This window comes from Thalassophryne amazonica, chromosome 3 (assembly GCF_902500255.1).
Source record: "Thalassophryne amazonica chromosome 3, fThaAma1.1, whole genome shotgun sequence".
NCBI classification, from domain to species: Eukaryota; Metazoa; Chordata; class Actinopteri; order Batrachoidiformes; family Batrachoididae; genus Thalassophryne; species Thalassophryne amazonica.
This window is the reverse complement of record NC_047105.1, coordinates 4,743,199-4,805,819: the sequence shown is the minus strand read 5'-3', so window position 1 is coordinate 4,805,819 and position 62,621 is coordinate 4,743,199. Positions and strand designations below refer to the sequence as shown.

At 43.9% G+C, this 62,621-nt stretch overlaps 1 protein-coding gene across 6 annotated transcripts; it reads right to left on the bottom strand.

Moving 5' to 3' along the window:
* Nucleotides 1-17,258: 17,258 nt before the first annotated feature.
* nisch (nischarin) lies at nucleotides 17,259-57,663 on the bottom strand. 6 transcript variants are annotated; one of them, XM_034164898.1, is made up of 28 exons: nucleotides 57,463-57,663; nucleotides 55,897-55,980; nucleotides 54,135-54,317; nucleotides 53,982-54,030; nucleotides 53,235-53,398; nucleotides 52,992-53,087; nucleotides 51,871-51,966; nucleotides 50,423-50,575; nucleotides 50,037-50,105; nucleotides 45,837-46,022; nucleotides 44,585-44,713; nucleotides 40,532-40,645; nucleotides 39,831-39,969; nucleotides 36,400-36,515; nucleotides 35,470-35,516; nucleotides 29,815-30,063; nucleotides 29,392-29,672; nucleotides 29,003-29,214; nucleotides 28,457-28,887; nucleotides 26,793-26,977; nucleotides 26,604-26,667; nucleotides 26,340-26,478; nucleotides 25,779-25,929; nucleotides 23,391-23,510; nucleotides 22,636-22,797; nucleotides 19,944-20,140; nucleotides 19,199-19,377; nucleotides 17,259-17,770 (listed from the first exon to the last, which is right to left on the bottom strand). In XM_034164898.1, the coding sequence occupies exons 1-28, from the start codon at nucleotides 57,541-57,543 to the stop codon at nucleotides 17,458-17,460; spliced, it is 4,389 nt and encodes a 1,462-aa protein (XP_034020789.1). In that variant the 5' UTR covers nucleotides 57,544-57,663; the 3' UTR covers nucleotides 17,259-17,457. The 6 variants fall into 6 exon arrangements, 5 of the variants coding, with proteins under 5 accessions (XP_034020789.1, XP_034020794.1, XP_034020804.1 ...); XM_034164903.1 differs by having other exon boundaries at nucleotides 29,815-30,015; XM_034164913.1 differs by lacking the exon at nucleotides 17,259-17,770 and adding an exon at nucleotides 19,454-19,498 and having other exon boundaries at nucleotides 19,257-19,377.
* Between the last annotated feature and the right edge of the window lie 4,958 nt (nucleotides 57,664-62,621).

Sequence of the window (62,621 nt, the reverse complement as noted above, 5' to 3'; positions counted from 1 at the left end):
AACAACCAATCAGTGTCTGCAGGAGACGACGAGGGCCAGGCTTCAACAAACCAAACAGGCAAACCAAACAAATCAGTTGTCTGTCAGGGAAGGACAGAGGGCCCAGGCTTCACAACAAACCAAACAGGCAAACAAACCAACATTCAGTGTCTGCCAGGAAGACGAGGGCCAGGCTTCACCACACAACAACAAATCATTTGTCTGCAGGAAGACGAGGGCCAGGCTTTCAACAAACAAACCAGCAAACAAAATCAGTGTCTTGCAGGAAGACGAGGCCAGGCTTCACAAACAAACAAGCAAACAAAATCAGTGTCTGTAGGAAGACGAGGGCCAGGCTTCAACAAACAAACAAACAAAATCAGTGTCTGCAGGAAGACGAGGGCCAGGCTTCAACAAACGAACAAGCAAACAAACTAAATCAGTGTCTGGAGGAAGACAAGGGCCAGGCTTCAACAAACAAACAAAATCAGTGTCTGCAGGAAGACGAGGGCCAGGCATCAACAAACAAACAAGCAAACAAACTAAATCAGTGTCTGGAGGAAGACAAGGGCCAGGCTTCAACAAACAAACAAAAATCAGTGTCTGCAGGAAGACGAGGGCCAGGATTCAACAAACAAACAAGCAAACAAACTAAATCAGTGTCTGTAGGAAGACGAGGGCCAGGCATCAACAAACAAACAAACAAAAATCAGTGTCTGCAGGAAGACGAGGGCCAGGATTCAACAAACAAACAAGCAAACAAATGAAATCAGTGTCTGTAGGAAGACGAGGGCCAGGCTTCAACAAACAAACAAAATCAGTGTTTGCAGGAAGACGAGGGCCAGGCTTCAACAAACAAACAGGCAAACAAACAAAATTAGTGTCTGCAGGAAGACGAGGGCCAGGCTTCAACAAACAAACAAACAAAATCAGTGTCTGCAGGAAGACGAGGGCCAGGCTTCAACAAACAAACAAGCAAACAAACGAAATCAGTGTCTGTAGGAAGACGAGGGCTAGGCTTCAACAAACAAACAAGCAAACAAACAAAATCAGTGTCTGTAGGAAGACAAGGGCCAGGCTTCAATAAACAAAGAAACAAAATCAGTGTCTGTAGGAAGACGAGGGCCAGGCTTCAATAAACAAACAAACAAACAAAATCAGTGTTTGGAGGAAGACAAGGGCCAGGCTTCAACAAACAAACAAGCAAACAAACGAAATCAGTGTCTGTAGGAAGACGAGGACCAGGCTTCAACAAACAAACAAAATCAGTGTTTGCAGGAAGACGAGGGCCAGGCTTCAACAAACAAACAAACAAACAAAATCAGTGTCTGCAGGAAGACGAGGGCCAGGCTTCAACAAACAAACAAGCAAACAAAATCAGTGTCTGCAGGAAGACGAGGGCCAGGCTTGAACAAACAAACAAGCAAACAAACTAAACCAATGTCTGCAGGAAGACGAGGGCCAGGCTTCAACAAACAAACAAACAAAATCAGTGTCTGCAGGAAAACAAAGGCCAGGCTTCAACAAACAAACAAACAAAATCAGCGTCTGCAAGAAGACAAGGGCCAGGCTTCAACAAACAAACTAACACACAAACAAAATCAGTGTCTGTAGGAAGACAAGGACCAGGCTTCAATAAACAAAGAAACAAAATCAGTGTCTGCAGGAAGACGAGGGCCAGGCTTCAACAAACAATCAAACAAACAAAATCAGTGTTTGGAGGAAGACAAGGGCCAGGCTTCAACAAACAAACAAGCAAACAAACGAAATCAGTGTCTGTAGGAAGACGAGGACCAGGCTTCAACAAACAAACAAAATCAGTGTTTGCAGGAAGACAAGGGCCAGGCTTCAACAAACAAACAGGCAAACAAACAAAATCAGTGTCTGCAGGAAGACGAGGGCCAGGCTTCAACAAACAAACAGGCAAACAAACAAAATCAGTGTCTGCAGGAAGACGAGGGCCAGGCTTCAACAAACAAACAGGCAAACAAACAAAATCAGTGTCTGCAGGAAGACGAGGGCCAGGCTTCAACAAACAAACAAACAAAATCAGTGTCTGCAGGAAGACGAGGGCCAGGCTTCAACAAACAAACAAGCAAACAAAATCAGTGTCTGCAGGAAGACGAGGGCCAGGCTTCAACAAACAAACAAGCAAACAAACTAAACCAATGTCTGCAGGAAGACGAGGGCCAGGCTTCAACAAACAAACAAACAAAATCAGTGTCTGCAGGAAAACAAAGGCCAGGCTTCAACAAACAAACAAACAAAATCAGCGTCTGCAAGAAGACAAGGGCCAGGCTTCAACAAACAAACTAACACACAAACTAGCAAACAAACAAAATTAGCGTCTGCAAGAATATGAGAGACAGGCATCGACAAACAAACAAACAAACAAACTAGCAAACAATTAAAATCAGCATCTGCAGGAAGACGAGGGCCAGGCTTCAACAAACAGGCAAACAAACTAGCAAACAAACAAAATCAGTGTCTGCAGGAAGACGAGGGCCAGGCTTCAACAAACAAACAAGCAAGCAAACAAACTCAGTGTCTGGAGGAAGACGAGGGCCAGGCTTCAACAAACACACAAGCAAACAAACGAAATCAGCGTCTGCAGGAAGACGAGGGCCAGGCTTCAACAAACAAACAAAATCAGCGTCTGCAGGAAAACAAAGGCCAGGCTTCAACAAACAAACAAATAAAATCAGCGTCTGCAGGAAAACAAAGGCCAGGCTTCAACAAACAAACAAAATCAGTGTCTCTAGGAAGACGAGAGCCAGGCTTCAACAAAAACAAGCAAACAAACGAAATCAGCGTCTGCAGGAAGATGAGGGCCAGGCTTCAACAAATAAACAAAATCAGCGTCTGCAGGAAAACAAAGGCCAGGCTTCAACAAACAAACAAACAAAATCAGAGTCTGCAGGAAGACGAGGGCCAGGCTTCAACAAACATACAAGTAAACAAACGAAATTAGTGTCTGTAGGAAGACGAGGGCCAGGCATCAACAAACAAACAAACAAAATCAGTGTCTGCAGGAAGACGAGGGCCAGGCTTCAACAAACAAACAAGCAAACAAACGAAATCAGTGTCTGTAGGAAGACGGGGGCTAGGCTTCAACAAACAAACAAGCAAACAAACAAAATCAGTGTCTGTAGGAAGACAAGGGCCAGGCTTCAATAAACAAAGAAACAAAATCAGTGTCTGTAGGAAGACGAGGGCCAGGCTTCAACAAACAAACAAACAAACAAACAAAATCAGTGTTTGGAGGAAGACAAGGGCCAGGCTTCAACAAACAAACAAGCAAACAAACGAAATCAGTGTCTGTAGGAAGACGAGGACCAGGCTTCAACAAACAAACAAAATCAGTGTTTGCAGGAAGACGAGGGCCAGGCTTCAACAAACAAACAAACAAAATCAGTGTCTGCAGGAAGACGAGGGCCAGGCTTCAACAAACAAACAAGCAAACAAAATCAGTGTCTGCAGGAAGATGAGGGCCAGGCTTCAACAAACAAACAAGCAAACAAACTAAACCAATGTCTGCAGGAAGACGAGGGCCAGGCTTCAACAAACAAACAAACAAAATCAGTGTCTGCAGGAAAACAAAGGCCAGGCTTCAACAAACAAACAAACAAAATCAGCGTCTGCAAGAAGACAAGGGCCAGGCTTCAACAAACAAACTAACACACAAACAAAATCAGTGTCTGTAGGAAGACAAGGGCCAGGCTTCAATAAACAAAGAAACAAAATCAGTGTCTGCAGGAAGACGAGGGCCAGGCTTCAACAAACAATCAAACAAACAAAATCAGTGTTTGGAGGAAGACAAGGGCCAGGCTTCAACAAACAAACAAGCAAACAAACGAAATCAGTGTCTGTAGGAAGACGAGGGCCAGGCTTCAACAAACAAACAAAATCAGTGTTTGCAGGAAGACGAGGGCCAGGCTTCAACAAACAAACAGGCAAACAAACAAAATCAGTGTCTGCAGGAAGACGAGGGCCAGGCTTCAACAAACAAACAGGCAAACAAACAAAATCAGTGTCTGCAGGAAGACGAGGGCCAGGCTTCAACAAACAAACAGGCAAACAAACAAAATCAGTGTCTGCAGGAAGACGAGGGCCAGGCTTCAACAAACAAACAAACAAAATCAGTGTCTGCAGGAAGACGAGGGCCAGGCTTCAACAAACAAACAAGCAAACAAAATCAGTGTCTGCAGGAAGACGAGGGCCAGGCTTCAACAAACAAACAAGCAAACAAACTAAACCAATGTCTGCAGGAAGACGAGGGCCAGGCTTCAACAAACAAACAAACAAAATCAGTGTCTGCAGGAAAACAAAGGCCAGGCTTCAACAAACAAACAAACAAAATCAGCGTCTGCAAGAAGACAAGGGCCAGGCTTCAACAAACAAACTAACACACAAACTAGCAAACAAACAAAATTAGCGTCTGCAAGAATATGAGAGACAGGCATCGACAAACAAACAAACAAACAAACTAGCAAACAATTAAAATCAGCATCTGCAGGAAGACGAGGGCCAGGCTTCAACAAACAGGCAAACAAACAAGCAAACAAACAAAATCAGTGTCTGCAGGAAGACGAGGGCCAGGCTTCAACAAACAAACAAGCAAGCAAACAAACTCAGTGTCTGGAGGAAGACGAGGGCCAGGCTTCAACAAACAAACAAGCAAACAAACGAAATCAGCGTCTGCAGGAAGATGAGGGCCAGGCTTCAACAAACAAACAAAATCAGCGTCTGCAGGAAAACAAAGGCCAGGCTTCAACAAACAAACAAATAAAATCAGCGTCTGCAGGAAAACAAAGGCCAGGCTTCAACAAACAAACAAAATCAGTGTCTCTAGGAAGACGAGAGCCAGGCTTCAACAAAAACAAGCAAACAAACGAAATCAGCGTCTGCAGGAAGATGAGGGCCAGGCTTCAACAAACAAACAAAATCAGCGTCTGCAGGAAAACAAAGGCCAGGCTTCAACAAACAAACAAGTAAACAAACGAAATTAGTGTCTGTAGGAAGACGAGGGCCAGGCATCAACAAACAAACTAACACACAAACTAGCAAACAAACAAAATTAGCGTCTGCAAGAATACGAGGGCCAGGCATCTACAAACAAACAAACAAACAAACTAGCAAATAAATAAAATCAGCATCTGCAGGAAGACGAGGGCCAGGCTTCAACAAAAAAACAAACAAACAAACAAAATCAGCGTCTGCAGGAAGACGAGGGCCAGGCTTCAACAAACAGACAAACAAACTAGCAAACAAACAAAATCAGCGTCTGCAGGAAGACAAGGGCCAGGCTTCAACAACAAAACAAACAAACAAACAAAATCAGCGTCTGCAGGAAGACGAGGGCCAGGCATCAACAAACAAACAAACAAAATCAGTGTCTGCAGGAAGACGAGGGCCAGGCTTCAAGAAACAAACAAGGAAACAAACGAAATCAGTGTCTGCAGGAAGACGAGGGCCAGGCTTCAACAAACAAACAAACAAAATCAGTGTCTGCAGGAAGACGAGGGCCAGGCTTCAACAAACAAATAAAATCAGCGTCTGCAGGAAGATGAGGGCCAGGCTTCAACAAACAAAACAAAAAATCCCTGAATCATCATGTCTCGATCCACCACACCACAAAACCACCTTGGACCCTGGACGACAACCACCCAGGCAGACATCAGTGTGTTGTATAAAGGTGAAATGTGGCATGCCGTTGACCTTCTCCGGTCTCTGTCATCCTGAATACTGATCATCTGTGTTGTCGATCATGTCCAGAGAAATTCAGCACTTGGACTAAATCTGGTAGCTGATGTTCCGTCACAGGGTCAGTGATCCTCCTCCTCCGAGTCTGGATCCAAGACAATCAGAAACCCACAGACTGATTCTTCACTCCATTGAGTCTACAGAGATCACAGCATCATCTGTAAAGTTACAGTCGGTCAACCTTTCCTAACCAACAAGACACACCAATGCCACTGGGTTCCACAGCCTGACCCAGTATCTCTGCAGAGCACCTGGTTCCGTTAAGATGTTTCTAGACATCATCGTCTTCCTGTCCACAGGTACTGAGAGCACCGTGTGGAGAGGAGGTGGAGACTCAAGTTTTTCCCCAGTTTATTCTGGAGTTCCTCTGGGATAAGTTCTGGCTTCTGCAGGGTTTACAGTTGAATAAATAATAATAATAATAATAATAAGCATGTTTTTGATTTTTATATGTTTATTTATTCTATTTTTCTATGTTCCATAAATGTTTGCAGATGTTTACGAAGTCGGCTCGTGATCTTTTCCCGTCTCATCTGATGCTCACCATCTGTAAAGACGGATCCTGTTTGGATCTCAACGTGTCGACCTTCCTAACACAAGAACATGTTTGTTTTGATTTAAACATACAGTAACAACTGGATGTGAAGTTCTTTCCCATTGGTCAGTTGACCTCCTGGAACCCACAGAGGGCCAATCAGTGGTCAGGCAGCCATTTTTGCTGAGGTAGCCCAATGTGGACCAGTATCTCAGCGAGCAGTTCGCCAAAGTGTCAGGAAATGAGTCAGTCAGCTCTAACGGTCAGGAAACACAGGAAGCTGAGCCATGAGAAAGACGCTGAGCCGCTTCTGTCTGCTGAAATGCCGACGCATGAAAACCCGTCGACTCAGCAAGTGAACAAAATCTTTCTATTTCCACTGTGGACCGCAGCTCAGACCATCAGCCACACACAGGGAAGCCCAACATCACTGCAAAGAGCAACCGACAAAGCAACAGCGCCCCCTGTCTGGTGACACGCAACATACCTCACGTCGCTTCTGATTGGACATTGAACGCAACATCAGTCCCAGACACAAATAATGTTCACTCACACTGCAGACGAAACAAACAAAATAAATAAATAAATCCAGGCTTAAATTGACAAATAGTAATAAACATTAAATTTTCCTCAAAATAAGAACAGGATGACGTAACGGGTGAAACGCTGGAATATCGCTGGACATCAGTTAATATAAGAAGGAAATCTGTTTCTCCAATCAAAGACACCCAGAACTCCTCCAGAAGGGGTGGCTTAACTCATATGCCTTTCTTCTGTGGTCCCTGTTTCTGAGAAAAGTCTCCTCGTGTTCATCCTGATTTGAAAATTGAATCCTCACAACATCCAATCACTCACAGAATGACAGCATAGCATTATCACAGATATTAAAAAAAAATTATACTAGTAGACAGAGACTATTTACATCCTGAAGGCGAAGATAAAAAAGCCAGATTTACAAAGTAAAATATTAATTTTTTTCTAAGCAAACCAGATCAAGCCCTGGCGCAACTTCAACTTTGTCAGTTATTCATGAACATTGCTCTCAAGAATCTGCTGGTATTGACTGGAATCCATGTGACCCTCAACTTTAACAAGATTCCCAGTACCTGCACTGGCCACACAGCCTCACAGCATGATGAACCACCTCCAAATCTTACTGCAGGTAGCAAGTGTTTTTCTTGAAATGCTGTGTTCTTTTTCAGTCATGCATACTGCCCTTTGTTATGTCCAAATAACTTAATTTTAGTTTCATCAGTCCACAGCACCTTTTTCCAAAATGAAGCTGGCTTGTCCAAATGTGTTCTTTGTGCAAAGTGTGCTGTAGAGTTGAACGATGCACAGAGACACTATCTGCAACAAGATCATGTTGTAGGTCTTTGGAGCAGGTCTGTAGGTTGACTATAACTGTTCTCATCATCCTTCTCTTCAGCTTATCTGAGATTTTTCTTGGCCTGCCACTTTGGGCCTTAACTAGTACTGTGCATGTGGTCTTCCATTTCTTCACTATGTTCCTCACAGTGGAAACTGACAGCTGAAATCTCTGAGATATCTTTTTGTGTCCTTCCCCTAAACCATGATGTTGAACAATCTTTGTTTTCAGGTCATTTGACAGTTATTTAGAGGCTCCCATGTTGCCACTCATTAGAAGAGATGCAAAGAGGGGAAACATTTGCAAATGGCCACCTTAAATACCCCTTCTCATGACTGGATTCATCTGTGTAAGGAGGTCAAGGGTCAATGACCTTACCAAACCAATTTTTTGTTCCAATAATTTGTGCTAAATGTATTCAAATCAATGTCAAGGGTGCTCAAATTTATGCACCTGCCCAATTTTGTTTAATTATTACACACTTTCTGTCAATACTAGAAACTTAATTTCACTTCTCAAATATCACTGTTTGTCTGCTATATGAAATATTTAACTGAAGTTTCAGATCCAGACAACCAATGATTTGTAAAAGAAAATCTTGAAAATTATCAGAGGTGCCCAAACCTTAGCATACCACTGTATATAATACTGCCCAGCGGATCATAGATCTATGGACAGATTATACAAAACGATGTCATAGTAGAGAAGCTTGAATCTTCGACTGGACTGGGTTGCTTGACGCGAGGACGTTTCGCTTCAAATCGCAGAAGCTTCCTCAGCTAAAATTCTTGCTCTGGTGGTTTGACTTCTGTCTTTAATCAATCAATCAATCAATTTTATTTATATAGCGCCAAATCACAACAAACAGTTGCCCCAAGGCGCTTTATATTGTAAGGCAAGGCCATACAATAATTACGTAAAAACCCCAATGGTCAAAACGACCCCCTGTGAGCAAGCACTTGGCGACAGTGGGAAGGAAAAACTCCCTTTTAACAGGAAGAAACCTCCAGCAGAACCAGGCTCAGGGAGGGGCAGTCTTCTGCTGGGACTGGTTGGGGCTGAGGGAGAGAACCAGGAAAAAGACATGCTGTGGAGGGGAGCAGAGATCAATCACTAATGATTAAATGCAGAGTGGTGCATACAGAGCAAAAAGAGAAAGAAACACTCAGTGCATCATGGGAACCCCCCAGCAGTCTAAGTCTATAGCAGCATAACTAAGGGATGGTTCAGGGTCACCCGATCCAGCCCTAACTATAAGCTTTAGCAAAAAGAAAAGTTTTAAGCCTAATCTTAAAAGTAGAGAGGGTGTCTGTCTCCCTGATCCGAATTGGGAGCTGGTTCCACAGGAGAGGAGCCTGAAAGCTGAAGGCTCTGCCTCCCATTCTACTCTTACAAACCCTAGGAACTACAAGTAAGCCTGCAGTCTGAGAGCGAAGCACTCTATTGGGGTGATATGGTACTATGAGGTCCCTAAGATAAGATGGGACCTGATTATTCAAAACCTTATAAGTAAGAAGAAGAATTTTAAATTCTATTCTAGAATTAACAGGAAGCCAATGAAGAGAGGCCAATTTAGAGAAGAATAATCAAGAAGTCACAAAAGCTGGAGTTTTAAACCTAACCAGACCCCTCCTACCGAGAGGCAGACTGCTATAGGCTTGTGACTAAACAATAGCTCTAATTAGCACCTATTGTGCTCTAGTTAGCACCCTCCTAAAGACAGGGCAGCTAGCTGTCACTCTCCTGATGGCTCCCTTGACGACTCTGCTGATGACGTGAATCACTCATTACCATGAACAAAAGACTGAAACTGCTTTAATCTGAGTACCCCATTGTAAACAGGGGATAAAGTGTGTCTCAGACCCCCTCCCCGGTTAAGGCTGGGTTTCAAACGTTTCACAAAGAATGCCTCCTTGACCCCTCTCTCAAAACAATTTCTTCTCTCTGGCTAATATTTTAACTTCCTTGTCCTCAAACGTGTGGTTAGTGTCTTTAAGGTGGAGATGAACTGCAGACTGAGGTCCACTGGCGCCCTCTCTGTGGTGCAGGTATAGGCTTTTGTGTAAAGGTTGCTTAGTCTCACCTATGTAGTGTTCGTTACACTTTTCCTGACATCTGATAGAATACACTACATTGTTCTGTTTGTAACTAGGGATCCTGTCCTTAGGGTGAACTAATTTCTGTCTCAAGGTGTTAACCGGTTTAAAGTAAACTGGGATTTTGTGCTGTCTGAAGATCCTCTGTAGTTTTTCCCCTACTCCTGCTAAATAAGGGAGAGACACTCTTCTTCTTGTCTCCGTCTCCTGTCTATCTGGTCTCTTTGTTCTCTGGGACTTCTGCACTTTGTTCTGAGACCATCGTGGGTACCCACATACTGTGAGGGCTTTCCGGACAAGTTGTTGTTCTTTAGACCTTCCCTCTGCAGTTGTGGGCACCTGTAGGGCTCTGTGTTGTAGCGTCCTAATCACCCCGAGCTTGTGTTCAAGGGGGTGGTTTGAGCCAAAGAGCAGATATTGGTCAGTGTGAGTTGGTTTTCTGTAAACCCCTGTCTGGAGCTGCCTGTTCTCTCCAATCGTAACATCACAGTCCAGGAAGGCTAAATGGTTGTTTCTGGCATCCTCACGTGTGAACTTGATATTGGAGTCCACCGAGTTGATGTGTTCTGTAAAGTCCTCACCTTCCTGTTGCTTGATTTTAACCCATGTGTCATCAACATATCTGAACCAGTGACTGGGAGAGATGCCCGTGAAAGGTTGTCTTCTCCACTCGCTCCATGTAGATTGGCCACAATGGGGGATACTGGAGAACCCATCGCACAGCCATGAATCTGCCTGTAGTAATTCCCCCTAAACAGGAAATACGTGGTGTTAAGACAGATCTCCAAGAGCTGGCAGATGTGGTCTGGTGTGAGTTTGGTCCTTTCAAGTAGATACACATCCTCCAGCAGTCTCTGCCTCACAGCTGAGACGGCCTCAGCGGTGGGGATGCAGGTGAACAACGAAGTCACATCAAAAGACACAATTGTTTCATCTCCCTCCAGCTGCAGGTCCTTGATCTTGTTCACAACATCTTGTGTGTTCTTCACATGGTGGTCTGAGTTACCCACTAGAGGAGCCAAAATCCACTTGAGGTACTTGGCCACATTGTACGTGATGGAATCTGTGCTACATACAATAGGCCTGAGTGGCACGTCCTGTTTGTGGATTTTGGGCAGTCCATAGATGTACGGAGTGGCGTCCCCAGGGTACAGTCTGTAGTATGTCTGCCTGTCGATGAGTCCTTCTTTCTCCAGGTTTTGGAGATAGCTAATGATTTTCTTCTTATAGCTACTCGTGGGGTCTCTCTTCAGACGATCGTATGTATTGGAGTCACTGAGCAAGCTGTTGATCTTGGCCTCGTAGTCAGATGTGTTCAGGACCACAGTGCATCTGACTTTATCCGCTGGCAGGATAAGGATGCTTTGGTCCTTTTGCAGTGCTGACAAAGCTTTCTATTCTTCTCCTGTGATGTTGGACGGAGGAGGCTTAGCACTGTTCAGCACTGCTGTGACTCTTAGTCGGAGGTCCCCAGCTTCTGACTCTGACAAACTGTTATGTTTAATGCCTGACTCTACTGCAGTGATGTAATCTGCTGTCGGTATATGTTTAGGGGTCACTGAGAAATTTAGTCCTTTAGCGAGCACATCCTTTTCTGTCTGTGTAAGAACCCTGTTGGAGAGATTCTTTACCCAATTTTCCCTGTTGTCACTAATTTATCTGGGTGTATCTTTAAAAATACTCCCACTGAAAGTACGCCTTTTCTGCACTAAAAGGCTGTGAAACTTCCTGATTTGCTGCTCCTTACTTTTTAAATGCTCAGCCATTTGAATTTTAACTATGAACTTTGTGATCTTATTATGGGCCTCTTCCTCCACTAAAGTTTCTAACATTTTGTGCAGACTAACAAGATTATTTTGGAGGTCTAATATTTTAAAATGAAGCCTTCTAATTCTAAGACCCAAAATCCTCCTAAGGTAACTGTGCTGGATCTTTTCTGCTGTGTGACCTGCTTCTAATGCCTTTTGATTCATGCATTTGGGAATAACATTGTTTTGTTTGCATCTCAGGTTAAATCTTAAGTGGTTTCTAAAGTTAGCTATCTTTTTAGCAGTCTTTTCCAGCTTACGTACCAGTGCCAGGGCCTCATGCCCACAGTTGGTCGCAATGTTTCTGTGCCAGCTCTCAGTTGTCCAGGTGGTTTCCATAGTAGAGAAGCTTGAATCTTCGACTGGACTGGGTTGCTTGACGCGAGGACGTTTCGCTTCAAATCGCAGAAGCTTCCTCAGCTAAAATTCTTGCTCTGGTGGTCTGACTTCTGTCTTGACTCTTGTAGAGAAGAATAATCAAGAAGTCACAAAAGCTGGAGTTTTAAACCTAACCAGACCCCTCTTACCGAGAGGAAGACTGCTATAGGCTGGTGACTAAACAATAGCTCTAATTAGCACCTACTGTGCTCTAGTTAGCACCCTCCTAATGACAGGGCAACTGTCCCTCTCTTGATGGCTCCCTTGACGACTCTGCTGATGTGAATCACTCATTACCATGAACAAAAGACTGAAACTGCTTTGATCTGAGTACCCCATTATAAACAGGGGATAAAGTGTGTCTCAGACCCCCTCCCTGGTTAAGGCTGGGTTTCAAACGTTTCACAAAGAATGCCTCCTTGAATGCCTCACTGGTTCAGATATGTTGATGACACATGGGTTAAAATCAAGCAACAGGAAGTTGAGGACTTTACAGAACACATCAACTTGGTGGACGCCAATATCAAGTTCACACGTGAGGATGCCAGAAACAACCATTTAGCCTTCTTGGACTGTGATGTTACGACTGGAGAGAACAGGCAGCTCCAGACAGAGGTTTACAGAAAACCAACTCACACTGACCAATATCTGCTCTTTGGCTCAAACCACCCCCTTGAACACAAGCTCGGGGTGATCAGGACGCTTCAACACAGAGCCCTACAGGTGCCCACAACTGCAGAGGGAAGGGCTAAAGAACAACAACTTGTCCAGAAAGCCCTCACAGTATGTGGGTACCCACGATGGTCTCTGGACAAAGTGCAGAAGTCCCAGAAAACAAAGAGACCAGATAGACAGGAGACGGAGACAAGAAGAAGAGGAGTGTCTCTCCCTTATTTAGCAGGAGTAGGGGAAAAACTACAGAGGATCTTCAGACAGCACAAAATCCCAGTTTACTTTAAACCAGTTAACACCTTGAGACAGAAATTAGTTCACCCTAAGGACAGGATCCCTAGTTACAAACAGAGCAATGTAGTGTATTCTATCAGATGTCAGGAAAAGTGTAACGAACACTACATAGGTGAGACTAAGCAACCTTTACACAAAAGCCTATACCTGCACCACAGAGAGGGCGCCAGTGGACCTCAGTCTGCAGTTCATCTCCACCTTAAAGACACTAACCACACGTTTGAGGACAAGGAAGTTAAAATATTAGCCAGAGAGAAAAAATTGTTTTGAGAGAGGGGTCAAGGAGGCATTCTGTGTGAAACGTTTGAAACCCAGCCTTAACCGGGGAGGGGGTCTGAGACACACTTTATCCCGTTTACAATGGGGTACTCAGATTAAAGCAGTTTCAGTCTTTTGTTCATGGTAATGAGTGATTCACGTCATCAGCAGAGTCGTCAAGGGAGCCATCAGGAGAGTGACAGCTAGCTGCCCTGTCATTAGGAGGGTGCTAACTAGAGCACAATAGGTGCTAATTGGAGCTATTGTTTAGTCACAAGCCTATAGCAGTCGGCCTCTCGGTAGGAGGAGTCTGGTTAGGTTTAAAACTCCAGCTTTTGTGACTTCTTGATTATTCTTCTCTACAAGAGTCAAGACAGAAGTCAGACCACTAGAGCAAGAATTTTAGCTGAGGAAGCTTCTGCGATTTGAAGTGAAACGTCCTCGCGTCAAGCAACACAGTCCAGTCAAAGATTCAAGCTTCTCTACTATGGAAACCACCTGGACAACTGAGAGCCTACACAGAAAACAATGTCATATTGTTGAACACAGTGAAATACGTGTATATTCAGATTTTTTTCAATGGAAGATAATGACTGTTATCAAACTTTAAAACTGTCATATTTTTTCCTTTTCTTCCCCGACCCATCCCTGGTCTGACACCATGCAGAAAACCGTCATGTGGAATATTGTGTGGAATTCTTTCAGAAAAACTCATCGCTTTAATCGTCAAAAACATCTAAACCTCTGCAGTTAGCCAATCAATATCTTCAATAACAAATAATCCAGATGTTATTTTAATGCTCAGTAAAACATCTAAACCTCTGCAGTTTGCCGATCAATATCTTCAATAAGAAATAATCCAGATGTTATTTTAATGCTCAGTAAAACATCTAAACCTCTGCAGTTTGCCGATCAATATCTTCAATAACAAATAATCCAGATGTTATTTTAATGCTCAGTAAAACATCTAAACCTCTGCAGTTTGCCGATCAATATCTTCAATAACAAATAATCCAGATGTTATTTTAATGCTCAGTAAAACATCTAAACCTCTGCAGTTTGCCGATCAATATCTTCAATAACAGATAATCCCGACGTTATTTTAATAGTGTATAAAACATCTGAGCAAAAAAAAAAAACAACAAAAAATAAAATAATCTAAAAGATCAGCTGGTTATTATTCATTAAAATTCAATACTGAAAAAGTTTGATCCAGCCGATCTTTGAAACCGGTTCATGTTGAAACAGTTTATTAAAAATTCTGATGCTTGACTCAATGTTTTTTCCACAATAAATAATCAATAATCAGTCTGATTGTTTCAATAGTTTGTGTTTAATTAAAATCAAAACCAAACTGTCACATGGCAGTGAAACATGTCCCCACACCAACCACAAGGGGCAGTGATGAGCCGCAGTCCTGTGTCCTGTGGACCAACGCTGCCTTGCTCAGCAGCAGTCAAATGTTATGACAGCGAGAAGAACCCACACAAACAAAATTAGGTGGTGCTTATCAAAGTACAACTTAGTCAAGACCAACAATGTCCCGTCTCAAACGCTCCAAGCATCCTGACTCCTCCCCCTTCATCCACACCCAGAATAAAATGTTAAGGCCCGGTCACACGGTGATTGCTGAACGAAGGAAAAAAGTCCAAAAGTCACAAATCATCGAGAAAAAGTGGACAAATGAGCCGGCACTTCTCCCATCACCGAAACGCCTGAGAGTGCAGAGCGCGTAAAAGGCCGAAACAAAACTGAAACTAACAAAAGAAAAACAAAGTAAACGGCGAGCTTGATGCTTTAAACAAAATCAAAACAAAACATTCATGATGATGTGACAGCGGGTATCGGACCGAGCGCCAGCCTGTGCTCTCCACAGCACCTGCAGGTGTGAGAGCTGGCTGTCTTGACAACAGGTGTGTCTTCACAAAAACGTGCGCACGCACATGTTGCAGCCGTTCCAGCCACAGACGGCATGTGAATGTGCGTAAATAGTTAGTTGATCAAACATTCTTGCCACCGTTGTTTCTGTTTGAAAACGTTGCTTTCACGTTCAGCTCGTCGGATCTTTAGTTATTGATCCGTTCAGATATAGTCAATGTTCGTGCAAGACGTCGGACTTGGGAGGTTGGATGAAGTTGGATGACAATCAAACAGAACACTGACGGTACGGGAACTATGCACACGATGAGGAACCATCAATACAGAAAACAAAAGGGAATACGGATGAATTGAGGCTGTCGCCAGGATTCATTTGCATTTTTTAAGTTTGAAAATTCTGACAAAGCACCAGCTACAGGAACGAGCTGGATGACGGTTAAACGATGTCTCCAAAAGTCGTCAGCCCAGATTTGTTGTTTTGTTTTGGCTTCGGTGTCATTCATCAGCGCCGTGTGACCAGGGCTTTACGTTTTTCCAGGATTAAACAGTCTTGTTCAGTAATAAAGTACAAATACTGTGTTCCACACTGCTCAGCTCCGCCCTTCTTTTGCAGACACGCCCCAGAATGAGAGAGTTTCTATCAAAGGTCACACGGATCATTTCCACATCAGAGTTTTAATCTGATTTGGACCAAACTTGGTGGAACGACTGAAGATCAGCCAAAGACAAAGTGCTTTGACTAAGACAAAACCCAGTTAAAGGTCAAGCTCACAGGTCAAGGTTAAAACCTGGGCCCAGTACTTACACAGAGGAGACAGACTGGTTAAGGATAAACCGATGGTTACTATAAACTACTAATACTCAAATTGAAGGTCATAATTGTTCAGCTTCAACAGTATTGGGTCAATATAAATTAGAGATGGCAGAAAGGTTTTTATTCTTCAAAGATACAGAACTGTTGAAATCTTAAAGCCACACAAACAAATATCCCATTAAAACAAGGAACAAAATTTGTGGGAGTGGCTAATATTTAAATTAACCTCCCGAGAAACACCTCCTCAGTCCAGATGATGTCCACCTGTTCGTCTCTTACACTTCATCATGATGGGAAGGGGTGGAGTCTGTGAGGGTAACGCCAATCACTGGACAGTGGGCCTGGCTAACCCCGCCACTATCATCGCCTGGTACAGACTGTTTTCATTTTCACTTGAATTCAGTGATGTTCCCTTTAACGACAAAAACACAGGACACGACAACAACAGCGACAATGTCAAATCCAACAAAAGAAACATTTTTAAAAATACTGTGAAAAGTAACTGGTACAAAATGTGCTTCAAAATGCAAAAGATCACAAACCTACAAAAATATTGAACACCTTCAATACACAAAACAGCACTGTAACATCCCGTGGTGTCACCCCAGTGACAACAAGCCCCCAGTGTCGTCCTCCGGTAATACTGCGACTCCCTTCAGGGTGCGGAGAATAAAATGTGGAGATTTAGCTCAAAGGTCCCATCAATGAATCCAGATCAGATCTAAAGGTCTGGAATGAACCCGTAAAAACTTAAATATGTCAATGACAAGAAGGTTTCAAAGTTCATTTCAATAAACAAAGTACAACATATACCAGAGAGTACAAGGACACCTTTAAAAATACTAGATGGTAAAAGTTTAATATGTGGAGGGTAAAGTCCCAAGAATAAAGCAGAATATTTCTGTGATTTCAGGAAAAGTCATTTTTAAGACTTTATTCTAGAAATAAACACCTTCTGGGACTTTTCCCCTAAAACACTAAAGGTATTTTGGGGATATTAGGGAAGAGCCAGTCTTGGAAATTCATGTCAGACATATTTATGGCTTCAGCCCATTAAAACCACACACAGCCAGATGGGGTGCGGTTCAAAACCCAACACCAGTATGAACCATACTGCAACAGACCCCCCCCCCCCCCCCCCCCCCCACTGCTGCTGGTCCAGATGAGAACATTTATGAAGCTGCCATAAAGTGGCTGTCTGCTAAGCTAGGGTAGCAGTTTCCACCTGCTGTCTGAGTTATGCTAAATTAAGCTAAGCGTGTCCTGCGCGGGAGCTAAATCTCATGTCCAACTTATTGTTAGACTTTGGGGAAGATGAACCAATCAAACGTCAGAATGTCCCTTTAAAGCCATGAACGATCTATAAAAAGCCAAAAAGGAAAGTCCAGGAGAAGCCCTGTGGACTGCCTGCAGCGCCCCCTGCTGAACAATTTCAGTCTGTCAAATCACTGTGTCTGACTCTGGCCCCGCCTACTGTGGTGTCCTTTGGTTGTTACTGCAGTGGGCGGAGCCTGTCCTATGTAATGGAGCCAATAGAGCTCCCGGGGTGTAAAATGTCCCCAGTGAACCCTCCAATCAGCATTCAGTCCTCATCTGTCCGTCATCTTGGCCAATCAGCCAGTGAGCTCCACAGGAAGCTCCCGGCTGCAGAGCACCTCCCACTGGCGAGCGAGGAGGGAGATCAGCCTCTCCCTGCTGACGGCCCCGGGGACAAAGACACACCACTGGACCTCGCCCTCCGTGCCCCCGCTGAGAGGGGCCTCCTCCCCCCCGGAGGAGAAGTGGTCCATGGTGAGGCGGCAGAGCAGATCCGGTCCCGGGAGGTCATCGAAGACCAGGGTCAGCGCCTGCGGGTACGTCTGGTATCCCATCAGCACACGGTCCAGATCGCGGATCCGCCGAGCCTCTCGCAGCCGATAGCGCTCCCTGGGGAGGGACAAAAAGACCATGACTGTGCACATCCTGGTCAGGTCGTTCTGAGGCACCGCGTGAGGTCTCAGGATCCAGAACACCACCAGCAAACAAACAGGCTCACGAGAGGATGCGAGCAGGCAGAAAATAGAGCTGGTTAAGCACAAAAATATCAAAGACAAGATCACATCCTGCCGACATCATCAAACAGTGACCCAAACCAAAGCACAGCTGTCATAAGAGGAGGCAGAGCCTGCACTTCCTTTTCAAGCCACAAGACATTTTGTCTCTACCCTGCTCCAACAGTTCTCCATTTACACCTCCTGATGTTTTCCTTTGATGCCTTCTCCAAAACTATTTGATCCTGATGGCTAAACTCTGATCCTGATTGCTCAACTGTGAACTTATTTCTCTCCTTTGATCCTGACTGGTGACCCTTAGAGCCTGACCAGCGACTCTTACCAGTGACCTTCAATTATAATCAGTGACCTTAATTTGTGGCATTTGATCATGACCTTCAATGCTAATTGTCAGCATTCAACCCTGATCTTTGATCCTAATAGTCGGCATTTGACCCAACCGGTGACCTTCTGTGATTATAATCATTTTTTTTTAATTGCTGACCTTTGAACCTTGCTAAGGCAGTTGTATTTTTGTCAGCATTTGTTTGTGCCGTCTTGAGGAATCAGGATTAAGGGGTGACTCATGCCTTTGATCTTTTAACCTCATTCCTTTGACTGTGCTGGCCTTTGATACAGTTTCTGCATCAAATAAATAAGGATCAAAGTTCTGCTGAGGTCTCACTGACTCACCTCCTTGGATGTTCGTGTGCTTTTAATAAGTCTATGACATCAAAGTTTATTATTTCTTTGATGTCAAAGTGAACGGAGACAACGACTGAACAACAGCACTCAGTTCTGGACAAAACCATTGATATTTTTGAGTGATGTCATAAATTTGGCTTTAGAATCGTGTTTGTCCTCTTGCAGGACTTTGGTGTATTTTGGTGGATCCAGGTCCGTCTGCGTTCCAGAACACATCCTGGGTCTGCAGCACAGAAGCTTCCCGACAGGACGACGCTGGTCCCCATCCGTGTGGTGCGTCTGAATTTTCTGGTCAGGTGCTGATGTGTGAAAAACACTTCTGGAAGCCCGAGTTAAGTCATCATTTTGTGGAATGTGCACAAGCGTGTCCACGTGTTGGGACATGGACCACATGTTACTCCCCCACGTGGTTTTCAGCTGATGAACAAACAGCACTCAGAGATCACGAGATGATTTCTACAAATTGACCTGGATCCAGACAGACTCTGAGGGTCCTGCAGGAGGATCCAGATAGGACCCCGGGTTTGACCCCTGACCCTGAAGGTAATTCTGCTCTTGGCTGACTTTGCGACCTAAAGGCTCTGACGGCGGCGGCCTGAGGGACGTCCTGCTGGCTCACCTGGAGGGAGGCTCTTTGGCAAAGTCGGGCAGCGGATAACTGATGTAGTCTTCTTCCAGTAAGAAGACGTGGGTGCTGGTCAGGATCAGAGTCCTGGGTTCCAGGACCGGGGAGGGGCCGAGGACAGACAGAGAGTGGGCGTGGCCTGAGAGACTTGAACCTTGGACGGGAATCTGAACCTGAAGGAATGAATGAAATGAATAATTCAGACATTAATTATGATGAGCATGAATATTATTTAAATGTCAAGTCTACCTGAAGCGTGAGATTTACTTATTTAATCGATTTAACAAGGTGTCACTGAAAAAGAAAAAGATTATTAATCAAACTGAATTAACTGAAGGACTCAACAGTGAAGAGCGTCAATAAAAGAAAAAAAATCTTTACTATCATGAAGATTCTGAACATTCTAATATTTGTGAATGATGCTGAATGTGCTGCTTGTTTTCTTGATCTGTTAACTTTTAAAAGGCTCTGAGATCATTAATCAGTATTATTAAGTGGCATCATTCCTGCTGTTTTGCATTAAATCCTTAAAAAAAAAAAAAAAAAAAAAAAAAAAAATTAAATTCAGCCTCTCTGGCTGATGACAGAAAATCCAAAATTAGTTATGCTGCTCGTGCTGCCAACTCAACTCATAATGATGAATTCAAATTAAATACTTTGTGTGGATCGTTTCCACTCCACAGCAGCCCGCAGCGACTTCAGGGCACAAACCAGTAATTTGGGATAACAAACTGATCACCTCCACACGGAATGAAGTCTGGACCTGGAAAACCAGCAGGTAGAGCAGGACGCTGGAGGAGCGTGTGGACATGGAGGCTGCGCCCGGCGCGGTTTGCCTCTCTGCCACGATGAAGGTCAGGTCTCCCATCTCCTCCTCACTGGGGTAAATAAACTTCACTCTGCTGCTGTGGACCAGCTCGTAGTTGTGCATTTTACCTGCAGGAGACACACGGAAGAGACTCTGTTCACATCTGTAGAAGGTACAAGCAGGTGACTCCAGGGCTGAATCCTGCAGGAGGGGCTCATGTAAGCAAGGTCACGGACTCATCGCGTCTTCTGGATGACCCTGGACCGCCCCGGCTTTGAGGATGTCCAGGTTTTCCTCTGTTTTTCGCAGAGCTGTTTTCCACTGTGGGACCTGGCAGGCTGCGTGTCAAAGTCACTCAGCTCAAGTCACGTGAGCCGATACGTCAGGTCTGAAGGTTACTGCGGAGTTTATCATAGCTGGTTAAATCTTCAGGGTGCAAAAACAAAAGACGACCTCCGTGACCCGCAGGACAGGACATCAGCCCTCGAAACACAAACATCCTGACGCACTTTTGTCCAAGGCTACAGGCAGACAAACCGCTCTGACTCTGTGTTACTGATACTGCAGATTTAATCACCGCTCATATGTGCAAAAAAAAGCCTGTGTTTCTTCTGGATAAGAAGAATGCAAATAACTGAACGTTGCTCATCTCAGATAATCATCTGCAGAGGAAATGTAAAAAAAAAAAAAAAAGAAAAGAAAAAAGGAAAAAGTGACATGACTGACATGAACGTTGAACGTCTGTTACTTCAGTCATGAGATGTGACTGTTTTGACCAAAATCACACTTGCGGGATAGGGTCTGAGTCGCGTCTCCTACACATAACATCCATACAGAGAGTACGCACACAAACCTGCATGCGACAAAGTCACCATCACCACAGACTGCACTTTACAGGTCCACCCTCTGGGACATGCTGAGGTGGGGGCTGGAGTGGGGCTCCGTGTAGGTCTGCACATCCGATATGTATTGGTGGACCGCCAATACTCGATACATATCACAATACTGATACAGTTATGTGCTTATATAAAATTCATTTAAATGCCTTCATAAATGATAGTGTGTAATTCAGACTTTAGTTATACTGCTTAATTTGTGTTGCATTAGTATTTTCTTTTGTACATTTTCTTTTTCTTTGCCTTTTAACCAAATTGACATCACACCCTACATGTTTCTTTGATAAGAGTGCAAACCCCAACAGCCTTCATATTTGTGGCTTCCCTCACCTGAACTGAGCTGATTTTAAAGCTAGAACTTCAAACAGACCCAGTTATGCCTGAGCTTAGATACTGTTTAACATAAATAAATAAAAGACACATCCAGATAAAATAAAAGACATATTCAGTTAGCTTCACTTCCCACTTCAGTTATGCAGAAAAGTTAAATTCTTCATTTATTTTCTATACTTGTTTAGCTGGAGCCTATCCTACCCTAGACAGACTGCCAGTATTTTTATTTATTTATTTGACAGGGACAATGCAGTCAAACATAATACAAGCAACATTTGCAGCTGCAAAACGTTTATAGCTAATGTTAATTCACAACTCCTGTCCCTGGTTGGGCCTTTCTACAAACCTATCAATCTTTCTATCAATTCCACTTAGTGCAGAATTGCAGTAAAACTAGAACACAGAGTAATATTGATTAAACATACACATTGTTAAAAGTATATGTGATCATCATCAACATTATTATTAAAATTACAACATGCAAAAATGTCTTTACAAAAAGGACCTTTTGTCTGAGGGAGATGGGGACTCATTCTGTCCACTCGCCCCTCAGGTTACGTACCTGCACAGTCTGTGTGAGCAGGAAGAATGATGGGAAAAAAGTGTATGTATTTATGTGGATGCCCTCCCTGACTGACAGTAAGAAGGTTATGTCATACTCACCATCCATCAGAAACAGGGTTTGTGCATATTTGAAAGAAAGCAAAAAAAAAAAAAAAAATATATATATATATGTTTCTAAAAAACTCACTGTGTCTTAACAGTGCTATGAAACACAACCGGATGACGCACGCTGTTAATCTTTTTTTTTTGTTTTTCAACTTAAAGTGTTTAGTGTTGCTGCAAGAAAAAGCTGACAAACCACTTGTCCCATCGAGCACTGATGTACTGAAAACATGGAAATTGGAGTACTGCAAGGAATACCTGGCATCTTACACCGGTGTTCAGTATGGACCCTGAGTTACAACAATGTATTCTCAATACTTTATTACATAACAAAAAAAAGCATGTATGAACAAGTTCCCGTGCAACAGACGTGTTCTGTCCAGGGTGTGCCCCGCCTCACGCTGACTGCTGGGATAGGCTCCAGCCCCCTGCAATCCTTAATTGGACTAAGCGGTTGAAGATGAGAGAGTGTGAACAAGTTCCTGGACAAAAATGAAACTACACTCTGCAAAATGGCAGCGATACATGAGGAAATGAAGTCTGTCAACCTCGGACAGACTGAGGTCTGGGGACATGTGAATGGTGTCAACATGTGTGACTGGCATCCAATTCTGATCAACCTGCAACGTTCAGAATGTGTGTGTGTGTGTGTGTGTGTGTGTCAGAATGAGAGTCCACAGGGACCATTCAGGTGGACAGCTTAGACACGGAGACAGCTGTGTTTGTACCTGTGTTGCTGTTGGTGAACTGGGTGTAGAAGTCCTGCTCAGATGGCTCCGGAAAAGGAGTCTGCTGCTGCAGACTGAGAGCCGACATCAGCTCCTGCAGGAAAACCCCTGTCCCATAACTGTCCCTGCTGAGACAGCAGACCACGTGGCCGGCTGAACGACCTGCAGAAAAAGACAGAATAATGACAGACACAAATCAGTCTCTGGTTCACAGTAAGTGCTTCCAAAGGCCTGGAAATCTGTCAAACGTGGTTTAGAAACACTTGAAAACTACACACACACACACAAATAAGGGCCCTATTTGGATGCCCTACAGCGCATAGGCTAAAACGCTAGGGGCTAATCCATTGGGGTGTGGCCGAACACATATTTCAAGTGTAAACCTGAACACAAAGTAGCTGAATGAACAGAATACTCATCCAATTGTCTCCACACAGCCCCAAGGTGCATGGTGGAAGAATATGCAGCGTCAGAATGTGGCACAAACAAAAATAATTAAGGGTTTTATCCCATTAATTATTTCACTATTTGGCGTACAGTGCAGTTTCACGTTCCTACCAAGTGCCGTTTGCTGCGTGCAGTGTGTACGTGAAAGCTGAACCTGCTTATGTAAGGCGCGTCTGAGCGCTGCACTCGCAAAGTAAAGTCACTGCATCAGATGCCAGACCCGCTCTCAGGTGGACCAAAGTCCAAACAGACTACGGCCCAAACAGTTTAAAGTCAATAAAGTCATCAAACCTGCAGGGTCCACTGACCTACAACTCTGAAGTACTGGTCAAACAGTCCCACGTTGACAGAAAGCAGCTCAGACAATCTGATGGACAGACACCAGCACAGACAGACGTCTGTCTCTCCCGAGGTCTTCATGTCCAAAACTTAAGACATACAAAAAGAGAGAAATTCAAGAAAATCAAAAGCTTCCTCCGTCTTTTATGATGAAATAATGCTGAATTTATGTGGAAATGATTGTTGTCCGAAAGCTTCAGATATCTGTGGCTGAGACAGATGATGACTGGAGGCAGTTTGAAGCAGAAACAATGTGATAATCGGTGAAATACTGCAGATGCTCTGAAATGACGCGTGTGCAGTGAAGGCAAGGTGGACTAAGTTTTAGGGGGGACCATTCGGTCGGTGACAATGATCTAACAGCCTCTTTAACCACAGAGTGACCAACTGTGCAACATGTTCACATAAGGCTTCTCCTTTCTGTTCATATTTATTATCAAGCAGACATTATTTTGACTGGATAAAAAGAAAACGGTTTTTAAAGTAGACCTGCATTGAAATAAATGTGGTCAGATCTCAGAAATAAATAGCTGATATGTATTTATAAGACCATTATGAATGCAGTAAAGTAAATCTGTAAGCCCAAATGTGTAAATCTTTGTTTAAAAATGACAAATTTGCAGCTAAAATTTAGCCCTCCGCGAAAACTGTTTGTACATCCGGGTCATTGCAGTGATGTCCGGCAGAAGACGGAGTGCTTGCGCCTTCAGTCCGATCCCGCATTGAAATTGATTTTATCTGTTAGTAATGTTACTGTTATACACATCCTGGTTTCAACATCCAAAAGTAAGCTGCAATGAATGTGAGATACAGCTCTGCATGCTCAGATCAGCGGCAACATCAACAGCGGGCGACGTTCTTTCCCGACGCCTCGCTCTCACTGCCTCCGATGTGCTTACCGAGTCTGAGGGCTCGGTAAGCAGGGGCGCCGGACTGGGGGGGGTAAAGAGTACTATGTACCCAGGGTCCAGAGCATGAGGGGCCCCACAAAAAACTGGCATTAAATACATTTTTGTGTTGCATGTCATTAATGTTCATACAATTTATGTTGTAAAAGAACATAATTAGAATGAATGTATAAATGTTGCAAAACATAATTCTGCTCTAACAATAATATTTAAAGATCTCTGAGGGCCCTTCCACCCCTGCACAGTTGTACAATGGTTTAGTCCAGGCACACAGGTGACACCCCCCCACCCCAAACTGACAGAAAGAGGAGGTGTTTAGTAGTGCTAAAACAACTAATGAATTTAATCGATTATTATAATGTCAACTAATTTAATCATCGGTCAGTTGTTAAATAACTTTTACTGCAAATGTTTTGTTTCTTCCATATAAATCAACTGTTTCTGCAGCGTGGCTTTGCTTTGAACCTTGAAACAATCGAAGCAGTGATTCGCAGATCGAAGCAGAGCTCCGTGGTCGCTGACAGAGGTTTGTATCTTTTTAATGACATGGATTCTTTGCGGGTCCAGCATCCGTACCCCGCGACGGTAACCCCGCATTTTCAATGCGACACCATTCAATCAAATGGGCGTATGAAAAAGTCCCCAAAAATAATTTTCAAGCAAAAATAAATGTGTACTCACCAAGACAAGACAAGACAATATGAAGTTTTAAAAAAAGTCGATCCTTCTGTATAAGACAATAAAAAGGTGCTTTTGTAAGACATGCAAACTGACGTAAATCCACAAGTTACAGTTGGCGCGCAATGCATGCTGGGATAGGGTCTTCTCTTTGACGTCTCGGCAACATCCCGGATGTGATGACAGTTTTGCGAAGGGCTAAATTTTAGCTGTAAATTTGTCATTTTTAAATGAAGATTTGTCCGTTGAATGACAGATCTGGGCTTGCAGATTTACTTTACTACATTCAGAAGGATCTTATGTATAAATATAAGTCATTTTTTGGTCCAAAGATCTGACTGCATTTATTTCAATGCAGGTCTACTTTAAAAGTTTCTTTATTTGGTACAGTTGGTGGAGAAGGTCAGATGCTAAAGCGGCTCTTTAGCCTGCCAAACTGACGTTAAAGTGGTTCTGTTAAATGTTTAACTGCTTCACTCACTGCCAGGAAATCATAGTGCAAACGCACCATAAGATGATGAAACAAACCAACCTGATTACTGCCCAGACTCCTCCCACCCCTTCATGACATCACACAGACACAACCTCACTATTCTGCCTTCGTTTATTTCACAGAATCCGATGGTTTCGGCTCGTGTCCTGAGGTTATGTCTCGGTGTATTGAGCGAGACGTCCATAAACTGAACTGGATGTTGTTTGTTGTGCAGACAGAAACGGGATTCTTTTGGAGACTGGAGATGATATTTCTGAATCCACTTCAGAGCGTCCAACCTGAGTGAGAGCTGAGCGTGGAGGCGGAGTCTTCCAGCAGGAAGTATATGGCGTGAGTGGAGAGCAGGAGACAGGCTGCAAGTTCAGCTTCTGGAGCCTTGTAGAGAACCACAGACAGCCACAAGACCTGTCTCACCTCCTCCGTCTCAGACTTAAAGACAAACACAGACAGACAGATGATGGACTTCAGAAATCTTCCACAGGTTTGTCCCCATGTAGCATTCTGGGAAATCTGATGCAACAAAAGTGTTTTTCAGATGTAAAGCTAATGATCGAGCACATCTTCATGGTTCTGTGTTGTCTTCATGTGGTGCTGCACTGAGGCAACATTACTACACGTCTCACTGTCCAATTAGTTATGGACCTCACTGAACTGAAAAGTGAGCGAGCGGCACAAAAACTGGAATTCCTGACAGGAAGAGTGAGAAACATTCAGCACAGAGGAGCAGATTTTATTTCAGACTACAGAAAGAATAAAGACAATGATATGACCATGAAGAGATATAAGCTCCTCCCACCCACACGAGGTGGCGGCAGCAGCTTCACGGGTTTATGTCCTACCATTGATATGTATCTGCTGAAGAAGGTCAGCAGCTGCTGTTTTCTGAGTCCAGCCAAGAGCTTTAGTCCCGGGGACAGACACGGGACAAGGTGGGGAGACGGACAATTCTCCTCCACCTGAAGGTGGGAGGAGTCCCAGCTGAAAGAGCGCAGGGGGGGTAAACACATTTAAGAACATCTCATTCTTCAGAAAATACAGACTCAAACAGAACCATTTATCAAAGAGGACCATGACAGCATTCACAACATTAAACAAAGCTCTACCTGCTGAGGCCCTGTGGAGTCTGAGTGCAGGTCCAGCAGCACTGACCTGGAGGCCCGTGATGACCTGGAAACACAGGAACAGGAACCAGTCAAACCAGCACAGTGTGGAGGAAAACCTCCACCAGCTTCTGAGATCTATCTCCTGACAGACCGCATGAGGACCCGTGAGTCATGTTGTCCGGTCTTCACCTCCCATGTGGTGTCCTCGCTGTGGACAGGCCGTGCAGCATTGTGGAAAGGCCACCATCTTCAGACCCTCCAGAGAGGCTCTGCGCTGATCCAGCTCCCCCAAAAATGAGTTCCTGTCCTGGGACAGAGGGAAGAGCAGCAGCAGGCGCCGTCCCCCCCACAGCAACTCCACAGTGTGGCTCTGCCTGGAGACAAGAGGACCAGGACAGCAAAAATAACAAAAATCAGATAAAGACCAGTAACACAAAGGTTCAATAAATGCACTGCGAAGAGTCATTTAGACTCCAGCACTGTGGGACAGGCAGGGCTTAATTTGAGGGGTAGCAAGCTGGAGCGCACTCCGGAACCTCGGACGTTGGCTCCGCCAGCTATTTATCCCTTTATCTACGGCGATGGAGCCCACGCCATATTTTCCATATGTATCAAAGTGCATTGTTAAGCTAACACCAAGGGCTTTCCAATGATATATGGTATATTACGGTAAACGTAAGCCTGTGATGTCATAACGCAGAGGAAAAACAAGGAAGTTTCACACTAGTGCACCGCTGATTCTCATTACCGTAAGTTCTCATGTAAGCCCTCACTCTGAAAAATTTCAACACTGACAGCAAGCCAAGAACCCGTGCTTTCCAACAGTATGCTATATGTTGCATATATTACGGTAAAGTGCGTTCGGTGACTTTTGAAACGAGGGAAAAGTATGAAAAAGAGCGCAAAAGTGACAGAAAAGTACAGAGACAGACAGCAAACATAAATGTAGTAATTTTTGAGGAAAAGGCAGGATGTTAGTGTCATTTGTGAAGGTGTGCGTGCGTGTTTGTGTGGGTGTGCAGTTTATTTTAAGTGTGGCGCACAGCATTGTTTGCAAGCCCCCCCCCCCGCCCTTATTGTTTTTCTGCACCGGAGCCACCCATCCTCTGCGCTCCAGGACCTCCCACTTTACAAATTAAGCACTGGGGACAGGTTCTGTGAGGATTTATCTAATCCTAAAATACACCCATCAATCTGAACCAGATCATCAGCCGAGGTCCAACACTCCTTGAATTTGGTGTCGGGGTGAATACCATCATTGTAGATGAGTTGGAGTGAATTTGTATCAAACGAGGGGACGTCAGCTGGACATTATGTCCATGTAGTAAGTTTCTCTGGACATGATCCAACATGCACGTGCCTCAGTGTGGAGGACGCCCGCGACCACAGAAGACCAAGGACATGCCCACATTTGAACTGGCTGATAGATGGTTACTTCAGAGCGGTGGGGATGGACTGGTTATCTACCCGGGGTGATTGCCATCCAGAGCCTGTGGCGGTTCTGTTTTGAGGCGCAGCACCAGGGCACGCTCCCCGACCCGACTAGAGGATCCCCGTATGAATGCAAATGTTACTGTAACAGAATCTGGATCTGTTACAAATTCTTCTGTGAATCAGGTCAGACAGCTTTCCAGAATCTGTTCCGTACTTACACAGTTTCTCCACAAGAGGGCAGTCTGACATTTGTGGGACACAACAATGCAGCTCCCAAAAATATCCCATTCAAAAAAAAAAAAAACCTAAAAATGTTTCATGACTATAAACGAAAGCAGAACTTTGAACAACACTCCAGAGAGAAACCATCAAACCGTTCTCAGTTTGGGGGTGGGGACACTGAGTCCATCCATCAGTACCTGACGTCGTGTCCCAGGTCCAGGCAGAACCTACGGCTGGTTCCACCCACATCACCAGGAACTCTTTCTCTGGGGTGAAGAACCACCGAGCCCAGCGGGACACGGACCAGCGTGCACCAGGAAGACGGGTGAGGAGGATCTGCACCGCACCGCTCTGCTTTTGCCAGCTCTGTGAAGTCCACTTTCAGCACACCGAGGTGCTGGCACGTGAAGAAGAGGAGCAAGGGGAGGACGAGGCCATCTGCTCCCTCCTCCAGATGGCCCATCTGATTTAAGAGGTCTGGCAGCTCGGGGGAAGAGTCCGGGGCCGAGGATGTGTCTAGGAGGTGCGCGGTGAAGCCTCCCTGACTCTCCTCCAGATCCCACGTCTCGAGCAGGGAGGGGAGGAGGAACAGATCTGAAGCTGGCGGCACTTCTCCAACATCTGCAGCCTGAAAAACAGTTCTGGTGTCAGTCAGCATCTGAAGTCCAACTTTTAAAACGTCAGCTTTCTTCACATTGTAAGTGTCTGGAGTGTTCCTGGACTCTCAAGTCCCGCTGACTCACCTGCAGCTGAATCAGCTCAGTCAGGTCCATCCTGATCTGACGGACCTGCTCAGCTTCTGCAAACACGAACCACTGTGAGGAACCAGACCGAAGACCGAAGCTGAGACAAGAGTCCAACAAGTGGGCTGAGGAGGAGAACAGGAGGCGAGAGTAAGGCAGCAAGAGGTCCAGCTCCAGGCTGGACAGCACCTCCTCCACAGACAGAGTCTGGCCTGGTCAGAGGAGGACAAGCAGTGTGAGGCAAAGGTCAGAGGTCAACGCTTTGTCACATTTTTAGTAAAGTCAGATGGGAACCCCCCGCCCCCCCCACAAAAAAACAAAACCAATTTCTCTAAAGACAAAATCAAAGCTTTTAAAATGTTCAGAAGGTGATGAAGAATAATGCTGACCTGCTTCCTGATTGGTCGGGCTGAGATCACCTGATGTGTACAGCAGGCCCAGCAGCCGGTCGGTCAGAACCAGACACGCCTGCTTCTGCAGCACAGTGTCATCCACCTGGACACAGCAGCACCACAGGACCCTGCTCACCTGCACCTCCTCCTCCCGCTGGGGGTTGGACTCCTCTGCAGGAGGTGCAGTGAGCAAAGTGGAGGAGGAGGAGGCGGAGCAGATCAACTCGTCCACGGGGTCATCCAGGCCCATTTCAAAGTAGCCGTCCCCGGACCCTGGACTGAAAACAAAGACAAGATCCTGGGCTTTGATTTGGGAATTCCAGAAGCCAGAGAGGACTTTGGTTTCTGTGGCAGGAACCTTCTCCACAGGGTTCGGAGCAACCAGCAGGAAGATCTGGGAATAAGAATGGGATTAATTACCTGGGACTGCTGACCTCCGTGTACGACTGAACCTCTGTGGACTCGCTGCTCCTCTCCTCTCCTTCTTCCACATCCTTCTCCTCCTTTTCTTTCTGCTCCTTGGCGGCAGAGCGGAGGCGCTGGGAGAGCTGCGAAATGAAGTCTTTGTTGGAGGTGGAGAAGGAGAGTAGATGAGAAGGCACAAGAAGTCTGCAGGGGGCGCTGCAGGCAGAGCAGATGCTTTCAGCTGAGGTGGAGCAAGAGGAGCAGCTGAAACGAAGGTTGCATCATTTTTCAGGATTTTATCTTAAATGTTACTGAAAGAACAAAGACGACACAAGGCTGAGGGAAAGTTTGGACTCAGGGAACTAAATGTATTTGGACTCAAAACTCCATCTGGAGACATTTTCACTGAGTGCTTTAATCCACGTCCACCTGTCAGTCAGATCATATTGATCATATCACGTATTCGTCTCCTAACAACGCAGAGTTCAGCGCCGGGGATGTGACTCAGTAACAGAGAACTGCCAGGAAAAACCCTTAGACCAGGGCTCCGAGGGTAGAGAGCCAGTTCAGTGAGACAAAACTATGAACCAAAGAGCAGAGAGGTGACTTTAGTCTGGAGTTAAAAGACTCACTAGAATCACTGTTTTATCACAGCAGCTAAACTACTCCACAAAAAAACCCCGTGACCCTGTGACCCACACAGTGACCCTGCACCGTGACCCTGTGACCCACACAGTGACCCTGTGACCCTGCACCGTGACCCTGTGACCCTGCACCGTGACCCTGTGACCCACACAGTGACCCTGCACCGTGACCCTGTGACCCACACAGTGACCCTACACTGTGATGCTGTGACCCACACAGTGGCCCTGTGACCCACACAGTGACCCTGTGACCCTGCACCGTGACCCTGTGACCCTGCACCGTGACCCTGTGACCCACACAGTGACCCTGCACCGTGACCCTGTGACCCACACAGTGACCCTACACCGTGACCCTGTGACCCACACAGTGACCCTGCACCGTGACCCTGTGACCCACACAATGACCCTGCACCGTGACGCCGTGACCCACACAGTGGCCCTGCACCGTGACGCTGTGACCCACACAGTGACCCTGTACCGTGACGCCGTGACCCACACAGTGACCCTGTACCGTGACGCCGTGACCCACACAGTGACCCTGCACCGTGACGCCGTGACCCACACAGTGACCCTGCACCGTGACGCCGTGACCCACTCAGTGACCCTGCACCGTGACACTGTGACCCACACAGTGACCCTGCACCGTGACGCTGTGACCCACACAGTGACCCTGCACCGTGACGCTGTGACCCACACAGTGACCCCATGACCCACACAGTGGCCCTGCACCGTGAAGCTGTGACCCACACAGTGACCCTGCACCATGACGCTGTGACCCACAGTGTCCCCGTGACCCTGCACCGTGACCCACACAGTGGCCCTGCACTGTGAAGCTGTGACCCACACATTGACCCTGCACGGTGACCCTGTGACCCACACAGTGGCCCTGTGACCCACACAGTGACCCTGCACCGTGACACCGTGACCCACACAGTGACCCTGTGACCCACACAGTGGCCCTGTGACCCACACAGTGACCCTGCACCGTGACGCTGTGACCCACACAGTGGCCCTGTGACCCACACAGTTGCCCTGCACCGTGACGCTGTGACCCACACAGTGACCCTGCACCGTGACGCTGTGACCCACACAGTGACCCCGTGACCCACACAGTGGCCCTGCACCGTGAAGCTGTGACCCACAGTGACCCTGCACCGTGAAGCTGTGACCCACAGTGACCCCGTGACCCACACAGTGACCCTGCACCGTGAAGCTGTGACCCACACAGTGACCCTGCACCGTGACGCTGTGACCCACACAGTGACCTGCACCGTGATGCTGTGACCCACACAGTGGCCCGTGACCCATACAGTGGCCCTGCACTGTGAAGCTGTGACCCACACAGTGGCCCCGTGACCCACACAGTGACCTGCACCGTGACGCTGTGACCCACACAGTGGCCCCGTGACCCACACAGTGGCCCTGTGACCCACACAGTGGCCCTGCACCGTGACGCCGTGACCCACACAGTGACCCTGTGACCCACACAGTGACCCTGCACCGTGAGGCTGTGACCCACACAGTGGCCCTGTGACCCACACAGTGACCCTGCACCGTGAGGCTGTAAAATGAACCTTCTGTGCCCCACGGTGTGGCTCTAGTTTTTGTTTTTCCTGCTCGCTCTGAATGACAGCTGGACTGTCAGCGGAGACAGGCTGCAGTACAGCAGAAATGAGCTGCTTCGACTTAAATATATGATGCCGGCTGGCGTGTCAGATATCGCGGCACTGATTCCTGATCACATATTTAAATAAACTGGTGGAGAAAAACGGTGGGAGAGAAGCCGAAGGAAGAGGGGAAAGAGGTGGTGTGCGGTTACGCATGAGGAAGCTGAGACTCAACCGGGTCCCGCTGCCTTCGATGATCCTGGGGAACGCCCAGTCCCTCCGCAATAAAATGGATGAACTTCAAGGAAACGTCTGTTTTGTGAAGGATTTTAAAGACTGCGGGATTCTGACGTTTACAGAATCATGGTTCACTGAACATGATCGGGATGCAGATTTGCTTATTGACGGCTTTGGTGCGCCATTCCTTTTGGATAGAGACGCAGAGGTGACAGGTAAATCACAGGGAGGCGGAGTCTGCCTCTATGTAAATCAACGGTACTGTCATCCTAAATCTGTGACTGTAAGAGAGCGCATTTGTACCCCAGATGTTGAACTTGTGTGTATCATTGCGTCCTTTCTACCTGCCCCATGAGTACCCACAACTGTTTATTACAACAGTTTACTTACACCCAAAAGCAAACGCCTCTTCAGCCTGCAGTGTCTCCATGACGTGGTGCAGAAACTGCAGTCTGTCTCACCTGATGCACCAATCTTTTTACTGGGTGATCTCAACCATGTCTCCCTTAAAAGACACTACCTGACTTTTATCAATATGTAACCTGTCCAACCAGGCGGGATAAAACTACTGATCTTTGTTATGGATCCATCAAGGAGGCATATAAATCTCTCCCAATGCCCCCCCTGGGTTCGGGGGATCACAACTGTGTCCATCTCCTTCCTACATATAGAACTGTGTTACAAAGGGAAAAGGTCCATATGTGAGACAATAAGGACGGGACAGAGGAGGCTGTGCTCTGCCTGCAGGACTGCAACGACTGCACTGATTGGGAGATGTTCAAAGAAGCTTGCAGTGACAACCTTGATCAACTTGCTGACGTAGTTTCTTCGTATGCCACTTTTTGCAGGGATATGATCATTCCCTGTCGGCGTGTGTGAAAATATTTCCCAATAATAAGCCGTGGGTCACAAGGTCAGTTAAGGCTTGTATACAAGAGACTTGCTTTTAAACATGGATCAGCCTCTGAGCGGCACACAGCCACTAAGGAGGTGAAAATTGGTATTTTAAAAGCAAAACAGGACTATAAAATGAAGCTGGAGAACAAGATGGTGATGAATAATCTTGGATCTGCTTCATCAAGCATGAAAGCCATTGCAGGCCTCCAACACTCTAAAGCCAGCAGGACCATCTCTTTTGATGGCTTCCAGTCTAATTTTGAATTTGCAAATGCTCTTAACTGTTTTTATACACGTTTTGATGTTTTTTGATTTTAGTCAGGAAATACAGGAAGTGAGTCATAAAGTGTGTGACAATCAGCACTTTATTTCCCAGAAGGATGTTGAAAAATCCTTCTGTTCCCTCAAACCAAGCAAAAGCTGTGGTTCTGATAATATTTGTGGCCGTTTGCAGAAATCGTGGGAAAGAGCTGAGCTCTATTTTTCAGTACATTTGTAATCAGTCTTTAAAGATGCAGCATGTACCAAGAGTCTGGAAGGATGCTGTTATTATCCCTGTGCCAAAAATCAGTTCTCCCAAGACCCTCAATGATTTCAGACCAGTTGCACTAACATCGATTGTCATGAAATGTTTTGAGAAACTTGTAAGCTCTGAAATCTTGAAGACAACGGAACATGACCTTGATCCCATGCAATTTGCTTATAGGCACAACAGAGGAGCAGAAGATGCTACATTCACTTTATTAAATTTGCTTTTTAAACATCTGGAGGGGAAAGGAACACATGCAAGACTTTTATTTATTGACTTTTCATCTGCTTTTAACACAATCCAGCCCCACGTGTTCGCCTTGAGGCTTTTAGATCATTTTAAAGTAAGTAACAATCTTGTGGGCTGGATTTGGAATTTTTTAACTGGCAGGACACAGAGAATGAAAGTGAACGGAACTGTTTCGGATCAGGTTATATCCTCCACTGGTGCCCCACAGGGATGTGTGCTCTCTCCACTTTTGTTCATCCTCTATACAAACGTGTGCTGTAGCAGCAGAGAGGATAGAACGATTTTAAAGTATGCAGATGACACAGTTATTGTCAGCCTGCTGAAAGACAATGACAGGGGTCACGGCCCAGTTGTCACTGATTTTCTTGACTGGTGCAGTAAATCTTTTCTTGACATGAACATCTCTAAAACAAAAGACATGATTATTGACTTTCGTAAAAACAGTTCTCCCAGTCAAGAGGCAACAGTTTTAAAAGGTCAGACAGTGGAGTGTGTCAGCACATAGAAATATCTTGGAACTGTCATTGATGACAAACTGTGACGCTGTGTACAAAAAGGGACGCCGGTGCCTCTATTGTCTGAGGAAACTGTCCACTTTTAACACTGACAGAACCATGCTGACCTTGTTTTATCGTGCTTTTATAGAATCAGTTTTATTCTTCTGTCTTGTTTCATGGGTTGGAAGCGTGTCCTTCAAAAACAAAAATTGTTTAAACCAAATTGTGAAATGGTCGAGTAAGCTGATTGGAGAGTCTCAGCTTCAGCCAGAAACCCTGTACACTAAACAGGTACAGAGGATCGCTGGTTCAATTCTGAGAGACGACTCCCACCCTCTTCATGGTGAGTTTCAGCTGCTTCCTTCAGGTTGGAGGTTCAGGGGACCAGCTTGTAAAACGAAACGGTACAAAAACAGTTTTGTACCAGCAGCCATCAGTGCTGTAAACAAGTAACAGGAACTTAAATATAACTTATGTATTTATTTTTTGTATAGTCTCTTTCAGCTTGTTTTTATAAACAGCATATTTTTATTTATTTAGTTAGTCTTTATCCTTTTGGCTTGGTATGATATGTTTTGAGACTTTTTATCTATTGATGCTTTAACTCATCTTGCTTTTATTGTACTTTGGGGCCGTCCTTATGGTTCTTTTAGCTTTTTAGTACTGTTGTCGCTTTGTCTTGTTCTGTGTTTTGCTGTGTGTACCAAATGAGATGACTCACTCACTGTAAACTAATTTTACCCAAGGGTATAATAATAAATTGAATCTTGAATCTTGACCCTGCACCATGACCCTGTGACCCACACAGTGACCCTGCACCATGACCCTGTGACCCACACAGTGACCCTATGACCCATACTGACCCTGACCTGCGTCCTTGTGTGGGCCACAACGACGCAGTGTGGGTGTTTTTCTCTCTTGGATCAAAGTCACAGTTGTTCTGTTGTACTGGGAGGAAGAGCAGAATGTGGAAAACAGATCAAACTGCATGTCCTTCAGCTGATACTGACCAGGGGGTGGCGGCGGCTCCACAGTGTGAACGTGCAAGAGGTTGAACCTGCAGAGAAACATCCAGATAAGATAAATCTGAAATACTTCTCTTTGATGATTAAAGTCACACTTTGATCTCATCTGCTGTCATTCCCACACAGAATGTTTCAGAGAGCTCAGTGAAGCCAAAATCAATCCAGTTTAAAGTGATGCACCTAAACTGTAGAAAGCTGAAATAAAAACTACTTTACTGATTTTTGACAAATTCTTTGTGTTTTTGACAAAAGTAAATCGAAAGCTGTAATTGTCTTTTTTAAAATATTTCCTGATCTTTCAGACAGTGAGAGAATTAATTTAATTCTCTCTGACTCAAGGTGGCCCCGACACGTGGTCAGATCTGTCTGAAAAAGAACACATTATTCTCGACTCGCACACAGTCTGTCCACCGTGTTCTGTACGTGATGACTCCAAACTGTTGGAGGAGTCATGACCTTGAGTCAGCAGTTTAATCATCCTAAAGTTATGTAAATAATTCAATCTGAGCCACAGACCAGAAGACAAGAATGGACCCAAAAATCACAACAAGATTTTTTTTATTGCTTTTACTGTGATAAGTCACACAGTCACTGTGTGAACTGATGAAAAGACAGGAGTCCAACAGGACCAACAATAACAACAGATATAAAAACCCACTATGAGTGAAGAGATCCATAAACAGGGTGTTTCTGCCACAGTGTCTAACAGGAACCTGGGATGTTGCTCGTTATTAGTTATTATTATTAAGACGCTCTGGGAGAATATTCATAACCAACAAAGCAAATACGCCCTCCAGTGGTGACTCTATCCTCAGTTAACCGTTGTTAACGGTCAGTGGTGGTGGCAGTTGGGGCAAATATGTTGGTAGAGTCTGCTCCTGTGTGTGTGTGGGGGGGGGGGGGGGGGTGTCTGACCTGGGTGGGGTCAGCAGACAGGTTGCGTGCGGTGATATTCAAGTTTGCTGGGGGCGGTGCGGCATCCAAAGGGGGGAGGAAACTGGTTGGGACGACGACTTCTTCTCTGATCATTTCTGAAAGACAAAACCAGGCACACGGTGATGATGCAATCCAGAACGTACGCCCTACAAAACAACAGCTTAGAATACTTAAAGTTAACAAATGATTTCATATCAAATTACTTTGATGACTCATGAAATGAAATTAAGGACACATTCCAGAGACGCCTGTGAAGAGCTTAAGAGGTCAAAAGTCAGAGGTGTCTGGTGACGTTGATATCTTTGCAGGATGATGAAGTCTTTACAGTCCGGGTGCTTCCTGTCTTACTGTCTAGTTGTCAGACTTGGACTTGAACCTGTGACCTAAGGTAAGGACTGGATGTCTCTGGCACCAGGTCTCTGTGGACAAGGTTGGGTAGGATTACTTTGAAAGAATACACGTGGATTACATGTACAGTAGTGTTCAGAATAATAATAGTGCTATGTGACTAAAAAGATTAATCCAGGTTTTGAGTATATTTCTTATTGTTACATGGGAAACAAGGTACCAGTAGATTCAGTAGATTCTCACAAATCCAACAAGACCAAGCATTCATGATATGCACACTCTTAAGGCTATGAAATTGGGCTATTAGTAAAAAAAAAAGTAGAAAAGGGGGTGTTCACAATAACAGTAGTGTGGCATTCAGTCAGTGAGTTCGTCAATTTTGTGGAACAAACAGGTGTGAATCAGGTGTCCCCTATTTAAGGATGAAGCTAGCACCTGTTGAACATGCTTTTCTCTTTGAAAGCCTGAGGAAAATGGGACGTTCAAGACATTGTTCAGAAGAACAGCGTAGTTTGATGAAAAAGTTGACTGGAGAGGGGAAAACTTATACGCAGGTGCAAAAACTTATAGGCTGTTCATCTACAATGATCTCCAATGCTTTAAAATGGACAAAAAAAAAAAAAAAAAAGAAAACAGACGCGTGGAAGAAAACGTAAAACAACCAACAAAATGGATAGAAGAATAACCAGAATGGTAAAGGCTCACCCACTGATCAGCTCCAGGATGATCAAAGACAGTCTGGAGTTACCTGACAGTTAGAAGACACCTGTGTGAAGCTAATTTATTTGCAAGAATCCCCCGCAAAGTCCTTCTGTTAAATAAAAGACATGTGCAGAAGAGGTTACAATTTGCCAAAGAACACATCAACTGGTCTAAAGAGAAATGGAGGAATATTTTGTGGACTGATGAGAGTAAAATTGTTCTTTTTGGGTCCAAGGGCCGCAGACAGTTTGTGAGACGACCCCCAAACTCTGAATTCAAGCCACAGTTCACAGTGAAGACAGTGAAGCATGGTGGTGCAAGCATCATGATATGGGCATGTTTCTCCTACTATGGTGTTGGGCCTATATATCGCATAACAGGTATCATGGATCAGTTTGGATATGTCAAAATACTTGAAGAGGTCATGTTGCCTTATGCTGAAGAGGACATGCCCTTGAAATGGGTGTTTCAACAAGACAATGACCCCAAGCACACTAGTAAACCAGCAAAATCATGGTTCCAAACCAACAAAATTAATGCCTCGCAGATGTGAAGAAATCATGAAAAACTGTGGTTATACAACTAAATACTACTTTAGTGATTCACAGGATTGCTAAAAAAAAAAAAGCAGTTTGAACATAATAGTTTTGAGTTTGTGGCGTCAGCAGCAGATGCTACTATTATTGTGAACACCCCCTTTTCTACTTTTTTACTAATAGCACAATTTCATAGCCTTAAGAGTGTGCATATCATGAATGCTTGGTCTTGTTGGATTTGTGAGAATCTACTGAATCTACTGGTATCTTGTTTCCCATGTAACAATAAGAAATATACTCAAAACCTGGATTAATCTTTTTAGTCACATAGCACTACTCTTATTCTGAACACTACTGTAAGTATGTACATACATTTGGATTACTTGTAATCTGATTACATTTCAAAGTAATCCTACCCAACCTTGTCTGTGGAGGATCCTTGGGTCACACTGGAAAGATGGTTACTCTGTTTTATTTATTTAATTATTAATTATTTATACTTAAGTAAAAAGATTTTTTTTTGTTAATGGCTCACCAATTACACTTAGTGCATAATTATATTAGTAAAACTAACAGACTTAGTGATACTGACTGAACAATGTTTTAGTTGTTAAACATGTATTCATTTATTAATATTATGTGCAAAAATGTATTTTACTCTCTGAGTTGGGGCACTCTGACCCCTTGCTCTTCTGGCTACACACCTGCACAGTCTCTGTGAGCAGCAGGACAACAACAAAAAGAAGATAAGCTCATTAATTTACATGCTATACGATTGGCTAGTGAGATGTGCCGTGCATCAGAAACAGACTTTTTGTGTATCCTAAACAAAGGAGAGTGAAATCCGTTTTTAAATATTGCAAGTACGCTGGCTGTTACTGCTGCATTGGCACCACGCTATGACAAGGACGGAGACTGACACGTGCTATTGATGATCCGTGTGAATAAAATAGACTCGTGTATTTAAAGCGAAACTGAGCATTAATGTAGCTTTAAAATGCACACTTCGGCTCTGTGGTGAAGTTGGCAGCAGTGCTGACTGGCTGCTCATGCCACTCGCAACACGCATATGAAAAAAGTGAGAAGGAATGTTTACTGATTCAGTCAATCACCTGACAAAAAAACAAAACAAAAAACAAACACCTTGATCACACACAATCTCATTCTGAAGGAAACATCCCAGTTAAATTTATATTTTTTAATGTTAGACTTTTAGTACTTTTACATCTTCCAGGACTGTGTCTTAAATATCAGTTTTACCTGGATGCTAATTTGCAATGAAATAAAAAATAAAAAATGAATTAAAAACAAAAAACAAAAGCAAACAAATTCACCCACAGAGAGGAAAACAAAACAACAACAACACTGCCAGAGGGTGTATCATCTAAAAACGGTTATTTGAAGCTCACATGCCTTCTGACGTCCAGGTGTCTCCTCCAAACATCTCCATCATTTTCTGCAAACTTTTAAGCAGACACTAGATGGCGCTACAGTATCTGTCTGAAGGTCTCAGTATAGTCCTGCAGACAGTCTACTAGTCACAATGGGGGGAGGAGTCTCAAACATGGGCGGGACATAAACCCTTCACAGATATTTATCATCTTTGATGACAGAATGGATGCATCAAAGCTCAATATGAGCACATTAAAAAGATAAAAACCCTATACTTCTGACCAATCAGCAGATGAGAAAGGCACATCTGTCAGTGCTGATGGACATGCCCCCTGGATAAACAGCTCCTGTCTGTGGAAGTACACCGAGACCTCAGGACAGGAAGTAAACGACAAAAACACTTCCTCCACAGCCTGATACATACATGATTACCTTGACTGGGACGGGCAGCCTGCCAGGCCGAGCAAGAGGAGGAGGAGGAGGAGGAGGAGACAGCAGAGAAGGAGTGGTTAGAGGAAGAAGAGGAGATCTGAGGAGGTGCAGCAGCAGATAGGCTGTTCTCCTCACTGATCTGACGAGAGGACAGACAGGAAGCAGCAGTGACTTAAAAATAAAATTAAAAAAATAAATCTAAATCTGAGCAACTCCACCAGGTTAGTTTAGCATGAAAAAAAAATGTTTCTAAAGTGCCAGTAACCCGTTCACACCAACATTTAGACAGCACCTTTAAAAGCTCACTTCAAATCACATCTACGCACTTAAGTGTGATCGGTAAAATACATTTCACACCAGCATCACCGTGGAAACATAAAGCGAGTTTGTGATGTAAGCGAACAAGAGGCTGGCTACTGCAGGCTAGCTAACTGAGCCTGGCGGTCACAGCGGTTTGCCAAAGCATGTAGCTTAGCTAGTTTGCACACTGGGGGCCAAAAGACTCGTTAGTGAACAACCTGCTGACCTGCATTCATTGGGTGACTCCCAAACAAATAAAAACAAAGAAAAAGCATCTTGTACTGTGATAAATCCAGTACGCAGAAGGTGTCATTGTGACTGCGGTCTACCGTTGAACTGTAACACACCATGGTGAGTGGAGTTTTGTCAAACGTAAATCACATCGCGGTGAGAGACGGTACCTTCTTCTCGCTGCTGTTCATCTTGTCTTTGACTTCTTTGGCTTTCTTAATGGCTTTTAACACCTCCACAGTGTCCAGCTCCTTCTCCGTGGTCACGTCACCATCCAGACACACCTACAAACAAACAAAAAAACATGTCCCTCGGCTGTTACTATTCTACAGATGGGGTGAGGACAGACATGCACCAAACACCTCCCAGGCCAGGATTTGAACCCGGGGGGTGTATGTGGAAAGCACCACAACCTCCTCACTGTGTCTCTACTCCAAAACTGGCCACGGAAGGTGGCGGCTGGTGAGGGAAGCCACACAGCTATGAAGGAGTTCAGGGCTCGTGTGGCTGTGACCGGAGAGACAGAAAACAGGAACTGTTCAATCACCTCTAATACAGCTGGTGGGTCAGAGGCGGAGTTTTTATAGTTTGAAGCTGTGACGGGTGACAACCACAACTTCTGCATAACATTAATATCAAGAAGCTCTAAACTCTGCACCTACGTAGATTCTGAAATAGTTTCTATTCTATTCTCTCCCTCTCCCTCTCAGACGTTAACTCTTTAGAATGCTGAAACGTGCAAATGTAAAAGAAGGAAATGGTATTTATGTTTTTGTACACATGTAAACGGTGCCGTTGTTGGGTCAGTGGCTGAAGTTGCATCTCTTGAACACCAGATGGCAGACTCACCCCGAGTACATGTACCATTTTAAAGGTGGAGAGCATTTCCAAAATGCCACGAAAACCACCAAAAAAATAAATAAAAGTACTGAATTTCCAAATATTTGGAGTCAGTCTGGGTCAGGGGTCTGCAACTTTTATTGTCAAAAGAGCCATTTTTGTCCTGTCTTCTACAAATAAGTATGACCTTTAAAATGAATGAATAAAGATAACACAGCTTATAAAGTGTTTATATATATATATATATATATATATATATATATATATATATATATATATATATATATATATATATATATATATACACACATGTATAAAATGTATCGGAAGTTACAGATAACCAATAACTGATAAATTCCAGTACTGTCTCCGGTACATTTGCAACTATTAATAAAATGAATTTGAGTTTTAACACCACGATCACTTCTGGTAGCATCAAAAGCGACAACAGACCCAAACAATGAGCTCACACTTCTGTCTTTGAACACCCTGCCCCCTGCTGGAAGCTCTTGTTTACTACATGGCTTCCAGCACATACGAAACTGACAGCAGCCATAAAGCCCAGCTCTCTACCCAATCACAACGCTCCAGTCAGGAGGAGGTCTTGGGAAATAAAGCAGTGCTGACTTATGGTTTGGTGTATAAATAAAATGAATACTGATAGAATAACTCCATTAATGTCAGTTCTGTCATTTGTACAAAGTTAAAATATAACATATCTTTTAATGTTGAATAATGCACTAATTCTGAGATTTTGTAACAAACACAGACAGATCACAAAGGATTTTGGGTAAAATGTGCCTCTGCTAAACACTGATTGGTTCAGTCATTCATTATGTAAACCAACACGTTAATGTGACGTGTGTCGTGTGTTGGTGTTTACAGATAAATGTGCTTTTGTAAAATATTCCATTTTTTTATTTGTACAAACAGGCATTTTTACAGAGCCCTGGAAGTGTCATCGCAAAATGTTTTTGCATGTGGAGAGAATGTGCGCACGTTTTATGATGGTGCACACGTTTTATTATATAACTGTGCACACGTTTTATTATATTGTAAAACGTGCACTCAATATTGTCTTGACACATAAATGTTGGCTTTACACTGTGCGAGTTTTGGCCCTTTTTTAGATGATTTTTCACTCGTGCGAGAATTTTTTGGGCCGAGTTTCAGGTTAATCGCGCTTCCTGCATCGTGTAGTGTACATGGAGCAACAAGCTGCGGTTAACATCTCACGACCGCCTCCTGATCGTCGACTGTATGGTCAGATGAAAATCAAACCTGTTTGATATTATTCTGGTCGGCCTTCGTGAGGGTATCCTGCTGCTGAAGAGCTACAAGCATCCAACCGCTCGCACTGTGCCTGTGCAAACACCGCAGACCTGTCTTGTAATGTTTTTTTGTTGTTTCGTTTTGTTTTTAAACTTTGATGTCTCCCATCGAGAGTTTTTGCAAATTAAGTTTGAAAAAAAGCTTATGTTTTGCTTCTGGAAACACAAGTTCGACGTGTGGTTTTTGAACGTAGAATGTGTGTGAGAACATAAATCGTCCACTCTGAACTTTTACACTGTGCAGTTCTGTGGTACAGTTTGAACTGAAACCGAGTACAGTCATTAAAAAATATCATACAGTGTCTGCTCAGCTTCAGGACGAATACTGCCATGAACACTACTGGCCAGTAGATGGCAGTAGAGACCGTGAAAACTTGCCAAAACAAAATTCCAGATAATCCGTGTCTGCTACATTTAAGATACGTGGAATTTAACAAACACAAATACAATAACGTCTACAAACCCAGAGAATATATTCACGAGAATTTTAGGCACTAGAGTTTAATGCTGTTGTCTGTGGAGCCTGAACAGAGTGTTTGAAATGCATTTGTCCTGTCGTGAACGTACTGAGATTACCCTATTCTACCCATAATGCACTGCTGGGCACAGCATGTGCTCACTAAAACCTTAAAAATTAGCGCATTACTTTAAAACTAAAACATATATCTGATATTTTCACTTTATAAAACTTCACATGTGACAGTAATTTTAAATAACTTGTCCGAAATTAGTTTGGTTAAAATTTGAACCATAAGTTAAAAATGTATGCCTCTGGATGACTTGGGTGATATTGCCAGCGTATCAATATGGTGTTAAAATAAATTTTTTTTGTGTGTGTGACCAGTTCTCCTTTGCCTGCAGAGGACAGAGCAGTTTCTCATGGAAGCAGCTCACTTCTGTTTGCAGAGGGTAGAACTATACATCTGTTAGGAAACTTTTTACAGGTAGGTGCTCAATGATTTTAAATTTTAAAAATGTTTATCGTTGTTCAGCTTTGTTTACTACGTTATCGGTCTAAAAGTTATAGGACAAAAATTTATCAGAAGATAATTAGTCTGATAATGGTTTTTAAAGTTATCTAAAAAGATAACCCGATAATGAAAACATTATCTTTGATAATTATCTATTATCGGAACTGTGCCCACCACTGTCTGTGCCTCTGAACATCACTGCACAGGTTCTCCTCATCAGGGGTTTTTTAACCCGTGTATGCATAATTTTTGTGCAGTTCTTTTATATATTATCATTCTTAAGGATTTTTTTAAGAATATTTGACCGTTTATTTCATCTCATGATCTCATAAATTCAGAATATGATGCCGCACCGGTAGAGGAATTGGAGAGAGAAGTACAGGCAGCTCAACAGTTTGGTTTTGTTTGTTTTTTTTTTTTTTAACATGTTCACCCGGGTTAAAATCCTCTCTCTCTGCTCCGCGCTCACTGTCTCACGTGCACTGATGGTTCTTAGCAGAAATGTCAGGCTGAGAACCGGTTCTTTTCAAGAATCGTTAAGAAATGATTCGCTCCACCGTCATCAATAGCCTGTTTTTGAGGGTGTTTGTCGGGAAAACGATCACTTCTTTAAGTTGACTGCAGACCCTGCAGCGGCTCCGTTTTGATGCTTGAACCAGCGAAGCAGTGCTCTGACCCGCTGGTTCGTTGGTCCTCTGCTTCGATGCTTTTCAGAAGTGGCAAGTACGCTTCTTAACACCTCTCAAAGCCATTTAAAGATGTCTATCATGAGTCACTTTTGTGCAGATTAATGTCACTAACTGGGACTCTTGTCTTGTTGCAGGCAAGAAACGAGAATCATCCTCCGTTCCGTTCACACAGCTCCAAGCACTGCGCGGCTCTCTGCCGAGTCATGTTAGATTTCAGCCGGAATTAATAACTCCAAAACGAATGGCCCTTTTAATCAAATAAAATGTAAGTTTATAAAAAGAAGGGCTATGAAGTGACCAGTTATTAGCAGTGCTACAGAAGCAGTCATAGTAGGAAAAGTGTTTTGTACTGTGGTAGTAAGTGTGGTAGGCACTGCAGTTATTTGCCGTACCTCCGCTGCTCGGTCTCCAAACTGGGCCAGTACTTTGGTTCTGTAGTCTGGGGTGATGAAGATCGGATTCCCGGACAGACTGAGCTTCTCCAGACAGGGCAAGGACCCAATGTTCCTGATTTCATCCAGCTGAAACAAACAGGAACTCACAGTTAACCCAAACAGGAGTGGCTTCCATGGAACAGAGTCCTTGGAACGGGGTCATGTGAAGTGGTGTTCCTGAATGTTTGCGTTTTGGTTTTAATTGGTGGTGTGGCTAAAACTGATGGTCACCTCGCCGAGTCCGGTCTACTTGAGGTTTCTTCCTGTAACTAAAAACCACTGAGGGAGTTTTTCCGGACCACTCTGTGCCTGTTCATGGACCGAGTAAGGCAAGACATTACTCGTGGATCGTCCTTTTGAAGTGACTTACGGTGTGATTTGCTGCCGTGTAAAACTCAAGTTTGAGAAAATGAATGAATGAATGAAAATATACATACCATGTTAAGTTTGTTATGAACTGCATTAGTGTCACTTTATTTTATTGCTTTGGAATTAATTTTATGTTCATGTTTTCTCTGAACGAGCAGAATCCAGCTAAAAATCAGTCTTTGGACTAAATGTCATCTTGTCAGTCAACTCATTAAAGTGTAAATAAATTAAAAACATGAACTAAATTAAATCATGTTCATGGAATTTCAGCAACAAACATCGGTACAACACAAATTCCAGGTAGGCTGGATTTAGTTCAAGTACAACAAGTCCTTTTCGGTAGCCGGTCTGCTCTGTGTCAGTCTGATCCCGTCAGATCTCAGAAGCTAAGCAGTGCAGGATCTGGTTAGTACTTGGATGGGAGACCTCTTTGGAACACTAGCGGCTGCGTGCATTTCTCCAGGTTACACTGGAGTTACGTCAGGAAGGGCATCCGGCATAAAACTTGTGCCAAATACTGATGCGGATCTGGCTGTATCCGCTGTGGCGACCCCGAACAAAACAGTAGCAGCTGAATGGACGACAACAACAACAACAAAATACTTTTCGACCTTGTTTTAGAATGTGGAGTATTTTGACCTTCAGGGTCGACATCTCCTGCACAGGTTGTGTGATAGTTACACTGTGTGTAGGTGTGCAGTCTGGAGTTGACAAGGTTTAACTTCCTGTATTACCAAAACAAACCGGGGTGGGGGGTGGGGGGGACACTTCCTTCACTTCCATAGTTCTAACCTTGTGGAACTCCTGAAAAGAAAGCCAATCAGAACTTAAGTTCCCTTACCTGGGTCAGCTGGTTGTGGCTAAGGTCCAGGTTGACCAGTGAGAAGAGCTTGGCGAGTCCAGTGAGCCGGTCCAGCTGGTTACCGGCCAGGCTCAGAGTTTTGATGTTCCCCAGGTGAGTATGAGCGGCTTCCAGAACCCGCAGGTTGTTGTAGGACAGATCCACGTGGACCAGATTGTACAAGTACTGCAAACATCAGGCACAGTGATGAACAGAACACCCAGTACTCTTCAGGGAGCGGCTTCATCATCTTCTAAAAACACCAGCACTGCTCCCTGTAATCTAGGACTACTGAGCCAAAGACCAGTCAACAACCAGAAAAACAATCAATATGAAGACAAAACAAACAAACAAAAAACACTAAATTTTCAGTGATTAAATTTTCTGAAATTTGAGGTTTTTCTTATTTTTAAGATTCACCAAACCAGACACCTGAGGAGGAGCATTTTTAACACTTCAAAGAATGAATAACTCATCATAAAAAAAACATTAATGATCATTCACTACCGCCTACAGTATGTTCAAAACTCAACCGTGAGGCTGTTGACCAGCAGCTCACTACACACCGGGAGCAATAGAGGATTAAAGGCCTTGCCCAAGGCCCCTTAATGATTTTCCAGTCAGGCGAGGATTTGAACCCATGATCTTCTGGACTCAAGCCCAACACCTTAACCACTTACCAAATCTTACCATCACCTCCCCTAGGAGGTGATGGTAAGATTTGGCTCATGACCGAAAGAACAAGATCGCGAGTACAAGCAGCTGAGTTTCCTCTGCAGGGTGGCTGGACGCTCCCTTAGAGATAGGGTGAGGAGCTCAGTCACTCGGAAGGACCTCAGAGTCGAGCCACTGCTCCTCCACGTCGAAAGGAGCCAGCTGAGGTGGCTCTGGCATCTTTTTCGGATGCCCCCTGGACGCCTCGCTTTAGAGGTGTTCCGGGCACGTCCCATTGGGAGGAGGCCCCGGGAAGACCCAGGACACGATGGAGGGACTACGTCTCTCAGATGGCTTAGGAACGCCTCGGGGTTCCCCCGGAGGAGCTGGGGGAGGTGTGTGTGGATCAGGAGGTCTGGGCGGCTTTGCTTGAGCTGCTGCCCCCGCGACCCAACTCTGGATGAAGCGGAATAAAATGGAGGGATGGATGGATGGATAAATAAATAATCTGATATAAAAAATAAAATAAAATGACTTTGAGCTTTATTACCTTCCTTTTTTTTAAAAAAAACAACAACTTTATTTTTGATTGTTTAAACATTTTTGTTACATATATAACGAGCAGACCATAAAAAAGGAAAAACAGGGCTGAGCATCAATATTAGACTTTGCAAATATGTTGATAGCTTGTAAATCAAGATGCAGTACGTCAACCCTTTAAAGATTCAGTATTTTGATATAGCCAACCCATTTCTCCCAATATCTGTTACATTTATCAACAGACAGCCTCAATGAGAAAGTCATCCTCTCCATATCACAAATTTCGTTAATTACTTTAATCCAGTCAGAAAGTGAAGGTGAAACCTTACACAACCATTTTCTGGTGATAGCTTTCTTTGCTCCAACCAACAGTATTGACAGAAGATATTTTTGTGATTTTGGCACTCCACAAGAAATGTGTCCTAAATATGTTTCAGTAAACCCATATGACAGAGTTCATCCAATGATGCTTTGGATTTCTGTTATCACCATTGACCAGTAGGGTGCGATCTTTGCACAGTCCCAAAATATATGAAAATGTCCTGCTTTAATGTGTCCACAATCTCTCCAACAATGAGCCTTATCAGGGTCATTGCACTGTTTACTCTTAACATAAGGTGTAACAAAAAAACGTATGACAGTCTTCCATGCAAATTCTCTCCAAAGACCAGAGCTGGAAGTAATCATGACACTTTTGCATATATCAAACCATTCATTCTCCGATATTGTAATATTAGCCTCTTTTTCCCATGCTTCTTTAATGTACGTGGTAGAGATATTCTTAAATACTTCTAAACATATGTACACTATTGTTATTTGTTTCTTCGGTGCATTACCTTTACAAGCCTCAAGAAAATATTTCACCAAATCCTCTTCTTCATATTTAATTTTTCTATCAAAATAATGTCTTAGTTGAAAATATCTAAAAAGGTCATGTCTGTTCAAATTATATTTGTCTAAAAGCTCCAAAAAACTTTTCAGTATACCTTTTGTTGATATAACCCAATAACCAGTAATACCTTTTTGAGACCACTGTTGAAATCTGTTATCAGTTTTTGCTGGTAAAAATTCAGAATCGTAAACTGGCCAACGTAATATTTTGGCCTTTGATTCAACATTCTTGTTTTTAAGTATTTTATTCCACACATTTATTGGTGATTTTATCCAAGAGGGCAATAAACGAGATTCTGAATGTATTTTCAATAGTGGTTTATCACCAACCATAGATTGTAATGGTATGTCAAAGTAAGACTGGTCTATCTCTTTCCATTTAGCCCCACAACTGGGGTCACACCAATTTATCAGTACTCGTAATTGAGCTGCTTTGTAGCAACTTTCCAAACATGGTAAAGCTAATCCACCTTCTTCTTTCCGTAATTGTAAAATCTGAAATCGTATTCTTGTTTTTTTGTTTCCCCATATAAAATCTGATAACATTCTATTCCACTCCTTAAATTGTGTGAAGGTTATTTCAATTGACAACGTTTGAAATAGGTAAAGAAACCTTGGTAATAGGTTCATTTTAACTATTTCAATCCTATTGTACATGTTCATTGGTATTAATGCCCATCGTTGCAAATCAAATTTAATATTGGCTGTAAGTGTTCTATAATTTTCATCATAAAGTGAAGATATATCCTTTGGTATAAATATTCCAAGATATTTAATGATACTGCCTTTGCAGTTAAAATTTGTTATCTTAGAAATTTCCACGGTTGGCTGATAATTAAAAGCAATAATTTGAGTTTTCTGTAAATTTAGTTTATACCCAGAATATGAGCCAAATTCAAACAAAAGTGTCAGAAGGATAGGTAAACTGGCTGTTGGGTTGGATAATGTCAAAAGGATATCATCTGCGTACAAACATATTTTGTGTGTGGTGTCTCCTATTACAATACCTGAAATATCTTTATGTTCTCTAATAGCCTGAGCCAAAGGTTCAATAAAAAGTGCAAATAGGCCAGCGCTGAGGGGGCAGCCCTGACGACAGCCCCTTTTCAAATATACAGTGTCAGAAAGGTCCCCATTAATCTTGATTCTGGCAGAGGGTGATTCATATAATGATTTCAGACAGTTGATTACGTTTGTGTTAAAACCAAATCTGTTGAGAGTTAAATAAAGATATTCCCAACTAACAGAATCAAATGCTTTTTCAGCATCAAGGCTAACTGCAACAGATTCTAAGTTTTTCATTTTATGAATAAGGTGAAGAGCACGTCTAATATTGTCATGAGTCTGTCTGTTGCATACAAAACCACACTGATCAGTGTCTGTCAGTTCTGGAATCAAAATCTCAAGCCTCTTAGCTAGTATTGTCGCAAATATGCGATAATCAATATTTAGAATGGATATTGGACGATAAGAACCACATTGTGTTTTATCTTTACCAGGTTTATGAATCACAGATATGACTGCTCTTCTCCAAGATGGTGGTACCTGTCCACCCTTTAAAATATAATTAAAACATTTTTTTAGGCAAGGGATTATTTGATGTCTGAAATGTTTGTACCATTCTGCTGGATAACCATCTTCTCCAGCCATTTTATTTCCTTTTAATTTAGAGATAGCTTATTAATTTCTTCCTCTGTTATTTCTCTGTTTAACCTGGCATTTTGTTCAGTTCCTATAGATGGTAAATCAAGTTGGGAAAGAAAACGATTTATAATTTGTGAGCTTTATTACCTTCCTGATTAATCTAAAGATACTAAAACCTGAAAAAACTGAAAGGGGACGCTTTTTTAATTTTTATTATTTTTCCAAAAGTCAACAGTGCCTGATAAACAGAGGTGTTAAATCCAGCTTCAGAAAGTAAAAGTCCAGCCACATATTTGTTCCACCTTCCCAGGAGCTGATTATTGAGATCACCTGTTTTAGTTGCACATGTAGAAGCAACACATGGGAGGGTTTTTACTTTCTGAAGCTGGATTTGACACCTCTGCTGATAACATTCATTAGTTTTACAAAAAAAAACAATTTAACAGACAGAATGTTTTCTTCTGGTCGTACCTGCAGGTTTTCCACTGAGGACAGCTGGTTGTGGCTCAGGTCCAGAAACTCCACTTTAGAAATCAGTTTCTGATCAGGAACAACAGAACAAACCATCAGTAATGTCCACCTGCACGAGGTGATCCACTCAGACCACCACCAAACAACACCGCCTGAAACAACATCACAATAAACCCATGTGGTGACGGCTTCTGGTACTTCCTGGGATCCTCAGGGGGAGCTGGAGGGCGGGGCTCGGGGAGGCGGGGTTTACCTGAACCTTAAACAAAAAGGACTTAACTGGAGGTGTTTGGGTGGGATGTCCGTCAGCTGGCATGGATCAAACTGCAGGAAACAGAAAATGACTGAACTCTGTGCTGCCCGTGTAGTCTGGCGGCGTGTCTTACCACTGAGATGTCGATGGAGACAATGTGGTTGTAGCTCATGTCCAACGTGGTCAGGTTCCTCCACACGGGGATGATGGCCGTGACAGGACAAGAAGGCTCCACCCCCTCAGCCTCCCACTGTGAGAACTCGCTCGCCTCGGGCACCAAGATGGACTGAAAAAAAGAAAAAAAAAAATCAGAGTGATAAGAAGCACATAACTCAAACAAAACATACGCTGCAAACTACAAAGAGGTGAACCCGTCCAGGACAGCACACACAGACACACCTTGACAGTTCACCAGGAAGTATATGTCTTGCAGACACGTGACATAATCAGTGTGGAAATGAAATAAAATAAACTATCACACCATGAACAGGGCACGAGTCCCTGACAAAGACCACTGCAGTGCCCAAAACAGCGGATTGAAGTCTTTTCTTCTGAGTAAAACTGGCACCAATGTTCTGGGTAAACTCAAACTGCACACTGGACCACGCCCCCAGTAAGTTATGCCTACAAAGTTCTGCTTGTTTGACTCAGGTAAGCGCTGTGAGCGGTGGCCGGGGTGCGCCCGCTGCTGCTAAAAGCAGTTGTGGCTTCTCACCTTACTGATGAATGTGAATCATTCTGCAAAGCTGCAAAATATTTCGTCTTCTGCCTCCATGAAAGTCTTATCATGCGTGCAGTATGAGCAACTGACAAATCCCTCATTGCATGAATTATTTGGGCAGGCCAGGATTTATAAGAGGTGGTGAGGTGAAGTAACTATTACCAGAAATCCTCAGTATTTTTGCCGTATCAGAATGTGCCATATGGGCTGTGCATAAGCACTGCCGTCTGTGCCTGTTACCTTCTAAAGGATCCATAAAAAATTACGTCAGCTTTGATTAATCTTGGGTGAAAACATTCATGTGTGTAAAAGCAGTTTTTCCCCATTTATCAAACATGGAGGCACGTGGTGCATGTGGAAAAACACTGTGCTGCTTTGGTACCTTTGTGTGCGCAAAACAGTCCAGAGTTTGGCATGCAGATACAAAAATCCAAACACATGAATGCCGTATGATCGATTGGTAAATCCCCTACTGCATAAATTATTCAGGCGAGACCCATTTCTATATGGGGAGGTGGTGAAACCCTCGGTATTTTGCTGCATCAGAATGCACCATATGGACTGCAGTCATCTATGCAATTGAACCTTTTGCCTTCTGTAAAACCAGCCACAGAAATGACCTCAGGCTAATATTAATGTTGTGTGAACACAAGCGTCTGTGTAAAAGGAGTTTTCTGCTCTTTATGTGAGGTATGGCGACTCCTGAAATGATGTACTTGCACCTTCAGCTGAAAAAACTGCCCAGCCACAGGTGGGGTTATCAACCCCGGGGGCATTTTTTGATGTGTTAATTACTGCCCCATTTGCGATGGTGGTCAGTGGGTTCACCCCTTAAATAAAAATACTCTGCATAAGTTTACCATCATAGTGTCAGTGGACTGGTGGATCGTCAGAGTCACTAGGCTCGACCTCAGAGATGACAGACCTCCAATCTGCTGAGAACTGCACTCACTGATCTGTGAGACAGACAGGAAAAACATTAGGACAGGACTCGGACGGTGGAACATCGACCTGCCAGATCAGTCTTTGATACTCCAGAGAAGCACTGATCATATTTCACCACCAACACAAGACTGATATATTCTCATAACCAGCTGTGTCTCTGAAATCAAAGAGACAGCTGTCGATCATTGCGAGACATGCCTCCCTCACTGAGCTGTCACTGAGCACAGTATTAAGAACTGGGGGATGTAAACTTTTGATCAGGGTCATTTGGGTAGTTTCTATTGTCACTATTATTTAAAGAGAGTGAACACAATTGTTTGACAATAAATGGCTTCACCCAACCACTAACCATGAGTGAAAAAGTTGTTGTGTTGTCATTATATTCTCTGAAAAATGGGCAAAAAACAAAAATTATGCCAGGGAACGTAAACTTTTGTGCACAACTGTAACCACAGGCCTATAATTCCTGCATGTTTTTTCTGAATTGTGTGAAATGACTAGCGGACCTGCTTTTCAAGTGACAAATAAATAAATAAGAAGAACAGATCCATAAGATTTCTCGTGTCAGTTCATCTCCATTATACAAGCACTAAAAGAATCAATGCAACTTATGCTTGGTTCACTGTGATGACAGTATATCACAAACTGACAAACAGACGCTGTGTGTCAGTGTGACAAACTGTGCAGGATTCAAATTAACATATCTTTATAGAAAAATGCAAAAAACATAAAGTAAAAATAATAAAATGTGTATAACATGCAGGAAAGGTACATGGATTCTATTCAATGGCACATCACATTTGAACATCAAAATTCACTGAATCAAATGATAAGGGGACCCCAAATGTTTTACCCGATGGAGCCACAGGGATTCCAGACTTCCAAACCCTAAATCGAACTCTGATGAACGGTGTCAGGATGAAGGCGTCGTAGTGCAGCGAACGTGCTGCATGAATGAGTCAAAGCCGGGCAGAGCTGACTGTGTTTGTTCAGATTTAGAAGCAAACAGACACCTGAGAGGGCAGACAGACGGTACCTCCATCTGCAGCAGGGACTTGAAGACAGACAGGTCAAAGGGCAGCGTGCTCTCCTCAATGCTACTGGTTCCGAATGGACCTTTGGTACCGGCGATCTGAGCAGCAGAGATACAATCCAGTAAAACCAGAGCAGGATGTCACATCAGCTGCTGCCAACAATTCAGACGCTCACTGAGACTCTAAGTTACAATGTCAGATTTTTATACATCTGTTTTATGCCATATTGAAATAAAGCGTGTGACCTTCAGGTATCGCAGCCTGCAGGTGAAGTCCAGGATGTGTCCCAAGTCCGTCTTTGCATCCCTGCTACAGCAGGTTGGTTTGGCCAGACGGAGCTGCTGGGAGATGGAGTAAAGCTGCAGAGGACGCAGAGAAAACACCTGACCAGCCTGCAGCAGCTGCTCACCTGCAACACACGCACGCACGCACACACACACACGCACGCACGCACACACACACACACACGCACACACACACACACACACACACACACACACACACACACACACACACACACACACACACACACACACACACACACACACACACACACAGAGTGATCACGAATCAAACTGTGGTCTACAGATTGTCCCTTCAGGTAGGCGAAACATACATGGAATAAAGTCCAAGAGTGTAGTCTGAGGTGGTTTGGACGGGCTGAGACATCATGATGGACGTGTTGCAGTAAGAATGAAAGCACAGGGGAAGAAGACAGAGGAGGACAGGCAGAGTAAAGGACAACTGGAAAGAAAAGCAGGTTCAGAGCTAGACTGCACAGAGGAAGTCCAAAAGGACCATCGAGCCACATGGACGTGGGATAATGTCTAAACTCCGCCCCTTTTTTTGCAGCTCCAGTCCAGAATGTCACCGATTCATTCCAGGTGAGAACTGACCTGATCATCAGTGTGTCTGCAACAAATTCAAGCGGAAAGACGCCATTCATGGTTCTACAATGAAGGGAAAAGGTCAAAGGTCAGGAAGGCACTAACCTTTGTGGTACAGCTCCTCTGCCAGAGCCGCTGTGATGCCATTGATCTCCTAGAGAGACAGAGAACTAATTTCATTTGGAGAAGCACTCAGAGTGTACGCTTCACTGCATGGTCACATGAATAATCAGAGCAGCAGCTCCTTCCTGTACTCACATAGAGGTGAAAGTGCAGGAAGATGGCCAGTGGAGTGGGCGTGGCCTGAGGAAACTGCTGAAGCAGCGTCTGCAGGTAGACTTCCAGATCTTTCTGTCGCTGTTCTACCAGACTCTTCGAGTTCTTCCCCAGAATCTTCTTTGGAGGCAACAGGCGGCGATCGACCTTCTGCTCCACCGTCAGCTGGAAGTCAAAACAAACACGCTGTCGGACTGTTCAGGTCTGAAGTGCTGCATGGAAATCAGACACCAGCTGCACTCAAACAGAAAGATGACGAGTTGCTTTCATATAAATTACTAGCGGGAAAAAAGTAACCTCAATTTTCCTATTTTCTGGAGTACAGGTGAGCGCCGTTAACTTGTGCATGTGTGAGTCGTGTTTCGGCTTTACTTGCGGTTGATTTATGGACCCCGAAAATTTAGACTACTGCATAAAAGTCAATGTTGATTTGGTCGTTTTTTTGGAGGAGCGGGCGCAAGTATAAATTTGTGCCCGCCCCCATGTGTGTGGCAGACATGTGCCTCGGGCGCGAGGGGCAGGTGCGTGTATAAATTCTGAACCGAATCAGATCATTCTTTCATTGTTATAGCGTCCATGTCATCTCGAGCAGGTTCTATGAATATTTTCAAGCAAGCAAGCAAGTTTTCAAGAGCCCAAGTGGCCATCATGTCCGATCGCGGGAAGGATGTAAAGAGGAAGGTCACATCCAGATCTGTAACTGAAAAACTTCAAATCGTCCACAGGGTCCGTGATAGTGAATCAAGAACCCAGGTTTGTCAAGATGAAGGAGGGGCCGAGTCAACCTTCTGTGGAAATGTAGCAAGGTAAACTGATTTCAAGTTTGTTTGTTTTTTGGTCAACTTTATTAACTCGCACTTTCAAATAACTTGCAGTCTGATTTTGTGGACACCAACTCGTGCGAGTTAATGGGGTTCCCCTGTATAAGTTGCACCTGTCAAACAATGCATTGTGAAGAGGGGAGGAAAAAACAAGCATTCCAGCTCTGACACCAAACTTGGATGTGAGAAACGTGAATGAGTGTTACCACTTTAGCAATCAAGATTTGTTCTTAATGGTTAGTATTCTGGTGTGAGTTCCACCCATACTGACCTGCTGGATCAACTACTTCACCTATCACAGGAGAGCTAAGCTGTTTAGGCAAAATGAAATTGTCAGTTAAAAGTTAAACATTAATTTTAAAGATGCTTTTTCAACATTATTAACACTGTTGTCCAACCAGTCACAAATACAGCTGTGACAACAACTCGGATACGTCAGGTTGCCCAATTTCCTCACGAGTTTCCGAGAGTAAATACCGGCCTGATGGAGTATTCAAGGCATTTCTCTGACCTTACAAGGGTTTTGAGTGCAGCATTTTTCCAAGCAGGAGTGAAAATTTTCCAAGTTCTGAGATGTCTGTGGGATCACTGAACTCCATGTTCTCCACCATGGGCAGGTTCAGCTGCTGCAGCCCCTCAAACTGACTTTAAAGCATCTTAAACCAGGTTCTCAACAGATTTTAAAACGGCTCCAAAGATCACCGCTGGGTTAAAGTGGTTAAATGTGAGATTAAAAAAATTTACTTTTCAAGAGTAACCAGAACATATTTTGATTTTGTACAGTGAATGTGAAGTGACATTTTAGGACAAATTCAAGACAACATAAGTCATTATAAAACTAAACTGTCAGACTAAAAACCATTTTCATCCTTCTGTTTCTGTGTCACATGGTTTATAACAGAGCCGCTCCTCGGGTCACCAACCTTCTCGTGGAGGTCATGGAAGTCACTGTAGCGGTGCTTCACGGTCCAGCTGTGCTCGCTGTCAGTCACCTCGATGATGTAAACCTGAAAGATAGCAGCAGGACACTCAGCAAAAAAATTCTCAGTCTTCGGGAACCTGCTTTACTTCACCATGCACTGTGAGAGTGGGAGAGGCACAGCTGTCAGTCAAACTGAGAAAACGAACATTTATCAAGTTTCTCAAGAGCAAAATGAGAATCCCCCCCCACCCCCCGAATTGGATTATTTCAGGTCAGGTCACAACAGAACCATTCCCATCAACCTGTCCCAGCCAGGTAAGATGTGGGCGTGGCCTTGGACATTTCCAGTTTCAGGGATCCTCAAGACTGAGAGACCTGCACTCTGGATCAAGCTTTGGGAAAATCCAACACATGGACCGTTTCAGAAACGTCAGCTTCTAAGTGCCGCACAATGCACTGAGTTTTGCCCAGTACTTGCACAGGTTATGTTACAATAATCATGCAGATATCAGTGATATTTACACCGTAACAGGAAAAAAATATAATTCTTTCAGAAAAAAAGCTGGAACTTGTCATTAGAGGATACATTTGTAGCCATAATTCAATGCATGCGCGGAACTCAGATGCAGACGTTTCCAAAATGGGCTGTTATCATAATGCTGAATCAAAGTAATTCTAGTGGGATCCACAGATCCTCTGAAGAGGTCGAGACAACAAAGAAGTCCAGTCGTCACTTTAGGTCACTGGTTAGAGACCAGCTCTCACAACCATACAGTGAGACTGGATCCACCTGGACCCCAAAGACTTGAACCCTGAAGAATCTGGAGCACAAATAAATATTCAAGAAGCAGACATGTGGCCGGCTGTTCACAGGTTCAATCACACAGAGAAAAAAAAAAAAAAAAAAAATCATTCAGGTGTCGTTCAGCAAGATACTTAGTCCTCAAGCACTCCAGTGTGCAGTTAGGCTCCTTGCATGGCAGCACACTAACATCAGTGTGTGAGATCACTGTAAAGCACTTTCAGTGCACATATCAGATGAAAACATTCTACAGAAACGCAGCCCGTTTTCTCAAACACCTCCATCCACCAACATGAGGACTCAACCCATGGATTAACACAAAACATCTCCCAGATACACTGTCAAAGGGTCAAGACCTTGATCCCAGACCATCACAAACCCTGAGTAAGCACAGTGCTCGAGGTCAAGAAACCTTCACTGGACTTGGCGACCTTTCCCACCATCTCATCCAGAAAACCCTGAACCCAACAGGAGCCAGAAGACGTCGGGGGCCAAGGTTCAATGTGAACAGACACGTTCAGAAATGTGGCTCAAAGCTCCTCCTGTAGCAGTTACACCGCCGTGGCCACCAGATGGCGCTATCGCTGCGCGCGTCTGAACAACATTAGTTTCCTGATTCGTTGGCTTCCAACTTTAAAAAGCTTCGTCACTAAAGACTGCAACAGCCACAACACCAGAACAATTAATACAATCTGTGTAAACTGACAATGCTGAGCTAGCTGACAGCTAGCTAAGACGGCTACCATTAGCATTAGCTTAGCTTACAGTGTAGTTTTCCACCAGTTCGGAGCCGATGACTGAGACTTTTCTGTGCGGTGCCTCCTCGAGAAACGGCACCGAGTCCATGTTCGAACCCGAACAAAGAATGGCCAACCGTTACGACTGAAAAACGTCTTAATGAAATTAATGACAAAATGCTTCAACTGCTTCCTGCCGCCATGTTTGTTTTGATGCCAACAGGCATAAAAAAAATCAAAACGGCAAACTTTATTCACAGTCGACACGTGACAAACGGGAGTTGAGAGGAAAGGAGTCAACTCAGAGAACATGGCGCCATTTTGGTTCCAACTGCAATGAACTACTGAATGAACCTTTAATGTTTCAGCATTTTTTAAAATCATTTAACCACATACAGCAACACATCCAGGTACAGGTGCCATCAATATAAATATGAAAAATAGTTAAGCTATCAAATTTACATAAACTTACAATTTATGATGATTTATTTAATTAATTTAAAGCCTGATTTCTGCAGTTGCAGGTCTTTAACTCGGTGTGATACAATGACGTGTGTGACAGTTTTAAATTTTCCGTCTCTGGATTATGTTTTATTCTGGACTAATTTGACCCTCAACAAGCTTTTCTTTCGACAATCATCACCTCCAAATCGAAAGTAAACTGAAAAATTTCCTCTTTTACAGACTCCGTGATGTAAATGTGCAGAGTTTTTGGATCCATTTTTAATCAGCGTGCGCACTGTAAAGACTATTATAATATGATGACAGACGAAGGATTGAAAGCAGAAATGTGTCAAATCACAGCCGTTTTTGTCTGATTTAACAGGTGCACGTCAGGCTTCAGGTCCCAGTGAAAAAATAAACGGTCTGACTTTTAATCACAGAAATGACTCCGGTCCCACATGCGAGGGGTTTAATGGAAATACACTGCGATCGGATGGGACATTTTATCTGATGTGAGCAAAAATGTGTTGTACAAAATCAGTTATATACAGTGTTAATTACATGGAAAACAATACAAAAACTTTGGGATTTTTTTTGTCTGGTGACTGTGAATATCTGGTTTATATGATGACAGTTTAGGTGAGTTTTACTGTACATGGGACTGAACAATAAATTTACCTCTCAAAGCTTTGATGATGAAGTCGCTTCCATCCCAAACAGCTGACTCAAATTTTCTCAAAATTTTTCTTCTGTTCAAATCTGAAGGGAATCTGTACATCTTGAAGCCCTTGTTGAGTCTATTTGTTAATTAATTAACTAGTAATGTCTTCATGACTTTCTTTGCTAATAAAATTTTAACTATTAGAGAAAAAATTACTCATAACCATCCCAAAGACGTATCGTTATCTTTGGCTGCTTTCAGTGATGCCTGTATTTGGTTAGACTCTTTCTCTCCGATTGTTCTGTCTGAGTTATTTTCATTAGTTACTTCCTCCAAACCATCAACATGTCTATTAGACCCCATTCCTACCAGGCTGCTCAAGGAAGCCCTACCATTATTTAATGCTTCGATCTTAAATATGATCAATCTATCTTTATTAGTGGGCTATGTACCACAGGCTTTTAAGGTGGCAGTAATTAAACCATTACTTAAAAAGCCATCACTTGACCCAACTATCTTAGCTAATTATAGGCCAATCTCCAACCTTCCTTTTCTCTCAAAAATTCTTGAAAGGGTAGTTGTAAAACAGCTAACTGATCATCTGCAGAGGAATGGTCTATTTGAAGAGTTTCAGTCAGGTTTTAGAATTCATCATAGTACAGAAACAGCATTAGTGAAGGTTACAAATGATCTTCTTATGGCCTCGGACAGTGGACTCATCTCTGTGCTTGTTCTGTTAGACCTCAGTGCTGCTTTTGATACTGTTGACCATAAAATTTTATTACAGAGATTAGAGCATGCCATAGGTATTAAAGGCACTGCGCTGCGGTGGTTTGAATCATATTTATCTAATAGATTACAATTTGTTCATGTAAATGGGGAATCTTCTTCACAGACTAAGGTTAATTATGGAGTTCCACAAGGTTCTGTGCTAGGACCAATTTTATTCACTTTATACATGTTTCCCTTAGGCAATATTATTAGACGGCATTGCTTAAATTTTCATTGTTACGCAGATGATACCCAGCTTTATCTATCCATGAAGCCAGAGGACACACACCAATTAGCTAAACTGCAGGATTGTCTTACAGACATAAAGACATGGATGACCTCTAATTTCCTGCTTTTAAACTCAGATAAAACTGAAGTTATTGTACTTGGCCCCACAAATCTTAGAAACATGGTGTCTAACCAGATCCTTACTCTGGATGGCATTACCCTGACCTCTAGTAATACTGTGAGAAATCTTGGAGTCATTTTTGATCAGGATATGTCATTCAATGTGCATATTAAACAAATATGTAGGACTGCTTTTTTTGCATTTGCGCAATATCTCTAAAATTAGAAAGGTCTTGTCTCAGAGTGATGCTGAAAAACTAATTCATGCATTTATTTCCTCTAGGCTGGACTATTGTAATTCATTATTATCAGGTTGTCCTAAAAGTTCCCTGAAAAGCCTTCAGTTAATTCAAAATGCTGCAGCTAGAGTACTGACAGGGACTAGAAGGAGAGAGCATATCTCACCCATATTGGCCTCTCTTCATTGGCTTCCTGTTAATTCTAGAATAGAATTTAAAATTCTTCTTCTTACTTATAAGGTTTTGAATAATCAGGTCCCATCTTATCTTAGGGACCTCATAGTACCATATCACCCCAATAGAGCGCTTCACTCTAAGACTGCAGGCTTACTTGTAGTTCCTAGGGTTTGTAAGAGTAGAATGGGAGGCAGAGCCTTCAGCTTTCGGGCTCCTCTCCTGTGGAACCAGCTCCCAATTCAGATCAGGGAGACAGACACCCTCTCTACTTTTAAGATTAGGCTTAAAACTTTCCTTTTTGCTAAAGCTTATAGTTAGGGCTGGATCAGGTGACCCTGAACCATCCCTTAGTTATGCTGCTATAGACTTAGACTGCTGGGGGGTTCCCATGATGCACTGAGTGTTTCCTTCTCTTTTTGCTCTGTATGCACCACTCTGCATTTAATCATTAGTGATTGATCTCTGCTCCCCTCCACAGCATGTCTTTTTCCTGGTTCTCTCCCTCAGCCCCAACCAGTCCCAGTAGAAGACTGCCCCTCCCTGAGCCTGGTTCTGCTGGAGGTTTCTTCCTGTTAAAAGGGAGTTTTTCCTTCCCACTGTTGCCAAGCGCTTGGTCACAGGGGGTCGTTTTGACCGTTGGGATTTTTCCGTAATTATTGTATGGCCTTGCCTTACAATATAAAGCGCCTTGGGGCAACTGTTTGTTGTGATTTGGCGCTATATAAATAAAATTGATTTGATTTGATATTTGTGCATCCAAATGCACAGAAACCTGGCATTTTCAGCAAATAAATAAATAAAATAGCTGGATTTACATGCAGCTAGATTGACATCTTCAACCGCTTTTCCGGGTTCGGGTCGCGGGGGCAACAGCTCCAGCAGGGGACCCCAGACTTCCCTTTTCCGTGCCACATTAACAACCTCTGACTGGGGGATCCTGAGGCATTCCCAGTCCAGTGTGGAGATATAATCTCTCCACCTAGTCCGGGTCTTCCCCGGGGTCTCATCCCAGATGGACGTGCCTGGAACACCTCCCTTGGGAGGTGCCTAGGACGCATCCTTACCAGATGTCCAAACCACCTCAGCTGGCTCCTTTCAACGCGAAGGAGCAGCGACTCTACTCCGAGTTCCCCACGGATCACCGAACTTCTCACCCTGTCTCTAAGGAAGACACCAGCCACCCTCCTGAGGAAGCCCATTTCGGCCGCTTAAACCTGCGATCTAGTTCTTTCGGTCATGACCCAACACTCATGAACATAGCTGAGAGTCGTAACGAATACTGACCAGTAGATCGAGAGCTTCGCCTTTTGGGTCAGCTCCCTTTTTGTCACAACAGTGCGGTAGAGCAAATGCAACACCACCCCTGCTGCGCCGATTCTCCGGCCAATCTCACGCTTCATCGTCCTCTCACTCGTGAACAAGACCCCGAGGTACTTGAACTCCTTCACTTGGGGCAACGCCGTATTCCCTACCCAGAGTAGGCAATCCATTGGTTTCCTGCTGAGAACCCTGACCTCAGATTCAGAGGTGCTGATCCTCATCCCAGCCGCTTCACACTCGGCTGCGAACCAATTCAGCGAGTGTTGGAGGTCACCAGCCGATGAAGCCAACAGGACCACATAATCTGCAAAAACCAGTGATGAGACCCTGAGCTCACCAAACTGGAAACCCTCCTCCCCCCTACTACGCCTTGATGTCCTGTCCATGAATATCACAAACAGGATTGGTGACAAGGTACAGCCCTGGCAGAGGCCAACCTCCACTGGAAACGAGTCTGACTTACTGCCGAGCACACGAATACAGCTCTTGCTTTGCAAGGACAGAGACTGGATGGCCCTGAGAAGGGACCCCCTCACTCCATACTCCTGCAGTACCTCCCACAGTATCTCCCGGGGTACCCGATCATACGCCTTCTCCAAGTCCACAAAACACATGTAGACTGGGTGGGCACACTTCCAAGCACCCTCCAGGATCCTTGTGAGAGTAAAGAGCTGGACGGAACCCGCATTGTTCCTCTTCAATCCGAGGTTTGAGTATCAGCCGAACCCTCCTTTACCAGGGAGGCTGAGTAGTGTGATGCCCCTGTAGTTGGCACACACTCTCTGGTCCCCCTTTTTAAATATGGGGACCACCACCCCAGTTTGCCACTCCTTAGGCACTGTCCCAGACCTCAATGCAGTGTTGAAGAGACGTCTCATCCAAGACAATCCCTGCACACCCAGAGCCTTCAGCACTTCTGGATGGATCTCATCAACCCCCGGGGCCTTGCCACTGCGGAGTTGTTTGACTACCTCAGTGACTTCCACCAGGGAAATTGATGAAAATCATCCATCAGCTTCAAGCTTTGCCCCTACTATAGAAGGCGCTCCGGTCTGATGTAGGAGTTCCTCAAAGTGTTCCTTCCAGCGACGGATTACATCCTCAATTGAGGTCAACAGAGTCCCATCCTTACTGTAGACAGCTTGGATGGTTCCCCATTTTTCCCTGCTGAGGTGCCTCATGGTCCACCAGAATCACCTTGGTGCCGACCGAAAGTCCTTCTCCATG

Bases quoted from the DNA above. Each gene is read 5' to 3' on its own strand.
- nisch (XM_034164898.1), bottom strand. From the start codon at position 57,543: ATGGACTCGGTGCCGTTTCTCGAGGAGGCACCGCACAGAAAAGTCTCA. The intron at 25,930-26,339 runs GTAGGACATAAA...TTTGTCTTTAAG, and splicing joins TCAGCAGATACATATCAATG to TCTGAGACGGAGGAGGTGAG. The intron at 22,798-23,390 runs GTCAGTGGACCC...CTTTTTCTGCAG, and splicing joins CCAGTACTTCAGAGTTGTAG to GTCGTTCAGCCGGCCACGTG.